This window comes from Petromyzon marinus, unplaced genomic scaffold (genome assembly GCF_048934315.1).
Source record: "Petromyzon marinus isolate PM22_M1 ecotype Great Lakes invasive population unplaced genomic scaffold, UKy_Petmar_22M1.pri1.0 PM_G_Scaffold_104, whole genome shotgun sequence".
NCBI lineage: Eukaryota > Metazoa > Chordata > Hyperoartia > Petromyzontiformes > Petromyzontidae > Petromyzon > Petromyzon marinus.
The window spans coordinates 471,477-543,565 of record NW_027422656.1 but is presented as its reverse complement, the minus strand read 5'-3'; the positions used below and the strand labels follow the sequence as shown (position 1 = coordinate 543,565).

Below are 72,089 nucleotides of genomic sequence, written 5' to 3'. Positions count from 1 at the left end.
CCTAACCACGCCCACTCGCATAAATTAATACGATTATCTCTCGAATCAGCATAATTTATGCACATAATTACACTAATTAACATAATTTCGGATAAATTATGCTAATTTCAAATTTCATTTAATTTTCATTATTTTCATCAATTTTCATAACACCTACATATACAACATATTGGGTGCGTCGTCCGGGATCTCTCGCAGACAGTTTATGCTTGAATTAAGGAACAAATCACTGTTGTATTAACCAAGGTTTTATGATCTAACGTTACCCTGTGACTGTAACGGGTGTAAAGCAAACAAAAAAACGCACTCTGAAGGGAAATTCCAGAGTAGCAGGGTATAACAAAGACAATTGAAGTAAGATTATTTGCTCGAGTCAAACTGACCATATCCTGTGATACAATTGTTTATACGTGCTCCAAAGGGAATTTCCAGAGTAACTCACACCACAAATGAAATGTCAGAATTAAGATACACTCTTAAGTCTATCAAGTACACCACATAAGATAGATGGAACTGGATCTGCAACATTCGGAGGCTGACACCCCAACGCATACCACTGACTCAGAGGGGACCTCCCCGGAGGAGATGGAATCTATGGAAAAACAATATCGTGAACTTGTGTTAAAACGTACTGGCCGGACTGCTAAAGAGCAGGCAGAACAGAGAGACATATGGAGGGGACACATATCGAGGACATTAAGGAACATCGGAAAAAACTTCTTAAGGACGTGATAAAATGTAACAAATCCGAACGTGATGTAAAAATTGCGGAAATAGCAAGGTTAGACTCACACCTCCTCATACAGACAGACAGGGAAAGGGCATGGAATGCGGAAAAATTTGAAAGGGAAAGAGAGGATAAACTGTCCCTGATGGGGGAGGTAGAACGTCTGCGCGCCCTCGTGGGAGAGAAAGGATCAGAGCTAGCTGCACCAGTGAAACCCCCAGACGTTGATACACATAACCCATACGGGAGTAGCAGTTTACCATACTCCGAGCCACGCATACGTAGCCCAGGGCCAAAATCCCCAAAAAGTATGACCACCAAAGAAAGCAATTTTGACAGAGAGACCCCCTTGCAATTCGAGAGGAAGGAAGGAGAAACAGTGATAAAAGTGGAAAAACATGCGGATGACAACCTCGAAATTAGAGAGACACAAAAACCCAAAATAAAATTGCCAGGATACGCAGTACGAATAGCACCAAAAGGGGCGGAACCAGGGCGGAATGAGTGGCACAGAGACAATTCGCCAGAAAGACGCACGCTACGCAAAAATGACCGATATGATGCAGAGGACAGAGACAGCTCACTAGGAAGACACATTCCACACAAGCCCGACCGACGTAGAACCCACAGCTCTCCAGAGAGGCGCACAGCACGCAAAAGTGACCAGTCAGACACAGACGGCTCACCAGAGGAACGCACCTCACGTAAACATGACCGACATGACACGGGTACCAGGGACAGCTCCCCAGAGAGACGCGCAACACATAAAACTCACCAACGCAAAACAACCCGCACCACAGAAGACAGACACAGGAATCCTGACAGTCACAAAATACGAGACCAACGTAAACGCAGCATATCACCCAGCAGACACCACGCACGTGATAGACGGTATGAAGGTCAAGGACAAAGACACTCACCACATAGACACAGCTCAAGGAGATCACACACACCAACCCACAAGCACGATTCACCAGACCCACATAGGAAAAACAAAGGACACAAGCCACGGGACAGATACAAATCCTCGGACAGAGGGAGACCACGGCACAGGCAAGGGAAACATGACAGCAGTGATAGCGAAGACAGGGACAGCTCGAGTGAGCACTCCTCAGGAACAGACACCACTGACGACGAACAACACACTTTTAACAGTAAAACCCTCAAACGAATGGATAAAGCGCTCGTGAGAATTCCCTACTTCGATCCACACAACAAGAACAGGGATATCCACACTCACATAGCCACAGTAGGACAGGAGGCTAAGATCCGGGGTCTGTGTAAATCAGCAGAAAAAGCATGTCTATTATCAAGAAGCTTGCATGAGTCAGCCAGACCATGGGTAACCTCCCTGCCCAACAGGGTCAGGAGCGATTTCAAGCAATTAAGCCGAGTAGTAGTTAAGAGATTCGGGGAATACTCCACACTGTCTGAAGGATTGAATGCGGCAAAATTGATGACTCAGCGTGCAGACGAGGACCCACGAGATTATCTCCTACGCCTCAAGAGAGCGTATTACGCAGGCGACGTGGATAACGCCCAAGAAGAAGGGAAAATATTAAAAGTTATGTTCTTCCAATCCCTAAGACCTGAAATAATGAAGATAGTAGGAATGATGTTGGATCCCGAGACTGCCTCCCTGCGCCAGATTGAAAGCAAGGCTCACACGGCCTGGGTGAACGGCCGAAGAACCACAAACATAGCCAAAACACACATCATCACCAAAGATAAAGAACGACTTGATCTGGAGGGAAGCGAATGTCCCAGAAATAATAACAACACCATACGGGATGGACATGAAACCCCCCTGGAGAGGGCGCCTAATCTACTACAATCAACACCCATCAACGGCATGCTGAATAACACTCCACGTGGGGAGAGGAGCGAGGCAAGAGGGACTTGGCATCCACGGACAACACAGCCATGGAATACCGAAGGAGGCGGATCCTGGAACTATGGAGGAGGAAGAGCGAGTGATGAATCATACCTACACCACGGGGGCCGACGCCCACCGAATCAAACACCATATCGTCTTCCACTGCCGCCTCCACTAGCAATCGAGCATAGACCACAGTCAGCCAACAGGAGTCGATACGCCCACCACATTCGGATGGAAAGAGGACACCAAGAGAGTATGAAGACTCCGATACCAACACCAAAGACAAGAAGACCAACAGAACACACCCAGGAAGAGGGCACACCCAACGCCAGAGTAGACCAAGTAAACATAGGAAACTCAAGAAACACCAAAGCAGTCGCCGAGGTGATACCAGAGGGCAAAGGGTACCATCTGGGAGAATTAATTCCCGCAGGACCGGTCGGGCGAGTCCACATGGAAGTAACACTGCAAGACACACTGACCAGCCAGGGCCTTTGTGATACTGGAGCAGAAATATCAATGATATCCAGGGACCTATTTAACGAACTCCAGACTGCCCTCCAGAGGAAGAATGAAGCACTGCAGATGATGCCAAGCAAGCTTACCTACTCTGGATGCGAAGGGACCCACATGCGACCATTGGGCAAGGTCACGATGAAGCTCAAGTTCAACGAAGTCAACATGAGCCATCCATTATATGTCGTACAGAACCCAGGAAAAGAGCTGATCATTGGGATCGAACTACTGAATCGCCTTAAACCCATTATGAACCTTGAATCCCGACAAATATGGGCACAGTCAATGCCGGAGCAGCATAGGGATCCAGAAGAGGAAGAAGTCGCAGAAGACTCTATGGGAATTCAAGTAACCACACCAGAACTCAACGACCTATCACAGACAACCAAGAACAGAACCAAGCGTCCAGCAGGAATACGAACCACTCAACTGCTGACAAATAAACCGGGAAAGGACCTTGAGGAAGCAGACCTACGACCAGCAGTTCCCAAGGACTGTCCCCTCGTGGGGTATATACCGCCTACTAGTGGTCAAACAGGTGAACAGGGGACTTTTGAAGGACAACACAAGATCAAGAGCATATTCCACTCCAGTGAAGCAAAGGCAATTCAACCGATAATAACGCAAGGGAAACAACCCACTGAGCTACCAGGAATCACAGAAGCCTTAGACCCAGACCAAGGAAAAAGAGTCCCTACAATAGAAGAACAAATTGAACAACAAATTGAAGCGGCAGACGCCCTTGAAAATGACACTCAACGAAACGAGCTCCGACAACTGCTCCAGAAATACCACTTCCTGTTCTCAGAAGACTCCTATGACTGCGGCAAAACCGACCTACATGTGGTATCTATTCCCACCCTGGAGGGAGCACCAGCGGTATACGTGAAACAATACAAGATTCCACTAGCCGCCTACGAATCAATCCAAGAAACCTTGGGAAACCTACTCAAGAAGAATATAATTCGGGAATGCAATTCAACCTACAACTCACCAATTTGGCCTGTGCTAAAACCCACTGGCAAGTGGCGACTCACCATCGACTATAGGCAACTCAACAAAACGGTTCCCCTATCTCGATGGCCCATGGCGGAAATCGACCAAAGTCTCAACCAAATAAAAGGCGCAAAAATACTCACCACAATGGACCTATCAAATGGTTTCTGGACCATGCCCGTGAAAGAAGCAGATCAATACAAGTTGGCCTTCACATTCAACGGGATACAGTATACTTGGAACCGATGCCCATTTGGATACTCAAATTCACCTGCAGACTTCAACATATTCCTACACAAGGCAATGGGTGACGCAAAAGAGCGAGGCACCATCGTCTATGTCGACGACATTCTGGTCAAGGACTCCTCATGGGAAGAACACCTCGAGAACCTCCAGCATACCCTCGAGCAGTTAAAAGAAGCAGGTGCAAAGATATCAATACAAAAGGGACAGTGGGCACGTAAAAGGGTGGACTACCTCGGGTTCCAGATCGGCACTGAAGGAATGTTACCCCAAACGAAAAGACTTGAAGCCCTCCACGCGCTCAAACCGCCCACCACAGTCACGACCCTTCGGAGCTTCTTAGGGATCTGCAACTACCTTCGACAGTTCGTGGACGACTACGCAGGGATCGCTCGACCCCTAGTCAAACTACTTCAAAAAGACGAACCATGGGAATGGGGACAAGAACAGGAATCTGCAGTGGAGGAATTAAAACGACAGATCACAGGGGCATCCTGCCTGGCATACCCAGAGAAAGGAAAAGAATACTACCTAGAGACCGCATACTCAGATCATAGTATCAGCTCGGTACTATACCAGATACAGGAAGCAGGGAAACGAATTATTGCCTATGCCAGCAAGGCCCTCCGTGGGGTAGAGACAAAGTTCTCTGAGTGCGAGAAGGCAATATTCGGAAACATCTGGGCTATACAACATTTTCGGAACTTGTTGAACGGAGAGAAAATCATCCTAGAAACGAATCATGAATCCTTGGCGTACCTCAATAGTAAGAAGATTCGAGAGGACCGTGTAACCAGCAGCCGGATAGCCAATTGGGCACTGACACTCCAAGGCCTACCAATCACAGTAAAATACGCAAAAAACAAGAAAAGTCCAATGGCCAAAGGTCTGGCTGACTTACATGATTGCACGCTAGACAGCATAGAAGCATGTGCCGCAAAGGTACCTCCGGAGGACAACAGGCACCTGCCCTTCAAAAAGGAAACATGCGCCGACCTACCAATGGTGTACATCGATGGATGCTCCAAAATGAAGGAAAACAAACTCCACGCCGGATCAGGAATCGTTTGGGAAACTGGCCCACTCACAGGGATTCAAGCGGGATTTCAACTGGGACCAAAGTCCAACCAGTATGCAGAATTGGCCGGGGTACACATCGCCGTCCAAATGGCATCCAATAACCAAATACAGACCATGGTGGTGTGTACTGATTCCAACTACGTACAGCACAGCTTCCTACACCACTTGCCCATATGGAAAAAGAATGGTATGAAGAACCATAGAAATAAACCAATTCACCATCAAGAACTGTTCAAGGCCATAGATACGATGGTTCAGAACAAAGATATGAAGATATTTTGGAAGAAGGTCAAAGGGCACTCCAAGATACCTGGCCAAGAGAAAACTGGAAATGACCAGGCAGACGCCCTCGCAAAAGCGGGAAGCCTGGAAGGCACACCGTGGAAGCTAGAAAGCCAAACCGAAAGAGACGGACAACAAGAGTCGACGAACCAAGACCCTGCCGTAATAAGACTGATCACCAGGAGTGGGAAGAACCCTGCAGAAGCTGGAGTCAGAGCCCAATTGAACAGTGCACAGCCTTCCGAAGATCTAGTCAGAATGCAACAAGAGGACGAAACCCTAAAAACACTGGCTGATCATATCCAGGATCCAACAGGAAAACCAATCACTACCGACAACCTGAACGACAACAAAGAGCTCGAGATCATGCATAACCAAATCAAAAGGTTCTCAATACGAAAAGGGCTACTGGTATATACGAACGAAAAAGACGGTAAAACTAGATGGGTAGTCCCCTCACAATACCGAGAGATAATGTTACAACATGCCCACGACGAACCATGCAGCGGCCACCGATGCGAGATGAACACAGGACAGATGCTGCGGCAGGTGGCCTACTGGCCTAAAATGAGTCAAGACATACACGAACATGTGTCCAACTGCCTCGTGTGTTGCAAGTACCAGCCAACGACCTCACAGCATAGGGCACCCCTACAGAAGAGGGGAACAGACTATCCATGGTCCAACCTACAAATCGACTGGATAGGACCTGTCAACCGATCAACCAAAGGAAATAAATACATGCTGACTGTGACCTGTGCATTCTCCAAATGGATAGAGTGTTTACCAGCACCCAACAACACCGCGGAAACGACAGCTATCCTACTGATCAACCAAATATTCAGTAGGTGGGGCCTACCGTCAACAATCGATTCAGACAAAGGAAGCCACTTCACAGCCGAAGTCATCACAGAAGTGTGGAAGATGTTGGGAGTAAGAAGACAACTACACATCGCCTACCATCCACAATCCTCAGGACAGGTGGAAAGAGCCAACAGGACCATCGTGAGCCTCCTAAAGAAATATGTGTCCACCACGGGACGCGACTGGGATACGAAACTACCCCTAGTATTGATGGCCATGCGAGCCACACCCAACCGAGCTACAGGCAGGACACCATTCGAGATCATGACAGGGAGATTAATGACCCTCCCAGTGCACCTGCTGTATGTCCCACTGGAGGACGAGACCCCGACGGCAATGACGCCCACTGAATACCTAGCGGGACTGAACAGTCACCTACAGAGCACATTCGCTATGGTCAGAGACCAGTTGCAAGCAGAGGCTCAGGGGAGCAAAGCATACTATGACCAAAAAGCCAGCCACGCAGAATACCAGCTCGGAGACCAGGTGTTGTACCTCAATTACGAAAAAAGAAAGCAGAAGTGCAGGAAATTCCTCCCTTCCTGGACAGGACCACACGAGATTGTTGACAAAATGTCCCCAGTTGTATATCAGCTAAAAATCACAAAGACAGGAAGAGAGCAGCAGTACAAGTGGGTACACATCAATCAAATCAAACCGTACCCTGTGCTGGGAGAACAAGAGGAAGAATAAAGAGACAAAAAGGGGGGGGGGCTAAACTAAATTGGGCATGTGACACTAAGATAATGTATAAATGTTTTCCAGGGAATGGCAGCCCTCCTGCTCGCGCTCCTGCTGACTTGCTTTGCCAAGCTAGAGGGCAGCCAAGATCTACTCAAGCCAGGACCAGAATCCGGGGTGATGCTGAGAGACTTTTCCGGCTTCCTAGTGACCGAAACGAAAATAATAACCCAACAAGTCTATGTTTCCTTGGAACCTGCCGTAGTAATAGAGAAACACTTCGGGAAGATACCACCCTCAGCTACCAGAGCAACCCTAATCTGGTACCACGACTTCCTAAGATACAGTGAACTGAATATCGGAACGATCCTGAAGCAATTACAAAGAACCATGATACTTCCCCCCACCACTCCCAACACCACACGCCCCAAGAGATCGATCGGCATGGGAGGGGCCTTCGGAATACTCTCCGGCCTTAGCTCCTTAATCACACTAGGAGTATCCATATCCAACGCCGTGAAGATTGGACACCTCACACAAGGCGTCGAGAATTTACAGCTCGATATGCGTCAAATCCGTCGGCAAATCCAACACCAACAAAATAATCTGATCGAAATGGGATCTACCCTCAGAGACACCGTAGTTCTTGTTAACCTGCATTCCGCCATGATTAACTTAACAATTCAAGAATTGGGTTTCGCAATCCAAGACCTATACGAAGAAGAGAGTACTCGACAGCCAATTCAATGGTTGATCCAAGACTGGTTGCGTAGCACCAGCGGCAGCATCAGTGATCTTATCCAAGGACAAATCCCTTCATATCTGGTAACTCCAACACTGATAAAGAATGTGCTGCAAGCAGCATCCCCAGAAACGATCAGTCCAACACAAGTACAAATTGCCTTTAACATGGGTACAGCCACACCCATACATGTAGACCCCCAAACCAGACAGCTGGCATTCCTGTTAAATTTACCACTGGTTAAACCCGGAAATGTATTTCGATTGCGGACAGTATTGAACGTGGGTACATGGAATAATGACATTTACTCCAAGATGGAAACCCCCTTAGTGGTGGCCTACCAGGAAGAGGGTCCCCTTAAGTACCTAGTGCCTGACATAAACATGTGCCAAATAATGAAAGAAGTTCACTGGCTCTGCCCAGGGGAGCCATTCCTAATCAATACAGCAGAAATAATGTGCGGTCTGTCAAACCTAAGCTCTAGGGAAACGTGCAAGTTCAAGTTAAGTAAACCCAAAGAAAAAACCGAAACAGTAGCCATGATAGCCGATGCTCAGTGGTTAGTAAGCACCCCTCTAGATACGGCAACCGTTTCCACGGACCAACACTCCGTAACCATGAAAGTGCCGATTCCAAGCCACGTCGCACTGGTCACAGTACCAAGAGGAACATTCGTACACATAGGGGACAAGGTATTATATAATTTAGACAAAAGCCTACATCAAGCAGAAGTAGAAGTAGTAAACACACTCCGAAGCCACAAGTTTGAAATAAGCAGCACTCTGTCTAACCTGTTGAACAGCAAGGAATTTCATACAGTGAAATTAGCCATCAGCGAGTCAGAGATCAACGTACCAGACCTAACTTGGGCAACCGAAGAAGCCGGATATCAGAGGAATAAACAGATGGGACTGGGAATCACAGGGGCAACAGGAATGATCGTATTAACCATGGCTATCCTAACCCTAGCATACCATATGGCCAAAATGAATGCCGAACTTAAGAGACTAATCGCGGGTACAAGCCACATACCATTCGAGCCCAGGAACAAAGGTAGAGTCAAGGCCTGACAACCCCCCCCCCAAAAAAAAAAATTCAATCAACAACTTCCCCTATAACATGTAGTCAGTAGAATACTTCCTTATCTTATGACAAAAAAAAATCCCTTATTAATTCAAATATAATCATGCTAAGTTGTGACACGTACGCGCGCGTTGTAAGGAAAAATCACAAACTTGATGGTTCATGGTGGAAAAAGGCATTTTTCTTTAATATTAAAAATAACCGGTGGCAGACCACCGATCATTTTTAAAAGGGCGGAATGTTGTATACGGCCCTTTTTCCACAATTAATATCCGTAAGAATATTTACGGATGCATACACCTAGATTTCTTTTTCCTTTCTTTCGTGACAAACAATATATATATTTTTAATAATGAATCAAACCCGTAAGCCAGAAACACGAAAAACCAGATGTCGGTCATAAACAGACCATTAAGAAATAAAGAAATAATAAAACTCTCGAGGCGAGGATGTAACAGCTAACGGCGAAAATCTCCAGATGAACAAGAGTTTGATGGGCCCCTTAGGAAAGGTCCCCCCGAGGTCAGAATACCAAGAGAGCAGACACCAGATGCCAACAGGGTAAATCGTATACATATTCTTTTCCTTATTTTCCAGTAAAACAACAACAAAAAAATTAAAAGGCAACAACAAGAATAAGATAAAAGTAGCGAGCCTAACGCTCACTCCAATTAAGAACAGGCCACCAGACACATCAGTGAATTATTATCCAATGATTAATTCGCTATCAAATGATTTTCACCTTTAATACTTTTACTGTTAAAACAAAGCTGGGAGCAAGAATACCGAGTCACATCAAAGGTTATCGAGAAGGAATGAGACAACGAGCAAACTTGCGAAAGAGTTTAAACAATATTCCAAGCAACCCCGACCACATTTGTCTCTCTCACAGCGCGGAGAAGCAGGAATTACACCTTATCACAAGGGGCCATCTGGAAAAGCCAGCCGGGTTTGATGAGGAGACACACCCACCCCACACACGGCAACCAGGCAAAGAAAGTTTTAAAGAAAATTGCAAAATAATATTAATAATAACAACGTGTTAACCTTACACGACATTCCATTATAGAACCTTACAGAACCAAGGGATATGGATTCCAACAATTAAGAAATGGACCTCTTAAACTCAGGATGATAATTATTTTTCTTTTTAATAATTCCATCATAACAATTCGAACCTCGGTAAAACCGAGAGGTGTCGGGAGGACGTAGTTACAAACACGAGTCTTGGCGAACATGGGACCAAATGGTATTTGAGAAATATAAGTCAAAAGTATAAAGAGGTGCTCCCGGCCACCTTTGTCTTTCCCTGCAGCACGTGATAAAATGCATACGCTCGGAAGAGCATCTTCACTTGGAAATAAATCAAATACTATGAATCACAAGCAGGATCATAACTGTGTATGATAAGATACCAACTGTGATGTGAAATGTTAAACTTAAAAAAAAATCTTAACCATTTCTTTGTGCGTCGGAACGCGTACGGAAAAGGGGGGGGGGAACCCGCCCCTCTCTCTGGGTGGAGGGATTAGACAACCAGATGCCACCAAGATGAATCGAGGTGTCTGTTGTCTTGATGTTTATGGCTTGAGGAAAGACCCGAACAGGGCCATGTCATAAATGACACACACACAAACATACACACTGACACACGAACCCCCCCCCACCACCGACACACGAACCCCCCCCACCGACATACGATCAGATCAAAGATAGCTCCACCTCGTGAGGGGGAGCCGAGAAGGGGAGAGATTTTTGGCATAAAAAGGAGCCGTTTCAGCATTGAAATCAACTCATCAGCCCTCGGGGGCAGCTCAACAGAAGAAGACTCATCTCAACTCAGCTCAACAGAAGAAGACTCATCTCAACTCAACTCAGCAGAAGAAAAACTTGACCTGTCGCTCGCGAGCGCAGCGTCAGATACTACAGCAGCGTCAGATACTACAGCAGCGGAAAGAGCGCGCGCCGGCGTAGCTCATCCAGCAGTGGAGGAAACTGCTGTCAGCGAACCAGCACGGGCGCTTTCGCGCATCTTCAAGGAGAAAGAGCGCGGCCAGCAACGCCAAGCAAGAGCGTGCAGCAGCTCAGCCAGCAGTGGAGAGAAACTGCTATCAGCGAACCAGCACGGGCGCGTTCGCGCATCTTCAAGGAGAGGGAGCGCGCGCCACCAGCGTGCCATCAGCACCAGCATCAGCACCAGAGCGTGCCAACAGCGCGCCACCAGCGTGCCACCAGAACCAGCACCAGCGCCACCACGAGCGAATCGTGAGCCTGCAATCTACAACCGCCGACGACGGAGCACCAGCGTGCCGCTGCGGGCGTGCTTCTAACGCCGTCTACCAGACGGTCATCTCAGCTACAACAACGCATCTACTCGTTCACCAACGTCCGTCGAGTCCGAACCAACTACTGAAAGAAGAATCAACTGATACGTATGATACACTGCCCCCCACTACACACAAACCAGACGTCTGCTTGACGCAAAGAATCGATTCCGAACATTGGCCTACTCTTTCACCACTCACACCATTCAACACACACACACACGGGTCATTAACAAAGCCTAAAAACCTCAAGCCATTGAACCATCCGTGATTGTGGAAACATCGCAACGACCGAGTGAATAATCTATCGTTTTTAAGAGTGTTCATAATTTTCTGTTCATTAAACTGAAGACGACGTCTCGCCAGCATGCGTCTATCCTCCACTCGTGGCTTCTGTCACGCGGCTTCCACGATTTCGCCTGAGAGTCTCCCGCCGCGTGCCCCCATAGGTCTTCTCCATCGGTCGCTCGACTCGCGTAGACCATTCATCCGCGTGGTCCACGTGGTCAAAGAAGAAGTTGGTACCGGCCAAGGCAGCACAACGCCAGTAACACAGACTTATGTTAATGGTCGATAAGAGTGAAGTACAGTACGTCATAACCCACTCATTTCAAATGCTTGCCACATAATTCGTTGCTATTGGTCACATAAAGAACTTGGAATTGCTAATGCTGTGCCACCTCAGGTTCTAAGGCAAAGTGAAATGTCTGCTCTGGGCCGGTCAAGGGCACCATTTCTGGGATGAAACTATCACATTCACGACACGTGATAAAGCATATAAGCAGTATGCACTGCTGTAACCTTAGCAGGTACCCACCACAGTCAGTATGCACTGCTGTAGTGAAATCAGGTACCACCACAGCATGCACTGATGTAATTATAGCAGGTACCACTAGTCAGTATGCCTGCTGTTATCATAGCAGGTACCACCACAGTATGCACTGCTGTAACCTTAGCAGGTACCCACCACAGTCAGTATGCACTGCTGTAGTGAAATCAGGTACCACCACAGTATGCACTGATGTAATTATAGCAGGTACCACTAGTCAGTATGCCTGCTGTTATCATAGCAGGTACCACCACAGTATGCACTGCTGTAACCTTAGCAGGTACCACCACAGTCAGTATGCCTGCTGTAATCATAGCAGGTACCACCACAGTCAGTATGCACTGATGTAATTATAGCAGGTACCACTAGTCAGTATGCCTGCTATCATAGCAGGTACCACCACAGTCACTATACCTGCTGTAATCATATCAGGTACCACCACAGTCAGTATACCTGCTGTAATCATAGCATGTACCACTACGGTTAGTATGTACTGCTGTAATCATAGCATAAAAAAATATAACGATACTATCATAGAATGTTAACTAAACGAGCATAAATTTTTAACTAATTTAGGATAAACATTAAACTTAATGAGTATTAATAAATATACTGTATTAGCATACATATTAAAATTAATTAGCATACCAAAATTAGCATAGGACAACCGTTGACCAATCGCTGCGCACCATCGCCGGAGACGCGCCCAGGTTTGCCTCTCGACCAATCGGATCGCTGGCCCTCCCCCCTCCCCACTTTGGCACGCGGCGACCAATAAGATCGCGGGAGGACGCTACCGTTTTTAATGCCCTACACGCTGAACGCCGCGCGCCCATGTGCGTGTGAATGTTTAGTTTTTGTTTTAATTATTTTAATCATTAAAGTTCGCGAGTGTCAAGGTAAGCTACGTTGACTTTTTTAAAGCATTTTCTCAAGAGAACCGTTGTTGCTGCGGCTGCGGTTGTTGTGAAAGGCCCGGTACACCCTGAGGCCTTGCCTAGACTAAGACTAGGACAGCCTTGATGTCACGTGGGTCCACACTCTTTGCGTCTTTCGGTAAAGTCACGGAGGTAGAAAATAAAATGTATTTATTATTTAATTTAATTACATTTTATTTTATACCTACGTTAAATTTAATTTAAAATTTTAATGAAGTAAATTAAAATTAATTTTATACCTATGTATTTTTTTATGAATGAATATTTTTTATAATTTAAATTAAATTTATTTTGTTATATCTACGTTTAATTTAATTTTGTAATAAATTAAAAATTTTAATTTATTTTATTTCATACCTACGTAAAATTTAATTGAAAATTTGTATTAATTACATTTATTTCAATGAATTTTATTTTATACCTACGTTAAATCAATTTTTTATAAATTAAATTTATTTTAATTACATTTATTTTATACCTACGTAATTTTTTTTTATAAATTATTCTTTTTACATTTATTTTATCTTATACCTACGTTAAATTAAATGTTTTAATAAATTAAATTTATTTTATTTAAATTACATTTATTTCATTTAATACCTACGTTTAATTTATTTTTTAAAATAAATTACATTATTTTATTTAAATTAATTTTATACCTACGTTAAATTACATTTTTTATAAATTATCTTATTTTATTTAAATACATTTTTTAAAATAAATTACATTTATTTTATTTAAATTACATTTATTTTATACCTACGTTAAGTTAAATGTTTTAATAACTAAAATTTATTTTCTTTTAATTAAATTTATTTTATTTCATACCTACACATGTACAGTCATTTTAACTGCTCTGACTGCTACAAGCTAAGTGCGGCCTGGAAGCGTATTAAGTAATACATTTTACAATTCCTTATAGAGGAACCCCATACTAATGAACTGACTACGTATCTATATAATTATAAGACCGCACGCAGATACCGCAAAAGCGGACCCCGTTGTCAATGATATAATTCGATGTACGTACAGCAGTTGCAGCAGTTGCTGTACGTACATCATTAAAATTACACCGATTGCAATACGTCACCAAAGACACAATTTTAATTTGACCCCCGGGTCTGATCGCGTTAACTGTGCAGGTGGCGGGTCGAGAGGTTACTTGCACGTGTGTGCAGCTTGTTGAATATTGACGTGCGATGACTTGTGGAGAGGAAGAATGATGCTGATGATGGCGATGCAAGTCTTGAAGTCTGACGTTGTTCTCCGAGTCGTGTAGCCTACCGCGTGCCACTTTGGGGATTGCGTAATGTCATTTTAGTTTCCTCTGTGGAACTTTTTATTTTGTTGATTCTAACGATTGAATTAACGTAGGGCGGGCTTGGGAGCGGCGTTGACGATGTGTTTTGGCGTTACACCAACCAGCACCTTTGCATTCAGAAGTTGGAGGTGCTTTGATTGTTACAGCGAGAGGTGGAATCATCACCGCCATCGTCATGGGTTTAAGTGGGCACGGAGCCCGTCAAGGGAATGGGTAGGTAGAGGAATGGGGTTGGAGAGTATACACAACTTGCATTTCTAGTCATTTCAACAATTTATGGGCATGCGCATTATTAACAGTATCCTGATTGATGAGCTAAACAAAATCGCAATTTAATCGTGAATCTATTGTCATAAATGAGTCCGAAATATCAATAGTCATGCTCAAAACCGCATTCCTATTGTTATAAAAAATCATTGTACCCCCATTCATGATGACAATTCCAATATGGTCATTATGATGCTCAGAATTAGTTATATTCTCAGAATCATGAACATTTATTAAAACAGCAGTGTGCTCAAAATGCTCATTTAACAATTTCAACATGTACACAATCAATTCCAAGATTCTAATCAAAGTAAGTCCTATGTATCGTGGTGTTTTCATGCGTATCCATTATTGCGTGCCCCCCCCAAAAAATATACAAAAGTCTATTTTTATAATGTTTGCACGGTGTACAGTCTGGAAATTACCCACATGGCAAATTTAAAGCTTGGTGCGTGTCGGGAAGTACGCTAAACATTTTGAACAGACGCACACATTCACAACTTTGCCTTTGATATATATGGAGATTGGTAATAAATTGTTAATTTAACTACTTTCAAGCTGACTGATTGGAAATAGGAATAGCACTGGCTCACCACGGGGCTTGTCGCATGGTATCTGGGCACTTTATTTGAAACGTAAACCCCACAGTGTGTGAGTTAAATTCCTCGCAAGTTGCGTCCACAGAGACAGACAGACAGACAATGACGTTTCTAGGTAAGAGTAAGAAATTAATCTACGTGTCGAGGCGAGACGAGAGAGCCAAGAGGTCACCTCGTTAGATGGGGCGGCGCGTCAACCTTAGTCACGTGACTGAAGGAGTGTGGGCGTGCCGTGCGTGTGTGTCGTGTACTGTGTGTGTGTGTGTACCGTGTGTGTTTGTACTGTGCGTGTGTGTGTACTGTGCGTGTGTACTGTGTGTGTGTACCGTGCATGTACCGTGCGTGTGTGTGTACTGTGCGTGTGTACTGTGCGTGTGTACTGTGCGTGTGTGTGTGTGTACTGTGCGTGTGCGTGTGTACCGTGTGTGTGTACTGTGCGTGTGTATACTGTGCGTGTGTACTGTGCATGTGTGTGTACCGTGCGTGTGTGTGTGTACTGTGCGTGTGCGTGTGTACTGTGCATGTGTGTGTACCATGCGTGTGTGTGTGTACCATGCGTGTGTGTGTGTACTGTGTGTGTGTGTGTACACTGTGTGTGTGTACCGTGTGTAACGTGTGTGGCGGTAGTCTAGCGGTTAGTGCGCTGCTCTACAAACATGACGACCCGAGTTTGATTCTCGCTCACAGCCAACACCCAGTGACGATTCTTTAGGATATGTTTTTCAAACGAACGGTTGTTTGGGTTGCGTTGTGTTCTTTAAAGTTACTTGCAATTCAAATACAGGTGTGTTGCTGGTGGTTGTGATGCCAGACGATAACATTGTGAGGAGCAATGCCTGAATCCTTACCCTTGGGGTTCCTCATGAGGGTGCAGAGTCCTCCACTCGGGGCAGGAGACTGCCAAACAACAAGGAGTGGCTCTTATTCTGAATAAAAGAATGAAGGCGGCGTGGGAAGGTGGCGGCGAGGTGTGGGAAGCTGTAAGCCCCAGGCTACTTTGGGCTCGCCTCCCCATCAACAGGAGGCAGAGAATGGTGGTGGTGGTGGCTGCTTACGCCCCCACCGAAGATGAACATCAGTGGAGGGATGCAGGCAAGCCCGTGGATTCAGATTCCTTCTATAACCTCCTGTGACAGGTGTTAGCTAAAAGTGGCCCCTCGGGATAGAGTCATCCTGTTGGGTGACTTCAATGCCCGAGTTGGTCATGATGCTGGCACCTGGTCTGGAGCGATTGGAAGGCATGGGCCAGATCAACTCAATAACAATGGTAGGAGGCTGTTAGACTTCTGTGCAGCCTGTGGGCTTGTCATTGCCAACACGCTGTTCTGGCATCTGTGCATCCAGACAACATCATGGATTCACGCCGGGTCCAAGCAAGAACATCCGCTGGACTATATAGCAGTGGACCAGCGAATGCAGGCCCATGTCCTTGACACCAGAACCTACAGTGCTGCTGACCTCACTGACCATTAGCTTTTCATATGTAAGATCTGTGGGCTGGGTAAATCTGTGAGCAGGAGCGAGAGACAATTAAGCTCCCAAGCATTCACTACGTTATACACAACATATTTGCACTCATAAGTCACTTGCCTAATTGCCTCAGCAACTTGGTGTTTCGTATCGAATCTCATCTCAAACAATCGAAGGGCGCCCCTAAGTGGCAGCTGCCCCTGTGTGGCACAAGGTGGCCCTCCACCGGCCTGCACGTGGCATGAGTCTGTCGGTAGGGGGCGATCATTGACACGTCATCTACGTTGTGGAGTTTCCGGATAATGTTTTGGAATTACCACAATTTTGACCGTGACACCAACATGCAATGATCTGTGCGTTGTGAGTGACACAATACTCTGTTTTACATCCGCCGTGAAGCAGAACAGCGCATAATGTGGTGAATGTTACTGGGGTTGCCAGGTGTGCCTGTCGGATTTGAACTTTGAATCTCTGCAACAAATAAAGAATGCGCTACCATATTCCTGGTTCTTTCGGCAAAGTCACGTAGATAGAAAACAAAAAATAAACAAAATAAAAGATAAAAAAATGAAAAAATACAAATAACAAATAAAAATAATACATTAAAAAAAATAATTGATTATAAGATGCCATGGGTCGACTGACTCAGATGACTGGCCGATGCATCGCCTTTGCCCCCCACTACACACACACAGTGTGTGTACATGTACACACACTGTGTACATGTACACACACTGTGTGTGCACGTGTACGCACACAGAGTGTGTACACACACACACTGTGTGTTTGTATACAGTGTGTGTGTACACACAGTGTGTGTGTACACACAGTGTACACACACACTGCATACGCAATAATGTCCACGTTGTTGCTGAGTTCACACACCCAAGGGAGGGGGCAATGGAAAATGAAGCTAAATCAACTTAGACTCCATCCCCGCTCTGTGACGTCACCACTCAGCATGACCTCATCGGCATAAAGTGCCAGCGGGAGGTGTATCTCGCTAGTGACGTCATGTCACCAAGGTATTCACACTCCCCCAACCCCGTCCACAGTGCTCTTGATCGTGACGTCACCTCCGCTTGGGTCACTGCCGATATCAATCCAGTGGCAATCCTTATTTGGGCAAAGGTACGCCCAGTGACTGGCGGTTCATTAACATAATGTATCCGTTGAAGCCGTCGAGTGTTTATTGCGACAGGTTCAGCAGCCACACCCCATTCCTCGACGTATGGCCCGGGCTCATTAACATAATTTATTCAGTTACAGAGCCGCTCTTTGTGGGAGGGGCGTGTCTCTTATCCCGGCAGTGACGTCATGTTACCTGCTTACCCGTGTGACGTCGCGAGGTAACAGGAGGCTGCCGATCCGCGCTTGCACTGAAATCCGAGGTGAGAAATTCTCATCGTTGTGGTGGTTGTTGTTGTTTACCAAGGTAGAGCCTAAATTTTGATTTAAAGCTTTCGTGACTGCAGTAATTCATATTCTTAGTTTTTTCGGTAAAGTCACGTTGAAGAGAAACAACAAAATAACAAAATATATATAAAACAATAAAAAATTCTCACGACGTTTCGACCATAACTCAAACGGTCATCATCAGGTGTGTCGGTTTGCATAAATTTATTTTGAAAACGGCATATTTATTTATATATATAAAAATAACGTTTGCGTCACGCGCAACGATGGCAGTTTGCCAGGACTAGTCCATCTATTTTTTTGAAAAGAGGAGGGGGGAGACGAAATTTGTTTTTATGTATGCTGTCTGAAAGGCACTGTAAGCGTGAACAATCAATCAAGAACTGAAATGATTTATCAAATCTTTCCAATGATTGCTAAGATAGAATCCATCTTCTCGGTTGAAATTGTCTCTGTGTTTGTATATGTGGATAGCCTCATGAACGAATCTCTCATGGAAGCCAGATGGCTTACAAAGAACCTCCGTCTTGGAAAAGTCAATGGCATGTGAGCCTACTGAATTAGAACAATGATCTGCTACGGCCGAGGTGTTGGTCCTACCGTGTTTAAGGTCTGCTTTATGTTCACGAATGCGGTCCGAGATATGGCGTTTGGTTTCTCCAATGTAACTACTACCACAGAGGCAACTTAGTTTGTAGACACCAGGGTATTGTATGTCCGGAATCACATCTTTTACAGACGGAACCAGATCACGGATTTTATGTAATGTGTTGAAACGGACCTGGATCTTGTGTTTATTCAAGATTTTGGAGATCTTTTTTGTGATCCCAGCAATGTAGGGTAAAGTGATGGTTTTGAAAGGCTCCTCAAGAGGGTTCTTCTTCATGGTTTGAGTGATAGCTTTGCGGATTGTATAGTCGGAGTAACCATTAGCCCTAAGAGCTTGGTGTACGTGCTTGAGTTCACTGCTTATGTGTTCCTGGTCGGATATGCATTGGGCTCTATGATACAGAGTCTTGATGAGAGAATTCTTCTGTGATGGATGGTGGTGGGAATCCGGTTTCAGATAAGCATCCGTATGGGTAGCTTTCCTGTAGACAGAGTGGCTCATTGAACCATCAGGTCTCTTTTTAATTAGGACATCCAAAAAAGGTATCTTGCCATCTATTTCGACTTCCATGGTAAATCTGATGGCTGGGTGTATGGAATTGATGTGGTCGAAGAATTTGTCTAGAGCAGGCCGGCCATGTGGCCAGATGACAAAAGTGTCATCCACGTACCTCTTCCATAAGGTTGGGCGCAGAGTGGCAGTCTGGATGGCGTCAGTCTCAAATTTCTCCATGAAAATGTTAGCTATAACTGGAGAAAGGGGGGAGCCCATTGGGGTGCCCTCAGTTTGTTTGTAGAAAGTTCCATTCCAAGTGAAGTATGTATTGGTTAAACAGTGTCTCACCAGGGGGGGTACCTCAGTGTTTAGTCCTTGATGAACCAAGTCTTCAATGATTGCAATGGTGTCAGGTACAGGAACCTTGGTGAATAAGGAAACTACATCAAAACTGACAAGCAGGTCGTCTGGGGACAGGGAAATACCCTTGATTGTTGATACCAGGTGAGTAGAATTTTGTACCGCAGAGGTGGTCTTTCCAGTGAAAGGACGCAGGATTTCAGACAAAAAACGAGCTAGTTTGTAGGTGGGGGAGCTGATAGTAGAGACTATGGGACGAAGAGGTGTATCAACTTTATGTATTTTTGGTAAGCCGTATAATCTTGGTGGCCTGGCAGCAGAAGGTTTCAACGAAAACTGTTTAGATTGATCAATTAATGCGGTTGAATCAGAAATTATTTTGTTGGTTTGTGTGACGAGGCTGTTGGTGGGATCTCTTTTTATTTTTGTATAACTACCATCGTCGAGTAATTCTTTAATTTTGTTGTTGTATTCTATTTTATCCATGATAACAGTAGCATTGCCTTTGTCAGCTGAGAGAACTACAATATCATTCCTCTTTTTTAATTTATATAATTCAAAACGCTCATCTTTGCTGAGGTTGCTAGCTGGCATCTTAGCGTTTTTGAGGGTTGCAGCAATTTCAGATCTTGCTACGTCTGCAGCGATGTGACCCAGGCCCCTGAGAGCAACGTCTACTTGGGCAATTATATCATTAACTGGTATGTGTTTAGGTGTGACTGCAAAGTTTAGACCTTTAGCTAAAACGGATTTCAGACCATCGGAAATAGAACTATTACTGCGATTAATTACGACTTTATTAACGTCTAACTTTTTGGTGTGTGGGTCCGGTCTTTTGTTTAAGAGGAGGTTAAATTTGGAAATCAGGTTTTCCTTACATTTGGTCGACATAGTAGCAGCTGAAGAGGCAGTCATATTGTCTACATGTTCCCAATCCGATGTGGATCAGTTAGACAAGACACTCTACAAATCACACTTATCATTGACGGCAATAATGTCCACATCGGATTGGGAACATGTAGACAATATGACTGCCTCTTCAGCTGCTACTATGTCGACCAAATGTAAGGAAAACCTGATTTCCAAATTTAACCTCCTCTTAAACAAAAGACCGGACCCACACACCAAAAAGTTAGACGTTAATAAAGTCGTAATTAATCGCAGTAATAGTTCTATTTCCGATGGTCTGAAATCCGTTTTAGCTAAAGGTCTAAACTTTGCAGTCACACCTAAACACATACCAGTTAATGATATAATTGCCCAAGTAGACGTTGCTCTCAGGGGCCTGGGTCACATCGCTGCAGACGTAGCAAGATCTGAAATTGCTGCAACCCTCAAAAACGCTAAGATGCCAGCTAGCAACCTCAGCAAAGATGAGCGTTTTGAATTATATAAATTAAAAAAGAGGAATGATATTGTAGTTCTCTCAGCTGACAAAGGCAATGCTACTGTTATCATGGATAAAATAGAATACAACAACAAAATTAAAGAATTACTCGACGATGGTAGTTATACAAAAATAAAAAGAGATCCCACCAACAGCCTCGTCACACAAACCAACAAAATAATTTCTGATTCAACCGCATTAATTGATCAATCTAAACAGTTTTCGTTGAAACCTTCTGCTGCCAGGCCACCAAGATTATACGGCTTACCAAAAATACATAAAGTTGATACACCTCTTCGTCCCATAGTCTCTACTATCAGCTCCCCCACCTACAAACTAGCTCGTTTTTTGTCTGAAATCCTGCGTCCTTTCACTGGAAAGACCACCTCTGCGGTACAAAATTCTACTCACCTGGTATCAACAATCAAGGGTATTTCCCTGTCCCCAGACGACCTGCTTGTCAGTTTTGATGTAGTTTCCTTATTCACCAAGGTTCCTGTACCTGACACCATTGCAATCATTGAAGACTTGGTTCATCAAGGACTAAACACTGAGGTACCCCCCCTGGTGAGACACTGTTTAACCAATACATACTTCACTTGGAATGGAACTTTCTACAAACAAACTGAGGGCACCCCAATGGGCTCCCCCCTTTCTCCAGTTATAGCTAACATTTTCATGGAGAAATTTGAGACTGACGCCATCCAGACTGCCACTCTGCGCCCAACCTTATGGAAGAGGTACGTGGATGACACTTTTGTCATCTGGCCACATGGCCGGCCTGCTCTAGACAAATTCTTCGACCACATCAATTCCATACACCCAGCCATCAGATTTACCATGGAAGTCGAAATAGATGGCAAGATACCTTTTTTGGATGTCCTAATTAAAAAGAGACCTGATGGTTCAATGAGCCACTCTGTCTACAGGAAAGCTACCCATACGGATGCTTATCTGAAACCGGATTCCCACCACCATCCATCACAGAAGAATTCTCTCATCAAGACTCTGTATCATAGAGCCCAATGCATATCCGACCAGGAACACATAAGCAGTGAACTCAAGCACGTACACCAAGCTCTTAGGGCTAATGGTTACTCCGACTATACAATCCGCAAAGCTATCACTCAAACCATGAAGAAGAACCCTCTTGAGGAGCCTTTCAAAACCATCACTTTACCCTACATTGCTGGGATCACAAAAAAGATCTCCAAAATCTTGAATAAACACAAGATCCAGGTCCGTTTCAACACATTACATAAAATCCGTGATCTGGTTCCGTCTGTAAAAGATGTGATTCCGGACATACAATACCCTGGTGTCTACAAACTAAGTTGCCTCTGTGGTAGTAGTTACATTGGAGAAACCAAACGCCATATCTCGGACCGCATTCGTGAACATAAAGCAGACCTTAAACACGGTAGGACCAACACCTCGGCCGTAGCAGATCATTGTTCTAATTCAGTAGGCTCACATGCCATTGACTTTTCCAAGACGGAGGTTCTTTGTAAGCCATCTGGCTTCCATGAGAGATTCGTTCATGAGGCTATCCACATATACAAACACAGAGACAATTTCAACCGAGAAGATGGATTCTATCTTAGCAATCATTGGAAAGATTTGATAAATCATTTCAGTTCTTGATTGATTGTTCACGCTTACAGTGCCTTTCAGACAGCATACATAAAAACAAATTTCGTCTCCCCCCTCCTCTTTTCAAAAAATAGATGGACTAGTCCTGGCAAACTGCCATCGTTGCGCGTGACGCAAACGTTATTTATATATATATAAATAAATATGCCGTTTTCAAAATAAATTTATGCAAACCGACACACCTGATGATGACCGTTTGAGTTATGGTCGAAACGTCGTGAGAATTTTTTATTGTTTTATATATATTTTGTTATTTTGTTGTTTCTCTTCAACGTGACTTTACCGAAAAAACTAAGAATAAGGTAGAGCCTCTCTCTCGTAGGGATGTCAGTTGAGTAGCAGCGAGCATGGGAATCGATGTCCAGGTTGGAACTTTACAACGCGGGGCCTAGCCACGCGGGGCCTTGCCTCCTGCCCTCACCTGATTGCGTTCGCTTTAATTATCTCGCTTAAGTTTAATTTGTCTTCACCCGGCTCGCCACTTTGTAACTTTGTTTTATTGTAAATATTCACGCAGTTTTTATTTTCGTTTTTTTGTTAGCAGGCCAAGCCCGCTTGAGCTGCTATACCGCTCTTGTTATCAGAAGCGACCTGCCCACAACAACACAAGGTGAGGCTTTGTCAACGTGTGTGAATGTTTTGACTTAAAACTTTGGTGACTGCAGGAATTATTATTCTTGGTTTTTTCGGTAAAGTCATGTAGATAGAAAATTAATAAAAATAACAATGAAAATAAATAAAAAATAAATTGTAACTAAAGCAAAACAACTCACGTCGTTTTGATCGCAACACAAGTGGCCTTTATTTAATGTAATTGTATTATCTGTTATTGTTATTTTTTATCTACGTAACTTTACCGAAAGAAACAAGAATACGTGTGTCAATGTCTATCGGTCAAAGACGCTATACGGAGAGACGCGCAAACTCCAAATATACAGCAGGCGTCACGGTTGGGATCGAACCCATGACTTCCTGTATACCAGGTGAGGTAGTTAACATCTCACCACGGAGAGAGACACGCAAACTCCAGTTAGCCACGGCTATGTTCGTTGATCCTCAATTAATTACTTGGTGGAGTGAGAAAGCATTCATGCCGAGCAGATGAAGGTGGCCAGGCATGATTCTAGACACGTCACCGCCTGTTTACTCAGTGACAGTGTACAGTTTGTGTTTGCAGTAACGTCTATTAACTCTGTTGAACACGGAGGTTATATCATGACAATTGTTTACTTTTGTTTTCCTCTGGAACTCTTTATATGAATGTAAACAGGAAGTTAACACAGCACACACATGCAGCTGAAGTCGGAACTGTTCATCCCAGCATTTAAGGACATCTGAGCCTGGATTCACACCTCTAAGTTGCGATTGAACGTTAATTTATGAATTTCTGCACTACAGAAATAGTATTGTTTTCAACACCCTCTGCTATGTCAGCTGAATTTAGCTCTCATAAATATTCATTTTGTAGCCAGACAGCTGAAATTGTGTGCTCGGAGTTTTGGGTGAACATTCATTTTGAAGATACGAGGGCTTCCAGGCATGTTTATAACCATTTGCCCTCTCATTGTGTGCCATAACAGCCCTGTGATGAATTTGGGAAACGTTTTTACTACATCCTGAATATATGAATAAGTATAGACGTGTAAGTCACATGTGACTATATGCATTCCTCTGTGCCTCGATACTGACGTGTAAATGGTGTGGATATTATTTTTTTCTGTCTGCAGCTGACGCTTCCTCTGACGCTTCCTCCGCAGAATTGGTCTGATGGAGCAAATGCACTCAGCGCAGCTCGGTAGGACAAGTCAACAATGCGACCAGCATGCATACAGCACGGATCGGACTGGAAATTTGACACGGCACCAGAGAACTCGCACAGGAGAGAAACCCTTCAAGTGCACTGTGTGTGACAAGGCATTTTCAGATTCATCGACTCTTAAAAAACACCAGAGAACACACACGGGAGAGAAACCCTTCAAGTGCAGTATGTGTGTGAAGACATTTTCAGATTCATTTGCTCTTAAAACACACCAGAGAACACACACGGGAGAGAAACCCTTCATGTGCAGTGTGTGTGGGAAGGCATTTCCAGATTTATCTATTCTTAAAACACACCAGAGAACACACATGGGAGAGAAACCCTTCAAGTGCAGTGTGTGTGGGAAGGCATTTTCACGGTCATCTGCTCTTAAAACACACCAGAGAACACACACGGGAGAGAAATCCTTCTTGTGCAGTGTGTGTGGGAAGACATTTTCTGATTCATCTGCTCTTAAAAAACACCAGAGAACACACACGGGAGAGAAACCCTTCAGGTGCAGTGTGTGTGGGAAGACATTTTCAGATTCATCTACTCTTAAAAAACACCACAGAACACACATGGGAGAGAAACCCTTCAAGTGCAGTGTATGTGGGAAGGCATTTTCAGATTCATTTGCTCTTAAAACACACCAGAGAACACACACGGGAGAGAAACCCTTCAAGTGCAGTGTGTGTGGGAAGGCATTTTCACAGTCATCTGGTCTTAAATCACACCAGAGAACACACACGGGAGAGAAACCCTTCATGTGCAGTGTGTGTGGGAAGGCATTTTCACAGTCATCTGCTCTTAAAACACACCAGAGTACACACGGGAGAGAAACCCTTCAAGTGCAGTGTGTGCGGGAAGGTATTTGCACATTCATCAAATCTTCAAGTACACCAGAGAACACAGAAGCATCAGAAGATCCACAAGGAGTGGAGTCTGAAATCAGCTTGTGAAAGTCAAAGTGCCGCAATGTGCCCACCCCTCATGAAACACGAACCGGAAGAAAATCCCAGCTTGGACACTTTTAAAGGTATCGAGGTGAAATGTGAAGAGGTGATGGTGAAATCTGAAGAAGTGATGGTGAAGAGCAAAGAAGTGAAGGTAAAATGTGAAGATGAAGATTCAACTCCAAAATGGGACCTTCACATCGATGGAGGCAACGTAAAGCAGGAGGAGAATTCTGACTGTGAGGCAGAGCGAGGCAACTCCCAGCAGTTTGTGGAAGTGGAGGTGTGGGTGGACTTCCTCCGAGACAATACAAAGTCAAGTGGAGACCCGGTAGATGTGTAAGCTTGACATGATGTCGCTCCAATACATGCACCTTTGTCACAGGCCTTTAATGACAAGAACGTGAAGTTGGACACTCAGCTCCTAGGTTCAACCTGCAGAGTAAGAGCGGCCAGTCTTTGTGGACCTGTCTGTTGGGTAGATCTTTAACCAGGAGCGAGAGACAATAAGCCCCCAAGCATTCACTATGTTATTATTGCATTTACACGGTGCTTGCTTTATCGCCTCGGCAACTCGGAGTTTTGTGTCGTACCTCGTCTGAAACACTCGAAGAGCATCCCCAAGTAGCAGCTGCCCCTGTGTGGCACAAGGTGGTGGCCCTGCACCGTCCTGCATGTGGACAAGAGCCTGTCAGTAGGGGGCGATGATTGATGCGTCATCTCAGTTGTGTAGTTTGTAGGTAATCTTGATTCGAAGCTTTCGTGACCGCAGGATTCCACACTCTTGAGTTCTTTCGGTAAAGTCACCTCGTGGGTAGAAACATAACAGGTCACGGCGTTGAGATCACAACACAAGCAATCGTCATCAGGTGGGACAACCACAGCAAGAGAAACTGCTGAAGTAGTAGGCGCCTACTCCAGCAGATTCCTCTTATTGCAGCTGTGCTTGTCCCACCTGATGACGATTGCTTGTGTTGCCATCGAAACTCCGTGATCTATTATTTGTAGCGTAATGTTTAGAATTTGCTCAATGATTTAGAATGAATAGTTCATAATAAAGGTTTTTGGGTTAGATCGCGTTATTTATAAATGTGTCGTAACCCTCCACCACCCGACACGGCCAATCAGCAAAAAAAGTCACGTTGACAAAAGACAAATAATTCACTACTTTAGCCCACCGGTGTGTTGAAGAGTGAATCCACAACATTTACAGTTTGAGTAGTACTGTGACGTTTCGCTGGTAAATACATCCAGCATCATCGGGCAATTCGCCAGAATGGTAAAGCCCTCGCTTGCTCCCGGTTTTATATAGAGCAGCAGGGTGACGTCATCACTTAACTCATATCAGGTGCAGTGATTAGAGGCGGAGGGGGGTATTGTAATTATATAATCGATTAGTAATCAGTCATTGGTAATGATTAGTAATAAGTGGTAGATTAGTAATTAGTTGTAATGTGTGTTAGTGATTATATGCTATGTTAGTAATCCGTTAATTAGTTTGTGTTTCCCCTATAAGGAATTGTAATGTGCATTCATGTTCTTAGCTTCCTCGGCAAAGTGACGCTGAAGGGAAACAAAAAAACAACAAACATAGATATTCTATTATTTTATTGCTTCCCCCCCAACGTGACTCCACCGAAAGAGCCAAGAACATGAATCACTGCAGTCACGAAAGCTTTAAATCAAAATGTAATGTGTATTATTTAATAATACGCTTCCAGGCCGCACTAAGCCTGTAGCTGTCAGAGTGATTAAAGTTATTCTTATTCCTCTCAATTTCAATGGATTCTCTAATTAGTCTTTGCCAGTAATAATTAGTTTTACACAACACTGCAACATTGTCAAAATCAATTAAGTGTCCTTGTTTACAAGCATGTTCTGCCACTGCCGACAGTTGTGTTTGAGATAATTTATATCTCTCTGATGTTTTTTTAGTCTTACACTGATGTTACGTCCCGTCTGTCCAATATAGCATCTGCCACATAAACAATTAATCCGATATACACCTTCTGTTGATAATTTAGGTAATGCGTCTTTAGTGCAAGATACTAGTTTTTGAATTTTGTGTACTGTACCAAATCTTACTGTAATGTTTTGCTTTTGCAAAACACGGGCTAATCTGTCAGTTACTCCTGAGATATATGGAATTTTTATTGTTTTAACAATCTGATCGCTTTCAGCAGTATTGCTTTGCGACCGTGATTTGGCATTCAGTGCTCTGTTAATTTGAGCATTATTGTAGCCATTCTGTCGTAGTGCGTCTTTAACGTGTTTGATCTCTCTCACTAGACTCTCACCATCTGACACTGTTTTAGCCCGATGTATGAGCATCTTGATAAGAGAGGATTTCTGAGCTGGATGATGATGCGAATCTGCATTCAGATAGGCATCAGTGTGCGTTTGCTTTCTGTAAACGCTGTGTGTTATTTTACCGTTTAGGCCATGTCCAAGCAAAATATCTAGGAATGGGAGTGTGTTATTCACCTCCATTTCCATGGTGAACTGGATGGCCGGGGTTTGTGCATTGAGATGATTTAGAAAATCATTAAGCGTATCTTTACCATGTGGCCAGACAACCAAAGTGTCATCCACATATCTAAACCAAAAAGATGGTTTTAACGTGAATTATTTGTCTTTTGTCAACGTGACACTTTTTTTTGCTGATTGGCCGTGTCGGGTGGTGAAGGGTTACGACACATTTATAAATAACGCGATCTAACCCAAAAACCTTTATTATGAGTTTATATAGGTAGCTCTGCTTAAACGCGTCTCTCTCTCTCCATCCATCTCTGTCTCCACTCTCTCCCTCTCCCTCTCTTCCTATCCCCTGTAGGTTCGGGCCCGAGCGAGTTCCTGCCGGGGATTTGGCTCTTCAGGAGTTGATTCCCCCTGTGGCTTTGTCGGCACGAGGCGACCGCGCGAAGCGTCAAGGGCTCCACCGGGCCCCAAGCTGCCGCCCCAGCACCACCGTAGCAGCCAAACCACCGGTGCTCGGCATGGCCTGTATGAAGGTCTTGCTGGACCGCATGTTGCGCACGGGGTACAGCGTCGTCCAGGAGAACGGACAGAGGAAGTTCGGACCGCCGCCCGACTGGCAGGGGCCCCCTCCCGCCCGTGGCTGCGAGGTGTTTCTGGGGAGGATCCCGCGCGACCTCTACGAGGACGAGCTGGTGCCCGTGCTGGAGACGGTGGGGAAGCTCTACCAGCTCCGCCTCGTGACGGGGCACGGCGGAGAGACCCGCGGCTACGCGTTCGCTACCTACGCGACGCTCGCCCAAGCCACGGATGCCGTCAAGAAACTCGACAAATTAGCGATCCGTCCCGGACGCCGCATTGCAGTCTGCATCAGCGTGGACAATCGCCGCCTCTTCATTGGGGGGCTGCCAAAGAACAAGAAGCGAGCGGAGGTGATGATGGCGATGAGCGGTGCCACGGAGGGCGTGGTGGACGTCAAGATGAGCGTCTGTCGCCGAATCAACTTCCAGCTATGGGGCCGGACCATCAAGGTGGACTGGGCCATCCCGGAGTGGGACACGGTGGCTGCGGCTGCGACAACGGAACACGAGGAGGAGAAGGAGGCGGCGGTGCCAGACCTGCCGGAGCCGGAGTGCACGGGCACCGGCAAAGCCGCACACAGCCTGTTTGAGGGCTGGGGGGCACGGACGCGGCTGTGGTGGGTACCTCTCCACCTGCGGCCCATGCCCATTGCTCTCGAGGCGCTGCCGGAGGCGGCCATGCTGTCGTGGGAGGTGCGGCTGTGGATGCTGTGCCGGACCGCCGGTATCAGCTACCCAATCTTCGAGCTGCACGCTTACTCGGAGCCCGGGATACCCGTAGGCCTCCTCTATAAGGTCTCGGTTCCCGGGATGGGAGAAGGCGCCGGCATCTTCCCTGCATTTCTGAGCTCCAGCGAGGAGGGAGCACGGGAGGTGGCGTGTCAGCTCGCCTACAACATCCTCAGCGATGCGAATCCTCTGAGAATGTGCCCAGCCTCTGCCGCGACACCGCCTCCCAGCCGCCTTTTCCAGGACCTCTCGGCGTAACCCGGCTCCTTCCCCATGACCCGGCAGGTGGTCGCCATGTACTGTACCTGCCCAAAAGCGACATGTACCCGTAGCGCATGTGTCCATTGCAGCGGCGTTCGTCAGACCACTGACGATGTTCTACCCACGAGCCCTCACTTAGCGTTCACTCTGAACCTCACGTCCATTGCGGCGTTCAAACAGCAAATTGTCCGGCCACTCACTCTCCACGTTCACGTTACCGCACGCTCTCCACTCAGCCATCCGCCCCTTTCCTTTTTCCCTCGTGGGGGGGGGGGGACCACCCCTGACTTCACGTCGCGCCTCTCTCATTTGACTCATCGCTCCGCACGTGTCCTCGTTCGCTCCTTCTCACCAGACCACGCGCCGCTACCTCGCTCGCTACGCACGTCTCACGAAATGACTTTCCACGTTAACGTCTCGTCACTGTGCCGGCTCTTCTTGGCCGCGATTCCGGCTGGCGGCGTGACGGCGACGGAGAGAGATGTCGGCGAACGGCGACACGCCAGGACCCGGGACCCCACGCACGAGCCCCGAGCTCCGGGTCTGCTCCCCCATATATACCCCTAGGCGTGACCTTCCAGCAGGTTACACGAGAGGGCGCGGCCGAAGGCGTGGCTAGGCCCCGCCTCCGGCCACGCCCTCTCGTGGAACCTTCCAGCAGGTTACACAAGAGGGCGTGGCCAGAGGCATGGCTAGGCCCCGCCTCCAGCCATGCCCTCTCGTGGAACCTTGGAGCAGGTGACCGGAGTAACTCGGCTAGCCCCACCTGTTGCCTTTGCCCCAGATGCGCCTCCTTCCCTGATTGGTTCTTACCTCTGTGGCTGTACCCGTGAAGCCCTTGCCAGGCCAGCGGGTGTCACCCTGTCATGTCAGCAGGTGTCACCCTGTGATGTCAGCAGGTGTCACCCTGTGATGTCAGCAGGTGTCACCCTGTCATGTCAGCAGGTGTCACCCTGTCATGTCAGCGGGTGTCACCCTGTGATGTCACCAGGTGTCACCCTGTCATGTCAGCAGGTGTCACCCTGTCATGTCAGCAGGTGTCACCCTGTCATGTCAGCAGGTGTCACCCTGTGATGTCACCAGGTGTCACCCTGTGATGTCAGCAGGTGTCACCCTGTCATGTCAGCAGGTGTCACCCTGTCATGTCAACAGGTGTCACCCTGTGATGTCAGCAGGTGTCACCCTGTGATGTCAGCAGGTGTCACCCTGTCAGCAGGTGGCACCCTGTGATGTCAGCAGGTGTCACCCTGTGATGTCAGCAGGTGTCACCCTGTCATTACACTTTAATGTAAATCGACAACAGAATCCTTGAAGAAAAAAAAAACTCATTCAGGTTTTTTGACATGTCGACGCCATTTCGTTTTTGAAAATGCACGGGAGAAAAATATATTTTGTTCACATCGCATTCTGATGTCAGAACATTTGATTGTTTATCAAATTGAAAAACCCTTGAACAACTTTGCTGCACACGGAGATGTTCGTGCACCGCCTCGTTTCCACGGCCTCTATCCCGGTGCCATTTGTATTTCAGTTCTGTTCCTTCGCCTGAAGAAGGCTACTTGTGTTGTGGCCGAAAACGTCGTGATTTTTGTTGTTTTATTTTTTACCTACGTGGTGACTTTACCGAATAGAACCAAAGAGTACACATACAGCTGTTAAGAGTTTGATGTTTTATTGATTTTCAGTTTAGGTGTTTTTTCCGGTAATGTTTCTGTTAATGTTTCAGTGGAAATAAAGTCCTGAAAAGTCTCTCTCCACTCTCTCTCTCTCCACTCTCACACTCTCCACTCTCTCTCCACTCTCTCTCCACTCTCTCTCCACTCTCTCTCTCCACTCTCTCTCTCTCCACTCTCTCTCCACTCTCTCTCTCCACTCTCTCTCTCCACTCTCTCTCTCTCTCCACTCTCTCTCTCTCCACTCTCTCTCTCCACTCTCTCTCTCCCCACTCTCTTTCTCCACTCTCTCTCCACTCTCTCTCTCCACTCTCTCTCTCCACTCTCTCTCTCTCCACTCTCTCTCTCTCTCTCACTCTCTCTCTCACTCTCTCTCTCTCACTCTCTCTCTCACTCTCTCTCTCTCACTCTCTCTCTCACTCTCTCTCTCTCACTCTCTCTCTCTCACTCTCTCACTCTCTCTCACTCTCTCTCTCTCTCACTCTCTCTCTCTCACTCTCTCTCTCTCACTCTCTCTCTCACTCTCTCTCTCTCACTCTCTCTCTCTCACTCTCTCTCTCACTCTCTCTCTCTCACTCTCTCACTCTCTCACACTCTCTCACTCTCTCTCTCACTCTCTCTCTCACTCTCTCTCTCTCACTCTCTCTCTCTCTCTCGAGCGTGCTCGGAGGAGGTCGCATCCAGGTGGAGCTCCGAGCTGCACACCTGGAACAATGGAGGCCTGATTTTTCCATCAATTTAGGCCAGGCCTGAGAGAGGTTACAATGGGGAGATTAAACAACACTCTTTCCCCACGTTTTGTAAATGTTTATTCCTTTTGATTTCATTTTATTTTGCTCACCGAGTCGTCCCGAAAAGTTTATTTCGAGCGGCTCGTGAGCTGGACGGAGAACGAAAAAAAAAACAACAAAAAAACAACAACAGCGAGCCCGTGCGCAGGTGTGCTGCTGCCGACCACCACCATGGCGCAGCGCACCGCGCTGGAGGCTCTCACGAGGAGGAACGGGCTCGCCGTCTATCCGCCGGCGGAGGTCGCCGTCGACGCCGTCGCCGCCGCGGTGGCCGCGCGCGTCGGCTACGCCGGCGTCGTCGCGGCCCAGCGGCAGAGCGGCGGCGTCACGGTGTACGTGGCGGAGGAGGCGATGGCGGCGCGCCTGGTGGAGACGGGGCTCACCGTGGGTGAGCTTCACCTGCGGTGCGCCCCGCTCGCCGCGCCCGCCGTCAGGGTGGCGCTCTCGGGAGCGCCGCCCTTTCTGAGCAGCGCCGACATCCTGCGGGACCTCCAACGCTACGGGACGGCGGTGTCGTCCATCGCGATGCTGCCCCTGCGGACGAGGGACCCCAGGCTGGCGCACGTGCTGACGCTACAGCGCCAGGTTTTCATGATATTGAAGGACGGCAACGCGGACCTGGACGTGAATTTTAAATACACGGTACAGGGCTGCGCGTACACGGTGTACGCGTCCACAGCTAGCATGAGATGCTACGGGTGTGGAGTTAACGGCCACGCCCGGAGGAACTGCCCGAACAGGGCGAGCGAGTCTGCCGTGCCGGCCGCTGTAGGGCGGGCGGAGCAGCGGCAGGCGCAACAGCAACAACAACCACAACAACAACCACAACCACAACGACAGCAGCGGCTAATGCCGCAACAGCAACAACAACAGCGGCAGCAGTGGGGACAGCAGGGAATGCTCCCCGCCCCAGCAGCTGACTGTGAGGAACCGATGCTTGAGGAGGAGGAGGACGAGCGAGGTCTCTCCGACCGTCCCCAGCGGAGGAAGCGGAGGGTCGGGAGCGACCCGGCAGCAGCGGAAGCGGCAGGGCGCGACGGCGCCCCCGCGAAGCGGACGGTGGTCGCCGGCAGCGACAGCGAGCCGGAGCGCCACTCGGACGCGGCGACGGGGAGCGACGGCGAGCCCGAGCCGCGGGACGGGATGGGCGACGACGGCGGCGGTGTCTATCCGCCGGGCGGCGCCGCGGAAGCGGAGCGACCCTCGGGGCCGGATGCGGCCCCGATCGCCCCGGGATCGCGAACCACCGCTCCCCCCCCCCTCACCGACGTCGCCGCGGCGCTCGAGAGCGCCGCGGCGACGACGGGGACCCGCCCCGAGCCGGAGGAGATCCCGGCCGCGGGTGGGTCGAGCGGAGGGGAGGCCACCAGGCCCCAGGTGGGCGGGCACGCGGGCCTCGATGACCGATTATTATTATCGGAGTCGAGGTTGGAGTCGACGTCAACGTCGACGTTCAATGACCACGGCTCCATCGCCGGCACAGATGGTGAAAGCGTCGACACGGACAACGGCGACGAGGTCGAGGAGTACGCCCCGAGCGTCGTCCTCGGCTTCATACGAACCACTCCCCGGGAGCCCAAGTCGGAAGTCGTAGTCACCTTCCCCGACATGGCGGGCTTTCTGGCGACCGCGTCAATCATCAATCAGGACCCGGACAAGTACGGCTGCACTCGGTGGGAGCGCATCGTACTGAGAACGTTAATAGACCGTGTGCAGGAGGAGCTAGACGCTCTTCAAAGAAGGGTGAGACTCTTTATGCCCCCCAGTCACGGGACATGCGGAACCCGGACGAGTAAGGCTACACTCAAGTGTGAGCGCAGGTTGATGAAACGGGTGATGGGGGAGCGAGCTGCTACTCGTCGCAAGGCGGGAATCGGCACCCCCCTCTCACGAGATATACCGCTTGGCTCGCTGGTACGCCGGGGCCGGGCGGGTACATCGCAGCTAGGGCAGACCTGCGAGATTTGAATGTTTGCTCGCGAGAGAGGTTTTGGTAAGCCGATGCATTGCCGATTCGTTGGTTGTTCATCGTTTTGTGCTGCCTCTTTGGATGCTCCTCCCTCGAATTGAGCGCTACCGGCTGCGCCGCTGGCGTGTGAACGGTGTACGGGTCAAGCTGCTGACTGTTTACTGCGCGCGCGCGGAGACGAGCGCAGACCCCGAAGCGGATATTTACTTTGTGTTGCTGGCGATCAGCTGCGTCGTTTGACTGTGCGTGCGATGACGCGCGGACCTGTTTTGGTTTGGTGGCAGGGACCACCCGTGTCTCGTGGGCGGTGCGTGGTTCGCACTTTGGACCCGGATTTTTTCCCGCTTCGGTGTTTTTTTTTGTGTGTGGAACGGTCTCTGGGTGATATGTACGCCTGTGTTGACGGGGGCTCGACTGTGGTCGGGGTCGCCGGCCTCGAGCGCGATGTCGCGCACGGAATTTGTGTGTTGGTTTTGTTTATTGGCGACTCACGATTGTTCACCGTAACCGCCCAGGGCATTTGCTTCTGGGGAATAAAGGATTTTCAAAGTCAAAGTCTCTCCACTCTCTCTCTCCACTGTCTCTCTCCACTCTCTCTCTCCACTCTCTCTCTCCACTCTCTCTCTCTCTCCACTCTCTCTCTCTCCACTCTCTCTCTCTCCACTCTCTCTCTCCCCACTCTCTTTCTCCACTCTCTCTCCACTCTCTCTCTCCACTCTCTCTCTCCACTGTCTCTCTCCACTCTCTCTCTCCACTCTCTCTCTCTCCACTCTCTCCACTCTCTCTCTCCACTCTCTCGGCCGAGCCTCTGCCACTTGTGGTTCTGAGTGTCGCACGCTTCGGATCCTTCTTGCCCTCCTCTGCGGTTGTGTGTGTGACCGACGACGTGTGTGGAGAGCTGAAGGGTAGCGGTTAGCGCTACGCTGCACCACGATCCTGGCGACCCAAGTTCGATTCCCACTCACATCCAACACCGGTGACGATTCTCTGAACCGGTCCAGGGCCTCCCCTAGGTCGACTCCGCCTCAAATGAATACCTGGTGCGGCATGTAAACATCGCCACTAGGGAGACAAAGGCCGCCGGGCGTGGTGCTGGCTACCCACCCCCTCGTGTACCATGCCGGCCTTATAGGAGCTCGTTAACAGCACTTGCCCCTACAGTCTGTTAAGGCTACACGGGGGATCTTTGTCTGTGTGCGGCACGGTGAGTGTGTGCAGCGAGGTTCTCTGCTGGGCGTATCAGAAGGCAACAAAAATAAGGACAACTTGGCAGTCACACAGACACAGACACACACGTGCGCAGAGACAGACACACACATGCAGAGACACAGACATACACACGCAGAGACAGACACACACACAGAGACACATAGACACACACTCGCAGAGACAGACACACACGCAGAGACACATAGACATACACACGCAGAGACAGACACACATACGCAGAGACAGACACACGCAGACACACACGCAGAGACGCAGACACCCGCAGACACATAAACACACACGCAGACACATAGACACACACACGCAGACACATAGACACACACAGAGACACATAGACACACACGTAGAGACATAGACACACACGCAACCACATAGACACACACGCAGAGACAGACACACAGACACACACAGAGACACATAGACACACACGTAGAGACAGACACACATAGACACGCACGCAGAGACACAAAAACACGCAGAGGCACATAGACACACACGCACACACCGATACAGACACACACACAGATACATGCAGAGACACAGACACACACCGATACAGACACACACACACAGTCACACACAACAACAACCGCCATTCGCCACTAAGTGGCGGTGACGTCACCATGACCCTTGTGCCAGGCCATGTGCACCTTGAGGCCAAGTGAAGTGTCGAACGCCCGCGGGCAGGAGGTCACGGGGCAGACCCAGGTACCACGGGTCGACTGACTGAGATGACTGGCTGGTGCACCACCTGTGCCCCCTACTGTGCTAACTTGCTGTGCTTTAGCCACCCGGCGCTCCGCTCGAGACAGACACACACAGACACACAATCACGCAGAGACACATAGACACACACGCACACACCAATAGACACACAGACCCACGCAGAGACACAGACACATACCGATACAGACACACACCGAAACAGACACAGACAGACACATAGACACACGCAGAGACACAGACACACACAGACACACGCAGAGACAGACACACACCGATACAGACAGACACACACACAGAGACAGGCGTGTGTGTGTTGGGATGAGTAAAACAAAACCCATAAAAAGCGTTGTTGTTGTGAGGGAGTTTTTGGTGTTTTCACTTTGGGAGCTCATTGATGAGAGATGTAAACATCTCCAATAAATACATGTCAGTGGGTTCATAATGGCCGTGTCAGAGACACTGACACCCTGGGTTCAAGCCCTGGGTCTGGGTGTCTCTCTCTCTCTCAGTGGGTTCATAATGGCCGTGTCAGAGACACTGACACCCTGGGTTCAAGCCCTGGGTCTGGGTGTCTCTCTCTCAGTGGGTTCAAAATGGCCGTGTCAGAGACACTGACAACCTGGGTTCAAGCCCTGGGTCTGGGTGTCTCTCTCTCAGTGAGTTCATAATGGCCGTGTCAGAGACACTGAGACCCTGGGTTCAAGCCTTGGGTCTGGGTGTCTCTCTCTCTCAGTGGGTTCATAATGGCCGTATCAGAGACACTGAGACCCTGGCACCCTGGGTTCAAGCCCTGGGTCTGGGTGTCTCTCTCTCTCAGTGGATTCATAATGGCCGTGTCAGAGACACTGGGACCCTGGGTTCAAGCCCTGGGTGTCTCTCTCTCTCAGTGGGTTCATAATGGCCGTGTCAGAGACACTGAGACCCTGGGTTCAAGCCCTGGGTCTGGGTGTCTCTCTCTCTCAGTGGGTTCATAATGGCCGTGTCAGAGACACTGAGACCCTGGGTTCAAGCCCTGGGTCTGGGTGTCTCTCTCAGTGGGTTCATAATGGCCGTGTCAGAGACACTGACACCCTGGGTTCAAGCCCTGGGTCTGGGTGTCTCACAGTGGGTTAATAATGGACGTGTCAGAGACACTGACACCCTGGGTTCAAGCCCTGGGTCTGGGTGTCTCTCTCTCTCAGTGGGTTCATAATGGCCGTGTCAGAGACACTGACACCCTGGGTTCAAGCCCTAGGTCTGGGTGTCTCTCTCTCAGGGGGTTCACAGTGGCCGTGTCAGAGACACTGAGACCCTGGATTCAAGCCCTGGGTCTGGGTGTCTCTCTCTCAGGGGGTTCACAGTGGCCGTGTCAGAGACACTGAGACCCTGGGTTCAAGCCCTGGGTCTGGGTGTCTCTCTCAGTGGGTTCATAATGCCCGTGTCAGAGACACTGACACCCTAGGTTCAAGTCCTGGGTCTGGGTGTCTCTCTCTCTCTCAGTGGGTTCATAATGGCCGTGTCAGAGACATGTGGGGGCTACCGTCCCCCGCCATCACTGAATTGTCGGGGCCGGTGCCCACCGACTCCCCCGTTCCACTCACACCGCTACCCCCCGGCTGCTCTGTCAGGTCCAGACTAACGACCCCTAACCTCTCGCCCCCCTGTACCTCTGCCTGGGATGTCGACCGCGTTTGCGTAGTTTAATTAGCGGCTCGTACGCTTCGTGCTTGCGATGCGCTACACTGTGCAACGGCGGGGTGGGGCTGTAAGTGCGCTCGCCAGTAAATCTCCGTACCGCCCGTAAACAAACAGGCGCGGCGCGTGTTTCCCTCCCACCCGCGCTCCACGTGTGCCGACAATAACAACCACGCCCCTACCCTCCGCCCGTAAACAAACCAATCGCACGCGAGGGGGTTGGAGCTGGGGGACGGGCGGGCGGGGTTTCTGCCGTGCGTGCGCCGCTGATTGGGGACGCTCGCTTGGCTCTGAGTTAAAGGTCCCGCTCAAACAGTCGCGCGAATACACGCGCGCTCGGCGCTTTAATTAGCTACCTCGCGATCAGACATTTGTGCGGGTGCGTGACCGCGGCCCAGCCACCCAGGTACGCGATCGCTAAGCACTATTGTGAGCAATCGTGCGGGCACGTAAGCACCCCATGCTTCGTCTCGAGGTGCACAGCCGCGCATACACGTAGACACCCAGCGCACACTGCCCTCCACTTCACACTGCCAAAAGACCACGCAACACAGTTTTATCCCCCCACTAGCGAATTTTATTTACCTGTGATGGTATGGTCAGTGGACGCTAATCTATCCCTCGGAGGTCTTCGAGTCGATTTCCCCTACCGATCGCCCCGCTCTCTATCCTGGATTTAAAACGCCTAAACTTACTCCTCTCTCGCTCGTACTTACTTCTCCCCGATGTACTGACCGCTGTAAGGGAATGAGGCGGCGAGCCTGCTGATGCTGGAGTACGTCTCACGGACGTCTCGGATGGCTGACTCTCCTGCTCCCGGGACCGCGATGATCTTGAACAAGAAGAACCCCCCTGCTACCCCAACCCCCCTCCTTTTATCCTACCTACAACAAAGGAATTTTTTGCTCTTTCCGACCCTTGGCCTCCCGTCCAATCAGGGGCTCGGATTCTCCCGCCCTTTCGATGCCCGGATCCCAGCTCAGGTGACGTCGCCGCAGTGATCTCACCGACGTCCGCTCTCTGTTCTCCCGCTACCAGTCCACTGACCCGTGCGTGTGTGTGTGAGGCTCCACTCGCGGTGGTTCGATGGCCCTTGCCGCGACCATGCAACTTTAATATCAGGTCGCGGCGCCGCAGTGCATGTCAGCTACAGGGGGAAGATCGCCCAATTTCCCGCCCGCAGGAAACCATGAAGTTCGATCCCACTAGGGACTTCTGGACAAAAACCTATCAGCCGGGTGACCTCCCTTCCTGGCTCTACGTGGGGCGTGTGTACGTTCGTGTGGGGGGGGGGGTGGTGAGGGTGCGCAGCGTCGGCGTCGACATCCCCCGGTGGCGGCTTTGCGGCGGTGGGCACGACCTCGGCAGAGCGGCCCTGCTGCAGCGGCCTCACGACTGTGCAGGGGCCAAAACGCGGACGTCTGAGAAGGCACCGGCTCCGGGAGAGTGGCGGGAAATCCGCGGCATAGGTGATGGCGCCGCGGCAGTGGGCGCGGTTCCGCTGGAGCGGCTCCGCTGCGGCGGCACCACAAAGTGTCGATCCACACACACCCACAGACACCCACACACACACATACACCTACCCACACACCCACACACACACACCCACACACACACCCACACAGACAGACACACCCACCCACACACCCACACACAGAGAAAAAGACAAAGATCCCCCATATAGCCTTAACAGACTGTAGGGGCAAGTGCTGCTAGCGAGTAGCACCTGTAAAGGCTGGAACAGTACACGAGGGGGTGGGTGTCCAGCACCACGCCCGACCACCTTTGTCTCCCCCGTGGCGATGTTTACACACCGCACCAGTTACTCATTTGAGGCTGAGTCGACCTAGGGGAGGCCCGGGACCGGTTCAGATAATCGTCACTGGTGTTGGCCGTGAGCGGGATTCGAACTCGGGTCGCCGGGTTCGTAGCGCAGCGTAGCGCTAACCACTACACCACCGCTCCCTACTTTGACACACACACACACAGATAGACACACATGGACACACACAGACACGGACACACACACAGACACACACACAGACACACACACGGACACACAGACACACACACAGACACACACACAGACACACACACGGACACACACACAGACACACACACAGACACACACACACAGATAGACACACACGGACACACACACACACACAGACACACACACAGACACACACACGGATACACACACATGGATACACACACACAGACACACACAGAGACACACACACAGACACAAACACAGACACACACACGGACACAATGTATAAACCTCCACCCACTCGTGCGAGTGATGAATATAATAGTTAAGTGCCAATATGGCCTTGTAAACACGCGTCCACGTCACGTGCTCTCGCAATTAACTCATTAACCCGATTGGCAATCATTGACATCCACGCGCGTGGCTTCCCAGCGTCACGTGGCCGTCAAGGCATCGGCCAATCAATTATGCAAATTAGTGTCGCAATCCCACTGATTGATGAATCAAGGCGGGCAGGCTGAAGGAGGAGTGAGCCTAGTGAATAGTGAATTGTTCACTCGGTGCGTGTGTGGAGCGGTGGCTACCACCGGCGCTGTGGAGGGCTTGTTAATGATCGTTCACTGGACTCGACATTGGTGGTGGTGGTGATCTTGTAAGGAGTTGGGGCACAAAGTGAAGCTTCACCTGGCCAGGAGCACGGTCTGTTGTCTCGAGTTTACGACGTTTGTTATTCGAGCTACAAATAGCCGAGTGGGGGGTGGGGTGTGGACGCGTGGCAGACCCCCAACTCTGTGCGTTCTCTACCGTAGTCTCCAGATTCATAGACGCACTTTCTGGAGAATGTGACCATTCTTAATTTCAACAACAACAGCAACAACAAACACCGCGTTAAGCAGTAGTGGTAGTAATAATACTGTAGCTCTTGGGTTACGTTATGCATTTCGTACAATGCCGAGCCGTTAGGATGTTTTGCGATGACCATAATATTAATGACTTAAAACTGTCATGACTGCAAGAATCACTTTTATGTTTCCTGCCTCAGCAGCTCTCCCGCTATATGATATTGTTATTATTTTTATATTTTTTTTCTATCTACGTGGCTTTACCGAAAGACCCAAAGAATATAATAATCATGTTTGTCAATCATCATCATCATCATCAGCTGCGATAGCATTAAGTGGCATCATCAGTTGAATCATCATCATCAGCAGCATCATCATCACTGCCCTTGTCGCTATCTGACAGCATCATCATCACTGCCCTTGTCGCTATCTGACAGCAGCATCATCACTGCCCTTGTCGCTATCTGACAGCATCATCATCACTGCCCTTGTCGCTATCTGACAGCAGCATCATCACTGCCCTTGTCGCTATCTGACAGCATCATCATCACTGCCCTTGTCGCTATCTGACAGCATCATCATCACTGCCCTTGTCGCTATCTGACAGCATCATCATCACTGCCCTTGTCGCTATCTGACAGCATCATCATCGGCAACAGAGGCAGCAGCAGCAGCAGCGTCATGACCGCCATGCAGTGCAGCGCTGCCAGCGAGACTCTTCCCAACTCGAACTCCTTAGCAGGAGGAGGAGGAGAGGCCGCAGCCGCAAGCACCACGTGGCCACTCGCAGGCGCTGCGTCACGTGGTGTCGGCACCGGGCTAGTCTCACTATCGCAGGGTTACCTGCACGTACCTCCAGGTGTGTATCAGACAGGTGTGTCTGTGTATCAGCCAGGTGTGTCTGTGTACCAGCCAGGTGTGACTGAGTGACAGCCAGGTGTGCCTGTGTACCAGCCAGGTGTGTCTGTGTATCAGCCAGGTGTGTCTGTGTACCAGCCAGGTGTGGGTGAGTGCCAGCCAGGTGTGTCTGTGTACCAGCCAGGTGTGTCTGTGTACCAGCCAGGTGTGTCTGTGTACCAGCCAGGTGTGGGTGAGTACCAGCCAGGTGTGTCTGTGTATCGGCCAGGCGTGGCTGAGTGCCAGCCAGGTGTGTCTGTGTACCAGCCAGGTGTGTCTGTGTACCAGCCAGGTGTGGGTGAATACCAGCCAGGTGTGTCTGTGTATCAGCCAGGTGTGTCTGTGTACCAGCCAGGTGTGTCTGTGTACCAGCCAGGTGTGTCTGTGTACCAGCCAGGTGTGGGTGAATACCAGCCAGGTGTGTCTGTGTATCAGCCAGGTGTGTCTGTGTACCAGCCAGGTGTGTCTGTGTACCAGCCAGGTGTGTCTGTGTACCAGCCAGGTGTGGGTGAATACCAGCCAGGTGTGTCTGTGTATCAGCCAGGTGTGTCTGTGTACCAGCCAGGTGTGTCTGTGTACCAGCCAGGTGTGTCTGTGTATCGGCCAGGTGTGGCTGAGTGCCAGCCAGGTGTGTCTGTGTATCAGCCAGGTGTGTCTGTGTACCAGCCAGGTGTGGGTGAGTGCCAGCCAGGTGTGTCTGTGTACCAGCCAGGTGTGTCTGTGTACCAGCCAGGTGTGTCTGTGTACCAGCCAGGTGTGGGTGAGTACCAGCCAGGTGTGTCTGTGTATCGGCCAGGCGTGGCTGAGTGCCAGCCAGGTGTGTCTGTGTACCAGCCAGGTGTGTCTGTGTACCAGCCAGGTGTGGGTGAATACCAGCCAGGTGTGTCTGTGTATCAGCCAGGTGTGTCTGTGTACCAGCCAGGTGTGTCTGTGTACCAGCCAGGTGTGTCTGTGTACCAGCCAGGTGTGGGTGAATACCAGCCAGGTGTGTCTGTGTATCAGCCAGGTGTGTCTGTGTACCAGCCAGGTGTGTCTGTGTACCAGCCAGGTGTGTCTGTGTACCAGCCAGGTGTGGGTGAATACCAGCCAGGTGTGTCTGTGTATCAGCCAGGTGTGTCTGTGTACCAGCCAGGTGTGTCTGTGTACCAGCCAGGTGTGTCTGTGTATCGGCCAGGTGTGGCTGAGTGCCAGCCAGGTGTGTCTGTGTATCAGCCAGGTGTGTCTGTGTACCAGCCAGGTGTGTCTGTGTACCAGCCAGGTGTGTCTGTGTACCAGCCAGGTGTGTCTGTGTATCAGCCAGGTGTGTCTGTGTACCAGTCAGGTGTGTCTGTGTACCAGCCAGGTGTGTCTGTGTACCAGCCAGGTGTGTCTGTGTACCAGCCAGGTGTGTCTGTGTATCAGCCAGGCGTGGCTGAGTGCCAGCCAGGCTCTCAGAAGGGCCACGCTCGTTGGGGGTTCGCGACGGGCGTGCGGCCGGTGTCGACGCCGGCGTGGGCGGCGGGCGAGCGCCCCGCCCGAAGCCGGAGTCGCGTTCGCCCGGTTGGCAAGCCGGGCGGGCGGGCGGCGAGCTCGCGGGTCGCGGTGCGGGCGACGGCGAAGACGCCGCCGGGACTCGTGCGGGCGCGAGGAGCGGAGGCGACGCGGAGGCGCGGTCTGGCGTGCCACGGTCGGACGCCAATCTGCGGGGCGCCTCTCACACAAGTGTCGGCAGCCCAGGTGCGAGTCGCCGCACGGGTAGACCCGAGTCCTCCAGGTGAGACTCGGTCCGGTGAGCCCCAGCCAGGCGCTGCGAGTCGTGCGGGCGTGCCGCAGGTAGGGCGGCTTATTCCACGTGCCGGCGGCGGTGATGGCAGTGGTGGTATTGATTACGGTGGCAGTGGTGGTTATGACATTGGTGGTGATGGTAGTGGTTGTATTGATGATGGTGGTGGTGGTAGTGGTGGTGTTGGTAGTGCTGGTTGTAATATTGATGGTGGCAATGGTAGTGGTATTGACGGTGGTGTTGGTAGTGATAGTGCTGGTTGTAATATTGATGGTGGCAATGGTGGTGATGATAGTGGTGGTATTGACGGTGTTGTTGGTAGTGGTAGTGCTGGTTGTAATATTGATGGTGGCAATGGTGGTGATGGTAGTAGTGGTAGTGACGGTGGTGCTGGTAGTGGTAGTGCTGGTTGTAATATTGACGGTGGCGATGGTGGTGATGGTAGTAGTGGTAGTGACGGTGGTGTTGGTAGTGGTAGTGCTGGTTGTAATATTGATGGTGGCAATGGTGACGATGGTAGTAGTGGTATTGACGGTGGTGTTGGTAGTGATAGTGCTGGTTGTAATATTGATGGTGGCGATGGTGGCGATGGTAGTAGCGGTAGTGACGGTGGTGGTGGTGGTAGCAGTGGGGTGTTGTGGCATGGCGTGAAAGCCCTTGGCGCTGCTGCTGCTGCCGCTGTGAGCCAGGCAGGCACCAGGCGCGCCCCGCCGGCACCCCCGGCCGGGGTGATCTGCTGCGTGGCGGCGCGCAACGCCTCGCACGGCCGTGCCATCCCACAACGCTCACAGGTAACGGAGCTCCCTCGCCACCCCCCCTCCCTCCCCCCCCCCCGCGATGTCGCGAACGTCAACACACATTGCACAGTAGGTCCTCATTAAGACCGCACATTTATTTCACCGATCTGTAGTGCAAACGAATGAATGCACGTGTGTGTGTGTATGCATCTTCATTCGCGTGCGCCTATCTCCGACATTTCAGGAGATTAATTCCCGCCGCCTTTCCAGTCCTGCCAGGGTCGATAAAATAACGACCACTTTGTTAGGGGGGGGGGGGGGGGAGTTGAAAGGGATCGCCCCCGCCAGAGGAATATGGAATTTCCACCATCGGCTCAGGGCTGTGAAACCGGACATGAGCACCGCCGCTCACCTGAGCGGCAAATCACTTTGACCTCGAGTTGACCTTCAGCAGAAACAAAATCACGTGACGTGCCTTGTGAACGCCTCTGATGCACCACAGTGCCTTGTGAACGCCTCTGATGCGCCACGTGCCCTGTGAACGCCTCTGATGCACCACAGTGCCTTGTGAACGCCTCTGATGCACGTGACGTGCCCTGTGAACGCCTCTGATGCACCACGGTGCCTTGTGAACGCCTCTGATGCACCACAGTGCCTTGTGAACGCCTCTGATGCACCACAGTGCCTTGTGAACGCCTCTGATGCACCACAGTGCTTTGTGAACGCCTCTGATGCACCACAGAGCCTTGTGAACGCCTCTGATGCACCACGTGCCCTGTGAACGCCTCTGATGCACGTGCCGTGCCTTGTGAACGCCTCTGATGCACCACAGTACCTTGTGAACGCCTCTGATGCACCACGGTGCCTTGTGAACGCCTCTGATGCACCACAGTGCCTTGTGAACGCCTCTGATGCACCACGTGCCTTGTGAACGCCTCTGATGCGCCACTGTGCCTTGTGAACGCGTCTGATGCACGTGACGTGCCTTGTGAACGTCTCTGATGCACCACGGTGCCTTGTGAACGCCTCTGATGCACGTGACGTGCATTGTGAACGCCTCTGATGCACCACGGTGCCTTGTGAACGCCTCTGATGCACCACAGTGCCTTGTGAACGCCTCTGATGCACGTGACGTGCCTTGTGAACGCCTCTGATGCGCCACGGTGCCTTGTGAACGCCTCTGATGTACTACAGTGCCTTGTGAACGCCTCTGATGCACCAAAGTGCCTTGTGAACGCCTCTGATGCACCACAGTGCTTTGTGAACGCCTCTGATGCACCACAGAGCCTTGTGAACGCCTCTGATGCACCACAGTGCCTTGTGAACGCCTCTGATGCACGTGACGTGCCTTGTGAACGCCTCTGATGCGCCACGGTGCCTTGTGAACGCCTCTGATGTACTACAGTGCCTTGTGAACGCCTCTGATGCACCAAAGTGCCTTGTGAACGCCTCTGATGCACCACAGTGCCTTGTGAACGCCTCTGATGCACCACAGTGCCTTGTGAACGTCTCTGATGCACCACAGAGCCCCGTCGCCCCCTGCGCCACGGAGCGGCTGCACGCCGGCTCCCGGGGGTCACGTGACCCATGGGGCCCCGTGACCACTCCGGGACCCGTGGCCTCCGCGGACCCGGCGAGACTCCGGCAGTGGCCTCCGGGACCCGCGGGGCCTTTGGAGCCGGGTCGACCCCCGGGGCACCCCTGGCCTGGCCAGCCGGTGAGGGGCGGTGTTGGCTGTGCTGTGTTCGCTGTGTTGTGTTGGCTGTGCTGTGTTCGCTGTGTTGTGTTGGCTGTGCTGTGTTCGCTGTGTTGTGTTGGCTGTGCTGTGTTCGCTGTGTTGTGTTCGCTGTGTTGTGTTCGCTGTGTTGTGTTGGCTGTGTTGTGTTGGCTGTGTTGTGTTGGCTGTGTTGTGTTGGCTGTGCTGTTTTGGCTGTGTTGTGTTGGCTGTGCTGTGTTCGCTGTGTTGTGTTGGCTGTGCTGTGTTCGCTGTGTTGTGTTCGCTGTGTTGTGTTCGCTGTGTTGTGTTGGCTGTGTTGTGTTGGCTGTGTTGTGTTGGCTGTGTTGTGTTGGCTGTGCTGTTTTGGCTGTGTTGTGTTGGCTGTGTTGTGTTCGCTGTGTTGTGTTGGCTGTGTTGTGTTGGCTGTGTTGTGTTCGCTGTGTTCGCTGTGTTGTGTTGGCTGTGTTGTGTTGGCTGTGTTGTGTTCGCTGTGTTCGCTGTGTTGTGTTGCCTGTGTTGTGTTGGCTGTGCTGTGTTCGCTGTGCTGTGTTCGCTGTGTTGTGTTGGCTGTGTTGTGTTCGCTGTGTTGTGTTGGCTGTGCTGTGTTCGCTGTGTTGTGTTCGCTGTGTTGTGTTGGCTGTGTTGTGTTCACTGTGTTTGCTGTGTTGTGTTCGCTGTGTTGTGTTCACTGTGTTGTGTTCGCTGTGCTGTGTTCGCTGTGTTGTGTTGGCTGTGATGTGTTCGCTGTGTTGTGTTGGCTGTGTTGTGTTGGCTGTGCTGTGTTGGCTGTGTTGTGTTCGCTGTGCTGTGTTGTGTTGGCTGTGTTGTGTTCGCTGTGTTATGTTGGCTGTGTTGTGTTCGCTGTGCTGTGTTGGCTGTGTTGTGTTCGCTGTGTTGTGTTGGCTGTGTTGTGTTCGCTGTGCTGTGTTGTGTTGGCTGTGTTGTATTCGCTGTGTTGTGTTGGCTGTGTTGTGTTCGCTGTGCTGTGTTGGCTGTGTTGTGTTCGCTGTGCTGTGTTCGCTGTGTTGTGTTGGCTGTGTTGTGTTCGCTGTGCTGTGTTCGCTGTGTTGTGTTGGCTGTGTTGTGTTCGCTGTGCTGTGTTGGCTGTGTTGTGTTGGCTGTGTTGTGTTGGCTGTGTTGTGTTCGCTGTGTTGTGTTGGCTGTGTTGTGTTCGCTGTGCTGTGTTGTGTGGGCTGTGTTGTATTTGCTGTGTTGTGTTGGCTGTGCTGTGTTCGCTGTGTTGTGTTGGTTGTGCTGTGTTCGCTGTGTTGTGTTGGCTGTGTTGTGTTCGCTGTGTTGTGTTGTGTTGGCTGTGTTGTGTTCGCTGTGTTGTGTTGGCTGTGTTGTGTTCGCTGTGTTGTGTTGGCTGTGTTGTGTTCGCTGTGCTGTGTTGGCTGTGCTGTGTTGGCTGTGTTGTGTTCGCTGTGCTGTGTTCGCTGTGTTGTGTTGGCTGTGCTGTGTTCGCTGTGTTGTGTTCGCTGTGTTGTGTTGGCTGTGTTGTGTTCGCTGTGCTGTGTTGGCTGTGTTGTGTTCGCTGTGTTGTGTTCACTGTGCTGTGTTCGCTGTGCTGTTCGCTGTGCTGTGTTGGCTGTGTTGTGTTCGCTGTGTTGTGTTGGCTGTGTTGTGTTCGCTGTGTTGTGTTGGCTGTGTTGTGTTCGCTGTGTTGTGTTGGCTGTGTTGTGTTCGCTGTGCTGTGTTGGCTGTGTTGTGTTCGCTGTGTTGTGTTCGCTGTGCTGTGTTGGCTGTGCTGTGTTCGCTGTGCTGTGTTCGCTGTGTTGGCTGTGCTGTGTTCGCTGTGTTGTGTTCGCTGTGTTGTGTTGGCTGTGTTGTGTTCGCTGTGCTGTGTTGGCTGTGTTGTGTTCGCTGTGTTGTGTTCACTGTGCTGTGTTCGCTGTGCTGTGTTCGCTGTGTTGTGTTCACTGTGCTGTGTTGGCTGTGTTGTGTTCGCTGTGTTGTGTTCACTGTGCTGTGTTCGCTGTGCTGTGTTCACTGTGCTGTGTTCGCTGTGCTGTGATCGCTGTGTTGTGTTCGCTGTGCTGTGTTCGCTGTGTTGGCTGTGTTGTGTTCGCTGTGTTGTGTTGGCTGTGTTGTGTTCGCTGTGCTGTGTTGTGTGGGCTGTGTTGTATTTGCTGTGTTGTGTTGGCTGTGCTGTGTTCGCTGTGTTGTGTTGGTTGTGCTGTGTTCGCTGTGTTGTGTTGGCTGTGTTGTGTTCGCTGTGTTGTGTTGTGTTGGCTGTGTTGTGTTCGCTGTGTTGTGTTGGCTGTGTTGTGTTCGCTGTGTTGTGTTGGCTGTGTTGTGTTCGCTGTGCTGTGTTGGCTGTGCTGTGTTGGCTGTGTTGTGTTCGCTGTGCTGTGTTCGCTGTGTTGTGTTGGCTGTGCTGTGTTCGCTGTGTTGTGTTCGCTGTGTTGTGTTGGCTGTGTTGTGTTCGCTGTGCTGTGTTGGCTGTGTTGTGTTCGCTGTGTTGTGTTCACTGTGCTGTGTTCGCTGTGCTGTTCGCTGTGCTGTGTTGGCTGTGTTGTGTTCGCTGTGTTGTGTTGGCTGTGTTGTGTTCGCTGTGTTGTGTTGGCTGTGTTGTGTTCGCTGTGTTGTGTTGGCTGTGTTGTGTTCGCTGTGCTGTGTTGGCTGTGTTGTGTTCGCTGTGTTGTGTTCGCTGTGTTGTGTTCGCTGTGCTGTGTTGGCTGTGCTGTGTTCGCTGTGCTGTGTTCGCTGTGTTGGCTGTGCTGTGTTCGCTGTGTTGTGTTCGCTGTATTGTGTTGGCTGTGTTGTGTTCGCTGTGCTGTGTTGGCTGTGTTGTGTTCGCTGTGTTGTGTTCACTGTGCTGTGTTCGCTGTGCTGTGTTCGCTGTGTTGTGTTCGCTGTGCTGTGTTGGCTGTGTTGTGTTCGCTGTGTTGTGTTCACTGTGCTGTGTTCGCTGTGCTGTGTTCGCTGTGTTGTGTTCGCTGTGCTGTGTTGGCTGTGTTGTGTTCGCTGTGTTGTGTTCACTGTGCTGTGTTCGCTGTGCTGTGTTCACTGTGCTGTGTTCGCTGTGCTGTGATCGCTGTGTTGTGTTCGCTGTGCTGTGTTCGCTGTGTTGGCTGTGTTGTGTTGGCTGTGCTGTGTTCGCTGTGTTGTGTTGGCTGTGCTGTGTTCGCTGTGTTGTGTTCGCTGTGTTGTGTTGGCTGTGTTCGCTGTGTTGTGCTGTTTTGGCTGTGTTGTGTTCGCTGTGTTCGCTGTGCTATGTTGGCTGTGTTGTGTTCGCTGTGTTGGCTGTGTTGTGCTGTGTTGGCTGTGTTGTGTTCGCTGTGTTCGCTGTGTTTGCTGTGTTGGCTGTGCTGTGTTCGCTGTGCTGTGTTGGCTGTGCTGTGTTCGCTGTGTTGTGTTCACTGTGTTCGCTGTGTTTGCTGTGTTGGCTGTGTTGTGTTCGCTGTGCTGTGTTCACTGTGTTGGCTGTGTTCGCTGTGTTGTGTTCGCTGTGTTCGCTGTGCTGTGTTCATTGTGTTGGCTGTGTTGTATTTGCTGTTTGCCACGAGACTCGCGGTCTCTGTGGCGGTCTCTGTGGTGCGGCAGTCGAAGCCCAACGGGGCAGGTCGCGTGCGGCGGGCCGAGGCGTGGGGGTGGCCGCCGCCTCTCCCCGAGTCGTCTTGGCCAGCGTGGAAGAGCAGGCCAACGAATTTACCCCCCCCCCCCCCCCCATCGAGAGGGGGTCGCTCGCTCTCGCCCTGCGCTTCTCCTTCCGCAGCGCCGAGCACCGGGCCACCGGGGGGGCACCCCGGCGCCGCCACCCCGGTTGTTCCGCACCCCGGCACCGGAGCTCTTCTCTGCCGTGCAGCGTGGCGAGCTGCGAGACAACTCCCAGCCAAGTCTCGTCGATATCGTCCTCCTGCAGCACCACTACCACCAGCAGCAGCAGGTCCACTACCACCAGCAGCAGCAGGTCCTCCTCCACCAGCAGCAGCAGCAGCAGGTCGACTACCACCACCAGCAGCAGCAGCAGGTCCACCACCACCACCACCAGCAGCAGCAGGTCCACTACCCCCAACAGCAGCAGCAGCAGCAGGTCCACCACCACCAGCAGCAGCAGCAGCAGCAGCAGCAGGTCCACCACCACCAGCAGCAGCAGGTCCACCACCACCACCAGCAGCAGGTCCACCGCCACCAGCAGCAGCAGGTACACCAGCAGCAGCAGGTCCACCACCAGCAGCAGGTCCACCACCACCAGCAGCCACAGCAGCAGCGGATGCTGCAAGGGGGGTCGTCCAGCGTGGTTCTCAAGGGGTCTCAGATTCCAGCTGGGCTCTGCAGGACTCTCACGGGTCCCTCCAGCACCTCCAGCACCTCCACCACCTCCACCGCCGTCTGCTCCACCACCTCCACCGCCGTCTGCTCCACCACCTCCACCGCCGTCTGCTCCACCACCTCCACCGTCGTCTGCTCCACCACCTCCACCGCCGTCTGCTCCACCACCGCCGTCTGCTCCACCACCTCCACCGCCGTCTGTTCCACCACCTCCACCGCCGTCTGCTCCACCACCTCCACCGCCGTCTGCTCCACCTCCTCCACCGCCGTCTGCTCCACCTCCTCGCGCTCCTCCCGCTGGAGCTCCTCCGCCTCCCCGAGGACAGCGGCTGCTGCCGCGTTAGCTCGGAAGAGCAAAGCGAACGTGCGCGAAAGGATCCGGGTGAGAAGCCACGATCCCCTTAGGTTGACTCAGACTAAAACAAAACTTGGGGGGGGAGGGGAGGGGGGGTGATATGGCCCAGTGGTGGCACGTTCCAGATTCAGTTCGGATCTCGAAGGCCACACCAGCGATTACGTGAATAGAGTAGCCCATCGTGGTCCATGTGAGTGACGTTTTAAACATTGACACTGCACCTACATCAGTTGGGACCACACGTAGCAGCAACAGTCTCCTCCCGACTGGCCCCCACTTGCAGGCCGGGCGTCACGTGGTGCAGCACGAGGATAGCTGCCACTGGGAGAGCTGGCGGGTGCCCTTTCAAACGTCTGAGGTGTAAAACGTAAAGTCGCTCATCGTCGCGCGAAGAGATGGCCCGCGACGAGGACGCCGCGTAAAACAAATAATTTTTTAACTTAAAACTCGGATCCGTCCGTCCGTGTGCCCATCCTCCTATGCGTCCGTTTCTCTCCCCGTGCTTTTGAGTGACTTCGCGTTTACATTATGAGACCTCCTATGCCAGTAACAAGATATAGTAATAGGTTTTACCCTTGTACGCCTTTTGGCGTCATCTGGTCCAACACCAGTGGAGACTAGGCTCTAAGAAAAGCCGTCTCGCGTGTGGACCAATCAAATTCAAGGACAGTGCATAATATTATTATCAGAGTTGTCTCTTTTGTTTGCATTTTGACTGCTTGTGTTGTGGTTATTGCAAACATGATGCCTTGAATAAAGGTGTCAGTTTTTGTGCCAGTTAAAAGGGTAAAACCTATTACTATGACTTTGCGTTATCGTGGCCTGCCATGCGGTTGTTGGAACGCGGCACGGGGTGACGCGAGACGGTTGAAGTCTGGTCGAACCGAGTCCTCGCCCACGGGTGGCGGAGCGAGTTAAATTCGACGCCGCTTGGCCCTCGAGCGCCGCCGCTCAAGGGCCAAGCGGCGTCCATCCCCGGCACTGACGGCGTGTCCGCGCGCGTCCGTCCGTCTGCGTGTCCGTGCCCTCAGGTGCGAAACCTGAACCGCGCGTTCCTGCTCCTGCATCGCCTGCTGCCGCCGGACCGCCTCCGGCCGTCGCGGGCGGCGACACTGCACGCGACGGTTCGCTACATCGGCCTGCTGCAGGCCGTGCTGGCGGAGACCGCCGCGGCACGCGGCTCCTCCCCGCGTGGCGTGTGACAGCGCGGGGAGGGAGGGAGGAGCGGCGGTCAACCCACCTCGGAATGCAGCAGTGTGTGTTTGGTGAAGGGTGTCCCACCGACTCGGCCAGGTGCGTACACGTAGGTGCGCGTGAGCACGATGCCAACCGTGCGCTAGTCGGAGATGCGGGAGCGGGGGGGGGGGGGGGGAAGGACAAAAACAGTTCTAAGTAATATTATATTCTTAGCTCTTTCAGTCAAGTCACGTTGAAGGGAAACAATAAAATAATGAAATATATAACAATAATATATTTATTATTTTATTGTTTCCTTTCAACGTGACTTTACCGAAAGAGCTAAGAATATGAATTACTGCAGTCACGAAAGCTTTAAATCAGTTGTAAGTGAATTAGTTTTCATCATCAGACGATCATTTCAGAAATGCATTGCAAACATGATGCCTTGAATAAAGGTGTCAGTTTTTGTACCAGTTAAAAGGGTAAAACCTATTCCTATATCTTGTTTCTGGCAAAGGAGGTCTCATAATGTTAATGCTCACCCCGAGCCCTCAATACTCTGATAGTGCGCTGTTTTTGAGTTGTACGCCTTTTGGCGTCTTCTGGTCCAACACCAATGGAGACTAGGCTCTAAGAAAAGCTGTCTCGGGTGTGGACCAATCAAATTCAAGGACAGTGCATATTATTATCAGAGTTGTCTTTTTTGTTTGCATTTTGACTGCTTGTGTTGTGGTCATTGCAAACATGATGCCTTGAATAAAGGTGTCAGTTTTTGTGCCAGTTAAAAGGGTAAAACCTATTCCTATATCTTGTTTTTGGCAAAGGAGGTCTCATAATGTTAATGATTATCGACTTATTTCCATGTCAGCTAAAGTTTCCACAGCCGCGTAATTTGCAACGTTCCGCACGTACGAGCTTGTCGCCCCGGTCGCACGTTTGCCGCCGAAACGCTAAAATAAACAACCGCCGGATGAACCGATAGCGCTTACATCACTCACTCGTCCTCACTCACACTCCCCTCTCTCTCTCTCTCACTCACTCGTCCTCACTCGCTCACTCATCCACCAACATCCAACATCGGGGCCAGATTCGGGCGTGGGGGCAGGGGGCTTCAGGGGCTGCAGCCCAGGGGCCTCGTCCAGCTGAAGCGCCTCCAGAGACGAAGTGAAAAGTGATTTCAGTTGCGCATGCCGAATTTTATTCGTTGTTAGCCTTGTAAAAAAAAAACATTTTATTTTTCTTTAACTTTGTTTTCCTTTTCAACAGTTTTTACCAGGGGGCCTCACGGTACCTGTAGCCCAGGGGGCTTACACAATCTTAATCCGGCTCTGTCTCCAGTGGATTCCTATTAGTATTTGCCCTAACATGCTGTTAAGGCTGGGGGGGGGGGCTACTGGGGGATGTGGGTTCTGTTCTTGTAAGCGCACGGGAAGGGTGCGGGGTGCTCGCGTAGCCTTAGGAATGCGGATTCAGTCGTGCGGGTCAAGAGGTCACGTGGTGAGGCGCAGCCACGTGTCTACCCCAACTGGCGATCTTCCCATCAGCATCGGGGCCCCTGACTTGTCGCGGTGAACTTTCGGGGGCCCACCACAACTCTACGCACACTGCCTCCTCTCTCTCTCTCTCTCTCGCTCTGGTAGAGTTGGCTTCAGGACGACCGTAACTCCTCTCAGGACAATATAATATTACCGTGGAGGCCTTCTGTTGAGTTTGTTCAGGGCGGCACGGCGATAAGGGGGCGATAACCGATGAACGCAGACGGGGCGGTAAGATCACAGCTCACGGGCAGAAAAAGCTCAGTGGCTTTTTTGCCACCGCAGCCACGATTGAAGGGAGGCATTCAGCCGGCAAACGACAGATCGTAGCTGACGACGTATTTGCGGATTTCGGATCCGCTCCGAATTGGCGAGGAATTTTGAACGCGCGGACATTTCGTGCAACTTTTATTCATAGGTTTCAACAGTCGACACGTAACCATCCGTGACAATTACAAAAACACATTGAACATTCCAAAAAAGTCATGCGTGCACACGTCATGTGACGCGCGTGCACACGCAACTATAAAAATACTGTGCTGTCAACAAACATGTGGAGGAACTGCGTTAACCAGTCCCCCAGTACTTAGAGGTACATTACGCTCTGCTCCAGAAATGTTTCTCTAGAAATCTCACCAACGAAATCTTTTTTTGTTATTTTTGTTCACATCAACACTCTTCTGGGAACTTTGACAAACCATATCCTCGTGTATCCTTATTGTTCTTGTATAAAGCTCTCATTGGATTGATTGTAAGGATACTTGGAGCAATAAACATAGCGATGGAATAATACAAAAAGGAGGATTTACCCTTACTGGCAATAAGGCGGCAGGTGTTAAGATGTTCAAACACGAAACGGACCCCTGTTACAAGGCATCCAGTCTGCATTAACCACACATACTTGCGGTAAACTGTTCAAACAAATATCCTTCGGTAATGCATTGCCCTTTAAACTAATTGGCCTACACAACAACATGGACTCTTACGATGGGTGTATCTCACACTCTCTGGGTGCAGTGCCTTCTGCTAATAATTCCTAACTCCAAGCCAGCACGCATTCTAGGGAAACGTTGAGAGCCCTGCTTGTAGGAGAGATTGTGAATACTGCTGAAATATATTTCCATTCTCTCTTCACGTGAAAAACACATGCTTGTACTGGCAGGAACCTCCTGGTTATTACACCACCAGCCCACAGGGGATTATTGTTGTGTCCGTCCGTCGTGCATCCAAAAATGGGAGGGGAGGGGCTGGGTGGGGAGGGTGAGGAGGGGAGGGTGGGGAGGGGCTGGGTGGGGGGTGGGAGGGGTGGGGCTGGGTGGGGAGGGACTGGTCACCCCGTGGTGCCCTTATAAAACTCAACGTTTAACCTACTCACGCCGGCTTGTGCCCGCCCTCACAGTCGGACCTATTTGTGGAATACACCACACTGCCGTTGACCCTGGCCATTGACCGAGCAACCCAACGTTCCTACCAGCTCCCTCCGCAGGAGAATGTGTTTATCGATGAACCTTCTTCAAATCGGAGATTTTTGTAACATTTTAGCTGTCACGGTGGTCGCTGTTCGTAACTACGCCGTACTCTTCTGCACCTTATAACAGGGCAAATTGTCTGAAATGTTCAGCGATTAAAGGTTTCAGTCGTGAGGAAGCGTTTGTTAATAATGTGGGCTTATTAAAGTTAGTCACTGTTATGTTGCCCCCAAAGCAGTTTGTGGCATGCGATAACCTTAATGTGTGTCCTCTGTTACAAGCAATGGAATGTAATTTAATTAATCATACCTCATCATCACCACTCATCGTGTAATTATTCAACCCTCTACAGTCGATTTCATTAATGCGATGAGTGTTCTATATTGGATAATTTAGAGGGCTTCAATCGACGGGCTTGAAAGACTCCGGCTACAGCTTATATAAAACTGTCATCTCTTTCCCAAAAATGTTTCTGCAGTTTGCCCAACGGCCCACAGCAGCATGTCACGCGGAACTACCACCAGGAGCCACGGCTTCCCTACGCGCATGGCGATCAAACCAACATTTTAAATTCTGAAACCCAGAATTATTCGAACAAATCACCTTTTAAGATGGCAATTTTGCGCGGTCAACTCGCCGAACTTAACCCAATATAATCACGGCTGGGCAGCTGAAACATTGATTTAAATGGTTGCTATATCAATGTTTCTGAGCCCTCACGCTCGGTTCGTGACTACTACAACACGACCATTTAAAAGGCCCTTCCCCCCCCCACCCCCGTCTTGTTCGACCACGTCTTTCTCCGCAACGGCGAACCGTGCATCCTCACCGACCCTCCTCCCGGCGGGGCGGTCTCCTCGCGCAAACCCGGAGCAGCAGCAGCAGCTTCACGTGCTTCTCCAGCCTCCTCCCCCCCTGCTTCCCGCGCCCGCGCCCGCGCCGCCGCCCCGCGTCGCCCATGGCGCCGAGCAGCAGCTCCCGGACGTGGGCGGCCTTCCCTGCGCCGCGGTGGGCCAGGCACGACAGAGGCAGGCGGCGGACGCCGCCCGCGAACCGCAGGGTCGCGGCGTCGCACGGGCCCTCTGGCCGGGGCGGCGGACGAGGCGGCGGCGGCGACGGAGGCTCTGCAGCGGAAGGAAGGGAAGGAGATGTAAAGCGCGTTGTTCCGGGATCACCTTTCGCAAGGTGGACTTTTCACCGTACTTATTTCGCACTGCACGTAGCCAGCTCGTTCGCTAATTGGGAGGCGCGGGCGTCGTGCCAGCTTGCAGTCAGGCAACCGAGATCCGTTCCGGGTTGGCGACTCAGAACATTCTAGATTTAAAGCTTTCGTGACTGCAAGGATCCATACTCAGCTTAAAGGTCCGCGGTCTGAGCGTGGCTGTGTTTCACTCCAGCGCTGTCCTCGAGACAGCCCGGTCCCTTCACCTGATGAAGGCCGCTTGTGTTGTGGCCGAAACGTCGTGATTTTTGTTGTTTTATTTTTACCTACGTGACTTTACCGAATAGAACCAAAGAGTATGGACTCAGAAAATGCTTCTGTAGCCAGCGAGACCGCGTCAGCGTACCTCTCGCTGTGCTACCGGTCGGTCACGCGCCATCGCGTGGAATTTAGCGTCTCGTTCAAGTGGCGAACATTCCTATCGTTTTCTATTCCTGCAACGTGGAGAATGCACCGGCGACCTCTTCACAATTACGTTACAATTTCTCAAAGACGTACACGCACACACACATCCAAAATGTACTGCGGTTGTAGTAGTCTTTTTAAACGGATAAATACGTGACCGTGGACCAGATTGCGAACGCGTGTCCAGCCCGGAGCACTCTCCCCAGTGGGCACGTGCGGCATCCGCACCGGCTGCCCTCCGAGGCCAGTAGCGCGGTCCTCCGACGATGCCGTTGATATTGTTGGTTCTTTCGGTAAAGTCACCACGTTGAAGGGAAACAATAAAGTAATAAAATATATATAAAACAATACAATTCTCACGACCGTTGGTTTTTTCACACCTGATGATGACCGCTTGCGTTACGGTCGAAACGTCGTGAGAATTTTATTGTTTAATATATATTTTATTATTTTATTGTTTCCCTTCTACGTGGTGACTTTACCGAAAGAATCAAGAATATGAATCCACTGCCGTCACGAAAGCTTTAAATCAACATTTGACGCCGTCGATCTACGGTTGCCGCTAAAACGACGCGTCCGTGTGGAAAAAAAAGCGAGCGAGAGAGCGGTCACCTGCCGGCCCCGCGTCCCCACGCTCGCGACTCCACGCGGGCGCCCGACCAGCAGAGCGCGTCGTGCGTGGAGGCCCCGGGCAGCAGCTCCATGGAGCCCGGGCCGGAGCAGTTTGTGTGTGGGCGGCACGGGGCGTCCGCCGACGCCTCGGGGGAGAAGAATCCCCGAGGGCATGGGGCGCAGCGCGTGTCTTCGCGCGGGGATCCTGCGGAACAACGGAGACGCGAGACGGGGGGGGGGGGGGCGCACGGGCGGGCAGAGACGCGGGACAAAATGTAGAGATGCGTAGAGAGAGAGAGAAAGATGAGAAGAGAATAGGCATAGATTTCGATTTAAAGCTTTCGTGACTGCAAGGATTCATCTTCTTTGGTTCTTTCGGTAAAGTCACCACGTAGAATGAGAATAAAATAATAAAATAACACAATAAAATTCTCACGACGCTTCGGCCACAACACAAGTGGCCTTCTTCATTGTAGCTCTGTCGTCCCGACAGGTTTGTTCCTTTCACCTGAAGGCCACTTGCGTTGTGGCCGAAACGTTGTGAGAATTTTATTGTGTTATTTTATCATTTTATTCTCTTTCTACGTGACTTTACCGAAAGAACGAAAGAAGAAGAATAGGCATAAATTGGTGCTGGGAGATAACTGGGAGATAGGAGAGTGGAGATAAGATTCCCCCCGACTTGACGAGCACTGGCCGGCGGGGCACAGTAAATACGTTTACAAATGAATGATCATCAAAGGAGTGAAAGTAGGAACCAATTGATTTCTGAGTGGGGTAGAAATCTCGCGCTGCGCGCGAAGGAGCTCTGTCCCGATGGGCGCTGGAGATTGGAACAATCTCCAGCGCCCAACAGGAATAATGCGCGAACGATTTAACCTCTAGCCAATGAATGAAGAATGCATGAACGGGGAGTTTGGGCGTTCATGCGTTTTTCGCCGCAGGGATCTGTTGACGGGGGAGGCCACGCGGAACGAACCCTTATCGATTCAACTAATTAAATCGGACGCAACGATTGAGCGGCGTCTTTGGTCACGGGCGAATCGATCGCCGGACGAATGGCAACGACACACGTGGTGTAGCCCAGCCCCTCCCCGCCCACCCCGCCCCGCCCCCCACCCCACGCGTGCCTTTGGTGACGACGCCGTGCCCGGCGGCACAGCCGCTGTGCCGCTCGCAGAACTCCTGCGGCAGCATCAGGAAGGTGCCCGGCTCGCACTCGCACACGCGGTCGTGCGTGGGGCTGCACTCCTTTGCGAGCCGCTGGCCCTCCTTGCACGGCGGGCCGCAGTAGAGACACCGGTCCAGGGAGTTCCAGAACTGCGTGTAGTGGCGCGGCGGGCACGGCGTGCAACGCGCCTCCACGTCGGACGCGTCCTCCAGGAGGAGCTGTTGCTGCTGCTGCTCGCTGGCCTTGGTGGAACACGGCAGCGAGACGTGGTGGCCCGGGGGACACAGCCCGCACGGCGGCTGGGACGGTGAAGGCATCGGCGAGACGTCTGCCGACGCCGCCGCCCCCGTCATCACCACCAGCAGCAGCAGCAACATCGTCGTCGTCATCGTCGTCATCATTGTCATCGCTAGCGTAGCCCCGATGCGATCTGCGAGGGGGGGGGGGGGTGCGGGAGGAGCGCGCACGTTTTGTGTTTAAGCACAGGCGGGCGGGAGATGCCGTGCGTCGCGTTACATCGCTGGTGCGTCGTCACCAGCGACCGGTGAGAGACGGCCGTGGGTTGGCGGGAGGGTCTTCATCTCCGCCAAGGATCGAGCGTGGCTGACGACAACGATGACCGCGTGGCTGACGACAACGATGACCGCCGCATCGAGATCAGCAAGGCGGGGGGGGCGGTATCATCGCCGACCATTCGATGGGCACCGATGCGATCACCACAATTGTTGTTCGGCAAAGAGACGGACCGCGCGGGGGCGCAACGAGACGAAGGGAAAACCGCAGAGTTCAAACGCGAGTTCACAGACAACGGGGATAAAACAATGAGACAAATTATACATTACTCATTGTGTTTTTTCGGTAAAGTCACATGTGTAGGAATACCATAACATTATATTAAAACAAATCAATCACGTTTCGACCGCAACACAAGCGATCCTCATCAGGCGTAAGAAACGAATCATGGAGGCAAATACAACAAGGAGAGACGAGAATTCAACAAACCTAAGGAAAATTACGTGATACACAACCAGTCAGGTCAACAACACAGACACTTACCTGGCGGACCACGAATTTCAGAAGAGTGTTAAATTTCGTGTTCAACCTCTGGATTGAACATACCAGCATAGACAGAGTGAACAAATACGAGGTACAAGTCAGAAATAGAGAGACACCAAGAGGCAAGGACGGACAGAGAAGTGAGGTCGGATGAAACGGAAGCCTTAAATAAGAAGTGAAGGTGGGGGGAGGGGCCAGAGAGAAAGGACGGGGCAGGAGGAAACGTCGTGATTTATTTGTTTTAATATAACGTTATGGTATTCCTACATACGTGACTTTACCGAAAAAACCAATGAGTAATTTATGCAGTCACAGAAGCTTTAATTCTTTATTAACACACTTCTACGGGGAAGTTACCTTTACGTCGTGATTGATTTATTTTAATATAACGTTATGGTATTCCTACATACGTGACTTTACCGAAAAAAACAGCAACTAATTTATGCAGTCACGAAAGCTTTAATTCTTTATTAAATAATCCATTCTTCTGGAATCTTCTCGACGCAATCGGATCGTGGTGGTGGTGGTGGGGGGGGGTGGATGAGAGGACAGGGATCTTGGGACATCGAGGTGGGGGGAGGGATACGGGGAATGTTTGGTGGGGAGTGCGAGGTTGTATGCCGAGTGGATCGCCACATCCTGCCGCACAGAGAGACATCAGCAGGGGACTCAAGCCCCAAGCCTGGGGCAGTGTCGCGAGCGACTTTGGCATTTCGCCTTGGCGAAACGCTACAATCACGTATTCCAATCACGGCTCCAACTCTTCATCAATCGCACGATTTGTAATAATAATAGGGTTTTTCCCCTTTTTTTCTGGCAACAAAACTGAAACCTTTTAACAAGGAATCATGTCTACTGCATTAACCACAATACCTGCAGCCAAAATGCAAACAAAAAACATACTATGATAATATATGTGGCATTGTCCCTTAGAAAGAAAGCCGTCCCTTGGTGTGGACCAACCAGTTTCAAGGTCAATGCATTATATATTATCATAGTATGTTTTTTGTTTACATTTTGACTGGAGGTATTGTGTAAAGTCACCACGTAGAATGAGAATAAAATAATAAATTGATAAAATAAAATAACACAATAAAATTCTCACGACGTTTTGGCCACAACACAAGTGGCCTTCATCAGGTGAAGGGACGAGACTGTCTGGAGGACAGCGCTGGAGCGAACAAAGCCAAGCTCAGACCGCGACCTTTAAGCTGTGTGAGAAGAAACAGAGCGCCTTGACAAAGGAATTAGCATAGGATTTAGCATTGAAACGGCTTGTGTTGTGGCCGAAACGTCGTGAGAATTTTATTGTGTTATTTTATTTAATCAATTTATTATTTTTATTCTCATTCTACGTGTTGGTGACTTTACCGAAAGAACCAAAGAAGATGAATCCTTGCAGTCACGAAAGCTTTAAATCGAAATTCCGACTGGTGCTTTTTAAATTTTGATTTAAAGCTTTCGTGACTGCAGTAATTCATATTCTTAGTTTTTTCGGTAAAGTCACGTTGAAGAGAAAATATATATATTTTGTTATTTTATTTTGTTGTTTCTCTTCAACGTGACTTTACCGAAAAAACTAAGAATATGGTGCTTTTTAATCGATTTGTGTACACGCCACGAGGCTCTCTCCGCTCGTCGCGTTCACCGCGGCAGGGAGTCAAACTTCGGCCCCCACTGTCTCAGGTCACGCTCGATGTACCCAAAGACAAAGATCCCACGGGTAGCCTCCGGCAATTTTCTACCTACTACATATGGATTCCTGCAGTCACGAAATCTTTAAATAAAGATTGAAGTCAGTCCTTGATTGACCCACTGCTGGATGATGGTCACGGTCACTTCACCCCTTCCGCACGCCGTTGTTGTCGGTCGTGATGGTGGTGATGGTGGTGGTGGGGGGGTGATTCACCATATTTGACCACTCTGGCCAGTGGGGGCTGGTGAAGTGTGGGGAGGGAGGGGTGGGTGGGCAGGTCCAGGACCGGTTCGAATATTACCACTGATGCGCGCCGCCGTGAGCGGGGAATCGAACCCGGGCGGTGTGCTAACCACTGCGCCACCGCTCCACTCGGCTCATGCGGCAATAAACATTTAAAATGTCAAACTCGCAACCTGATGACGGTTATAATTACCCACAACAGCAAAACGTTTAACAACACCGTGGCCTTAAGAATGTTTAAACGTTTATATTCTTAGCTCTTTCGGTAAAGTCACGTTGAAGGGAAACAAAATAATAAAATATATGGCAATTTTATTGTATTATTAAATTTTATAAATTTATTATTTTATTCTCGTACTACGTGACTTTACCGAAAGAACCAAAGAAGATATATTATTTTATATATATTTTATTATTTTATTGTTTCCCTTCTACGTGACTTTACCGAAAGAGCTAAGAATATGAATCACTGCAGTCACGAAAGCTTTAAATCAAAATGTTTAAACGTGTATGCAGTCGGCGGCGTTTCGGGCAATGACTCTTTAATTGTGCGTAAAAATAAAATACGCGAGCGATGGGAGTTGGGGTACGAAGGGAAACGCCAGCGGTGTTGACAATCCCTCTGCTGCTCGTGTTGAGGGAAGTTCGTCTGGCTGCTTTGACATTTACTGATGACGTCCGGCTGCATCAGAGTCTCAAATGGCATACATTGTCCGTGGCAACAACAAATCCATTTCAACTTACACGTAATTATATAAATATACGCCCTTGCAGGTTTGCACTCATTTTATTAAGAGACGTGTATACACACACACGTACGTGTGGGGTGAAACGTTCCCCGGGGGAATACAGGAATGCCTTCAGATGCGTCAGCTGTGATTTCACTCCATTCCGGTGTTCCACATTAAAGAGAGAGACGTCCCTGTAGGAACTTGGTGTGTGGACCAATCTTAGCATGCAAACTCGACAACAAAATAACACAATAAAATTCTCACGACGTTTCGGCCACAACGCAAGCGGCCGTCTTGAGGTGAAAGGTACAGAACTGTCGGGACGACAGACATTGAAGCTCTGTTGTCCCGACAGGTCTGTACCTTTCACCTGAAGACGGCCGCTTGCGTTGTGGCCGAAACGTCGTGAGAATTTTTTGTGTTATTTTATTATTTTATTCTCATTCTACGTGACTTTACCGAAAGAACCAAAGAAGATGAATCCTTGCAGTCACGAAAGCTTTAAATCGAAATTTAAACTCGACGTTTTAATTTAGGCAGGGATTCTGGAAAGGCTGCAACAACCGGGGGGGGGGGGGGGGGGGGAGAGTAAACCACCTGTTGTATACGGCCCTTTTTCCACAATTAATATCCATAAGAATATTTACGGATGCATACACCTAGATTTCTTTTTCCTTTCTTTCGTGACAAACAATATATATTTTTTAATGAATCAAACCCGTAAGCCAGAAACACGAAAAACCAGATGTCGGTCATAAACAGGCCATATATATAAAGAAATAATAAAACTCTCAAGGCGAGGATGTAACAGCTATCGGCAAAAATCTCCAGATGAACAAGAGTTTGATGGGCCCCTTAGGAAAGGTCCCTCCGAGGTCAGAACACCAAGAGACTAGACACGGAGACGCCAACAGGGTAAATCGTATACATATTCTTTTCCTTATTTGCCAGTAAAACAACAAAAAAATTAAGAGGCAACAACAAGAATAAGATAAAATTAGCGATCCTAACGCTCACTCCAATTAAGAACAGGCCACCAGACACATCAGTGAATTATTATCCAATGATTAATTCGCTATCAAATGATTTTCACCTTTAATACTTTTACTGAAAGCTTGGAGCAGGAATACCGAGTCACATCAAAGGTTATCGAGAAGGAATGAGACAACGGGCAAACTTGCGAAAGAGTTTAAACAATATCCCAAGCAACCCCGACCACCTTTGTCTCTCTCACAGCGCGGAGAAGCAGGAATTACACCTTATCACAAGGGGCCATCTGGAAAAGCCAGCCGGGTTTGATGAGGAGACACACCCCACCCCACACACGGCAACCAGGCAAAGAAAGTTTTAAAGAAAATTGCAATATAATATTAATAATAACGTGTTAACCTTACACGACATTCCATTATAGAACCTTACAGAACCAAGGGATATGGATTCCAACAATCAAGAAACGGACCTCTTAAACTTAGGATGATAATTATTTTTCTTTTTAATAATTCCATCATAACAATTCGAACCTCGGTAAAACCGAGAGGTGTCGGGAGGACGTAGTTACAAACACGAGTCTTGGCAAACATGGGACCAAATGGTATTTGAGAAATATAAGTCGAAAGTATAAAGAGGTGCTCCCGACCACCTTTGTCTCTCTCGAAGAGCGCGAGAGAGGAATTTCACGCTAGGGCAAACAGATCGTTATCGCGGGGACCATCTGCCACACACGGAACTTAGTAGTAGCCCCCACCCCACCCTGCACACGGGCAGCAAAAGAGCGAGCGAGCTTTAAGTTAAACTGTCACACATTTATAAACACACAAAGTGACGAAAATTAATAAACTAAGTAAGAGCCAAGGTAACGGGGTGGATTAGGCTGGTAGAATGTGGAGTCGAAATGATATTTGCAAAGTATAGAGAGATGGGAAGATCCCGGCCACCTTTGTCTTTCCCTGCAGCACGTGATAAAATGCATACGCTCAGAAGAGCATCTTCACTTGAAAAGAAATCAAATACTATGAATCACAAGCAGGATCATAACTGTGTATGATAAGATATTAACTGTGATGTGAAATGTTAAACTTAAAAAAAATCTTAACCATTTCTTTGTGCGTCGAAAACGTGTACGAAAAAGGGGGGGGGAACCCGCCCCTCTCTCTGGGTGGATGGAGTAGACAACCAGACGCCACCAAGATGAATCGAGGCGTCTGTTGTCTTGATGTTTATGGCTTGAGGAAAGACCCGAACAGAACCGTGTCATAAATGACACACACACAAACATACACACTGACACACGAACCCCCCCCACCACCGACACACGAACCCCCCTACCGACATACGATCAGATCAAAGATAGCTCCGCCTCGTGAGGGGGAGCCGAGAAGGAGAGAGATTTTTGGCATAAAAAGGAGCCGTTTCAGCATTGAAATCAACTCATCAGCCCTCGGGGGCAGCTCAACAGAAGAAGACTCATCTCAACTCAGCTCAACAGAAGAAGACTCATCTCAACTCAGCTCAACAGAAGAAGACTCATCTCTACTCATCTCAGCAGAAGACCCGCTCAACTCATCTCAGCAGAAGACCAGCCATCACCGACGCCGGAGACGCCTCTACAACTCGCCGAATCGGCGAGTGTCGCCGATTGGCGACCCGCTGCCGCTGTTAGCGGCCAGCGCCACCACGAGCGAATCGTGAGCCTGCAATCTACAACCGCCGACGACGGAGCACCAGCGTGCCTGCTGCTCGCAGACGCACTGCGCGCATTACCTACCGTCCGCGTACAACCGCGCCGCTGCAGGCGTGCTTCTAACGCCGTCTACCAGACGGTCATCTCAGCTACAACAACGTATCTACTCGTTCACCAACGTCCGTCGAGTCCGAACCAACTACTGAAAGAAGAATCAACTGATACGTATGATACACTGCCCCCCACTACACGACAAACCAGACGTCTGCTTGACGCAAAGAATCGATTCCGAAAATTGGCCTACTCTTTCACCACTCATACCATTCAACACACACACGGGTCATTAACAAAGCCTAAAACCTCAAGCCATTGAATTATCCGTGATTGTGGAAACATCGCAACGACCGAGTGAATAATTTATCGTTTTTAAGAGTGTTCATAATTTTCCTCTGTAATATTGTGCTGGGGCTGTACTTCTAACCGCAAAAATTACCAACTGACCCATTAACAAGGATTAATTCTTGGCACCTCACCACGGAGCGCCGCTCGCGGGGGTGAAGAGCGGGTTCAACCGGTTCCCTGTCAAGGGTCTGGCCACAATTAATTAAAAGATTTGCCCGAGATAAGGATCTCAAAAGGAAACATCGCCACCCATTGAGTTGCGTTGAGAAGTCGATTAGAAATACTTGAGTCGTTCGTTAATATTTTTCTTTCTACATAATCTTGCTGGTATCCACGAATGAAATAACGAATTCAAATGCATATTTGTAACTCCAAGAATAATACTGGTTGGAGTGCCCTTTCAACGAGTAGCGTTGCATAATAATCAGTCATCCTATTGTTAACAACGTGACAATAATTGCATTAAGGGCCGCGCATGATCAATGACCGAATGCTGTGTTGTGTGACAATTCAAGTAACGAAGCATTGCGGCCATCGAGTGGTGTTGATAAGGCAATTAGAAGTATTTCAGTCGAACGTTTTAAATTCATAATCGTTATGAATCAATGAACGAACATCAACGTGGTACTTTGCTGACGATTTCAAGCATAATAACTTCGCATATCAGAATGTATTAAGGATTGGATACGAATCAAAGACCAAGTGCCGTGTTGTGTAACAATTCAAGCATACAAGTTTGCATATTATAAAGTTAAGGTTTGATAGAATAGTTCGCATGTTTTTAATCTCTCTCTCAACAACCGATCGATTGCGTTACGCGTCGGGAATTAACCACAGGTGCCGCTATCGAGGTGAAACAACGCAATCGTGATGGTATCATGTTCACGCTGTGTTGAAATTCCAAAATCCCGAGATTGAGTTTTTATATTATCCAAAAATTAAAGTTAGCTAGAAATAAAATTGATAAAAGCAGAAGGTTTGTGTGTGATTCTTCCTGAAATTCTGCATAATATTGTTCTGCGTATGAGATCTGAATCCTGGGGACCTATCATAAGCACACTATCACCACACATAATCCCTAACACACATAATTCATAATGTTCAATCGAGAGTAATCATATCCTTATCGATAATACGGAATTAAAGAGCAGAGTCGAATCGACTCTCTCTCATTCACGTTCACAACGCCTGCGTCACTGCATACGATTAATTGCGTTATTCCAATTCATAACACAATCCTCGTCACCGAGGCTCGACCTGATAATCCATAACGACTTGCATTATCATAACCACGCCCACTCGCATAAATTAATACGATTATCTCTCGAATCAGCATAATTTATGCGCATAATTACACCGATTAACATAATTTCGGATAAATTATGCAAATATCAAATTTCATTTAATTTTCATTATTTTCATCAATTTTCATAACACCTATATATACAACACACCCCAGGTGGCTGTGGTTGCAGGCTGGTTTGATCGCCTACGCTCAACATTACGAGAGACAGAGATATAAAACAAAGCGTTGAACATTAATTCACCCGAATCCAATCGCACGCACGAGAACCCAAATTCAAACGGCCGCGGTGAACGTCGCGCGCTAGCGGCACCTGGGCCCTGCGGCACGATGAGACAGATTATTTGTGGGGAGACAGCCGTCGTGTGAAACCGATCTTAGAAAACCTCGCAAAGAGGGCGCCGCCACAACGCGCCCCGCCGAGGCATTCACGAGCGTTGTTGTTGATTGTGCGGTTGTTGTTGTGCGGTTGTTGTTGATTGTGCGGCTGTGGTTGGGGGGGGGCAGTGACGTCGCCGTGCTCCTGGCGAAGGGGAGCGGTGGTGTAGCCGTCAGCGCGCTGCGCTACGAACCTGCCAACCCGAGTTCGATTCCCGCTCGCGGCCAATGCCAGTGAATATTATTATTTTTTTATTCTAGATTTGAAGCTTTCGTGACTGCAAGGATCCATACTCTTTGGTTATATTCGGTAAAGTCACGTAGGTAAAAAATAAAATAACATAAAATAAAACATTATTATTATCCGAACCGGGAACCTGTGCATTCCCCAGGTCCCGGTTCGGATAAAAAAAAAGAGCTTAAGGCCATCCTCTTAAAACGCCTAACTTGGCGATCGTGGTATTGTGGACATCTGGAGGTGAGTTGCCCTGAACCGCCCATGTGCACGGCGAAGGCTTGTTATTATTATGTAACACATTTTCTGCATTTAGCAAGGCAGGATACTGCTGTTGTACGACGGGTAAATTCTTCAACAGGACACCTGTCAGGTGAATTTTTTCTTTTTTTAGGCCGGCATACATACGGGCACAAGCACAACGCTATTTAAAACGGGCAGTTCAGGGCGAATCACCTCCCGATATCCACAATACCAAGATCGCCAAGTTAGGCGTTTTAAGAGGATGGCCTTAAGCCCTTTTTACAAACAGAAAATGTTTCCATAAATTACAGGCACCACACTGTGAATATGCAAAGCGCGGCTTATACCACACGTACAATTGACATACTTTCCAGTTGCTTAGTGATTTAAAATATAATCAGTTGAGCGTAGCGGCGTATACGCAGCTTCCCCAGAGTGATGCCAGAGTTTCATGATAAATTCTCTGCGGTCTTCGCCGAAGGTGGAGGCAGTTCACGACTTACACCGGCCGCAGCTGAAAGGCTACAACGGGGGTGACCCCGTTACGCGTAAGATTGGCCTGCGATTAAATTTAAACATCATAAATAAATCAACGATCAAATTCACTGCTGGATGAAGGCCTCAAGCCACCGCCACCGCCGCCACTTCTCACGATTGTGCCGATGCAACGATCAACCCACAGCACGTGAGCTGATTTCATCACCTTCTTTGGTTCTTTCGGTAAAGTCACGTAGAATGAGAATAAAATAATAAAATTCTCACGACGTTTCGGCCACAACACAAGTGGCCTTCTTCAGGTGAAAGGAACAAACCTGTCTGGACGACAGAGCTACAATGAACACTGCTGAGATTCGCAGCGTCTTTGAAGCCGGTTGAGAGAAGTGAGGCACCTTGACAAAGGGGTTTACTTATCAAACAGGAGAATTTAGCATTGAAACAGTTGAGGGATTAGCTTGTGACTGGTCACAGAAGTAGCTATGTTAAAGTGATTTCATCACCTTTATTACGAATGATTTCATCACTTCGGCTCCACTCGGAGGCATCTCGTTTCTTGGCTTCCACTCCATCGAGTGTCCTTGAATGTTGGTCATGAAACCCTTCCAGTGATGTGTCCTGCCCAAGCCCGCTCACTTTTGAATGTTTTCATCAACCTGCTTGTTTTCTGATCCACGTGTTCTTCTTCCTGTCTCTCGGCGCAATTTCCAAATGTGCGTCTCGACAAGCCTATTTACGTTATTTCCAGTTTTCGTTCAGTTTTATTGTCGGTTGATGGCTGTGTCTCTAAACCGTATATCACAGCAGGCAGTACGCACCAATTCAACATTTTAGTCTTCAGGCCACGTTGCTATGTTACCTTTATTTATCAGCCATGAGGTTTTTTTTTTGGGTTAGCTCACGTAAATGTGTCGTTACATCCACCACCACCTCGCAACACAGCCAATCAGCAAGGTTTGTCATGTAAACAAAGCATGCCAATTCATACTCTTTGGTTCTATTCGGTAAAGTCACGTAGGTAAAACATTAAACAAAAATCACGACGTTTTATTTTTTTACCTACGTGACTTTACCAAATAGAACCAAAGAGTATGGATCCTTGCAGTCACGAAAGCTTCAAATCTAGAATTCATGCCAATTCAGCACACCGGTTGGTTGTGTGTTGGATAATAAACCCCCACACAACATTTACAATTCGAGTACTGTGATGTTTTGCCAGTAATTACAGCCAGCCTCATCAGGCAGCAGCAGCCAGAGCTATGGAGAAATCCTCCTGTTTCCGTATATATAAAAAAAACTTATGGATATTGGTCACGAAAGCCTAAGTGTTGAATTTTCAAGTTCAGCGTTCTAAACTCCAACTTGCTCACATCTACCTTTTTACGTAAATATTTTGATTCTGGTCCATCTAAAAAAGCTGTCCCAGGTGAGCATTAATCTGCTGTTTCCAGTTGTGTTTTAATGTAAAATGAGCACAGTACTTCCCCATGTGTTTGCACAATTACCCTGTGCATGAACGTACGGCCGACACTAAACACGTAACACCAGAGTGAAACTCAGTCATCTGAAATGTAAGTAATAGTGTCCCCCTGCTCGACATTGACATTGGGTTGCTGATATTCTTGGTTCTTTCGGTAAAGCCACGTTGAAGGGAAACAATAAAATAATAAAATATATAAAACAATTCTCACGACGTTTCAACTGTAACACAGTCCATACTCTTTGGTTCTATTGGGTAAAGTCACGTAGGTGAAAATAAAATAACAAAAAATCACGACGTTTCGGCCACAACACAAGCGGCCTTCATCAGGTGAAGGGACGAGCCTGTCTGGAGGACAGCGCTGGAGTGGAAGAAGCCACGCTTAGATCACGACCTTTAAGCTGTGTGAGAAGATAAAGAAGACCAAGCACCTTGACAAAGGAATTAGCATCGAATTTAGCATTGAAATAGCTGAGTGATTAGCTAGTAACTGGTCACAGAAATAGCTATGTTAAAGTTAGAGTATATACATTCACCGAGGCACCTAGTACTCATCAAACAGGAGAATTTAGCGAAACACAACCACGCTCAGACATCGGACCTGTGTGCGAGCAAACAAGGTGTTCTGACAAAGAAATTAGCATAAAAATTAGCATTTGATTGGTTGATTTTAGGAAAGAGGTGGTGTACGTGCCAGTGGACTTGCAGTTTGGCGTGGGGGGGGGAAAGGGGGGAGGGGGAGTTTACCTATTGATGGTGTGAAAATGGGAATTTATAAGAGCTGCGAAAGTTTGGGGTACCACTACTCGAAAAATATACTGTACCATTGAAATTAGTTTAATGTTTAGTTCGATTTGGAACATCTTTCCAATGGTTGCTTAATTTGAAACCATCCTCTCGGTTGAAATTGTGTCTGTGTTTGTAAATCATCATCTTGCCGTTGATTTTTTCACACCTGATGATGACTGTTTGTGTTACAGTCGAAACGTCATGATAATTTTATTGTTTTATATATATTTTATTATTTTATTGTTTCCCTTCAACGTGACTTTACCGAAAGAACCAAGAATATGAATCACTGCAGTCACGAAAGCTTTAAATCAAAATTGGGTTGGTGCTCAACTTTGTTGGTGGATCTGAGTTACAGGTGGACATTCCACATTCATATGGCCAGGATTGGATTATATGGAGCATAACCGCGAGTGACCTGGCTAAGAAAGTGACGCGTTATCAATCACCAGAGAGACCATGAGCTGACTTCATTCCTGACCAAGGATTTTAACTTTTAACCCACCCAAATGCGAGTTGTGCTGTCTAACAACAGCACTGCGTAAGCTAGAAACCGTCGGCATATTATCCGCAAATCTTCCAATGTCCGCAAATCTTCCAATGTCCGCTGCTGGCAGCGGATTTACAATTGCTGTTGTCGCTATCTTCAGACCACTGATATATTTTAATTTCAGTTGATTTGTCGATTACCCACAAAAAAATTACATCTACCCTGATAAAGACCTTGCTGGAGTGGCCATCGTGCAGCGTGTCCACGTGTCACGTGCTTGTTCTTGCCGCACGGCTGCTGATGTAGACGCAGGGCAACGGCCACAATGTCACACTCGGGTGGTCAAGTCGGACAACGGCGTCAGGAGCGGCGAAGCGCGTCTCCGCTGTGACGATGTCACCTTCGTATATATTTGTAAACTTTTTAGGCATAAGCGATTAGGCAGTAACACCGACGATCCAGGAAACAAAAAAGATTGTGTTACGTAGCGCAATCAACGGCTGGCGAACGTTCCAACGCAACCGTACGTGACTCGCGAGAATGAAGGAACGGAAACGCTGAGAAATTAAAAACGTAAATGACACAACGGTGTCTGAAAAGACGTGGACTACTTCACCTGGTTATAGAGGAGGTCGTGAGTTTGTTCCAAAACGCCTGCTGCACATTCGGAGTTCGCCTGTCTCTCTCCCCGTCATTGCGTGGATTTTTATCTGGGTTCTCTGTTTTTCCTCCCTCCGAATTCTAGATCAACGTCACGCTTTCAGACTATCTGGCTGCCATAAAGTTTCACGTTACGATGGGTCACTTCGTTAAGCTGTCATTTGTGGCCAGGTTGCTTCTGATCAAAAGCTTTACTTCAGAAAATGTTAATAATACGGTAACAAAGACAAAGACCCCCCCCCCCCCCACCACGGAACCTACACAGACTGTCGGGGCAAGCGCTGTCAGCGAGCACCTATGAAGGCCGGCACTGTGGCACACGAGGGGGTGGGTGGCCAACACCACGCCCGTCCGCCTTTGTCTCCCCAGTGATGATGTTTAAACATTGCACCAGGTACTCATTTGAGGCTGAATCGACATAGGGGAGACCCAGGACAGGTTCAGATAATCATTTCTCTTCCATCCTGCTCCCCACGCCCCCACGCTACTCTCCCACTACTTACTGTCTCCCTTCCCCCCTCTCTCTTCACCCACTTGGGGTAAACTCTCCCTCAAGGGTCGTAGATCGAAGCCCCCCTCCACACCTCGCTCTCTCCCTCCCTGCCCCCCCATCTCTCTCCCTCCCTGCCCCCCATCTCTCTCCCTCCCTGCCCCCCCCGTCTCTCTCCCTCCCTGTCCCCCCGTCTCTCTCCCTCCTTCCCAACTGAACCCCCCTAACCTCTCGCTTACAAGTCGCTGAAGGTGAGGCGCCCTCTGATGTCTCTCTCTCTCTTCCTGCTGTGCCCTCGCCTCCCCATCTCTTTGCCTCTCTCTCGCCACGTCTTTGCCCCTCGACTCTTCCAGCCCCGTCGTCTCTCTCGCTCCTTCCGAACTGTGCGCCCCTAACCTCTCCCTTAAAAATCGTTGCATGAAATTCCTCTGATGGCGATCTCTCTCTCTCTCTCTCTCGCTGCGTCCCCCACGCCGTCAGGTCTCGCTGCCTCCCGCTCGCCACGTCTCCGCCCCTCGACTCCTGCCGCCCCGTCTCTCTCTCCCCTCTTCCCCTCCCGCTCCCCGGTTCCGCCAAGTTCCTGTGCCCCTCGAAGCGAGCCCCGGTCCCTCGCTGCCGTTCGTCCGCCCCCCTTCGATGCTCTCCCTCAGGCCTCCCTCGCCCCGTTCCTTGGCCCCCTCTCTCTCTCGCCCCGCTCCCGCCTCTCTCCATGGAAGCTCTCCGCGGGTCGCGTCTCCTCGCTCCTCCGGACGCCGTTCGGCCTCCTGCGCGCACCTCCTGCGCCGTCGCCGCCAAAGACAAAGATCCCCCGTGTAGCCTCGAACAGGCTGTCGGGGGCAAGCGCTGTTAGTGGCGAGCAGCAGCACCTGCGAAGGTTACCGGCACTGTGGCACACGAGGGGGGTGGGTGGCCAGAAACCACG

At 49.6% G+C, this 72,089-nt stretch overlaps 2 protein-coding genes and 1 long non-coding RNA gene across 3 annotated transcripts; 2 read left to right on the top strand and 1 right to left on the bottom strand.

The window, feature by feature from the left end:
* The first annotated feature begins 25,527 nt into the window (after positions 1-25,527).
* On the top strand, positions 25,528-30,435 carry LOC142908846 (uncharacterized). Its single transcript, XM_076059488.1, has 2 exons — positions 25,528-25,958; positions 28,350-30,435. Exon 2 carries the CDS (start codon positions 28,513-28,515, stop codon positions 29,557-29,559), a length of 1,047 nt encoding a protein of 348 aa, XP_075915603.1. The 5' UTR covers positions 25,528-25,958; positions 28,350-28,512; the 3' UTR covers positions 29,560-30,435.
* Positions 30,436-49,293: 18,858 nt separating this feature from the next.
* On the top strand, positions 49,294-51,480 carry LOC142908851 (uncharacterized). Its single transcript, XM_076059491.1, has 2 exons — positions 49,294-50,230; positions 51,235-51,480. The coding sequence occupies exons 1-2, from the start codon at positions 49,790-49,792 to the stop codon at positions 51,403-51,405; spliced, it is 612 nt and encodes a 203-aa protein (XP_075915606.1). The 5' UTR covers positions 49,294-49,789; the 3' UTR covers positions 51,406-51,480.
* Positions 51,481-53,308: 1,828 nt separating this feature from the next.
* On the bottom strand, positions 53,309-56,826 carry LOC142908845 (uncharacterized). The gene is made up of 2 exons (XR_012932009.1): positions 56,626-56,826; positions 53,309-55,510 (listed from the first exon to the last, which is right to left on the bottom strand). It is a non-coding gene; the product is annotated as an uncharacterized LOC142908845 (long non-coding RNA).
* Between the last annotated feature and the right edge of the window lie 15,263 nt (positions 56,827-72,089).

Coding starts and splice junctions, on each gene's coding strand:
- LOC142908846 (XM_076059488.1), top strand. CDS start 28,513: ATGGCCTGTATGAAGGTCTTGCTGGACCGCATGTTGCGCACGGGGTAC.
- LOC142908851 (XM_076059491.1), top strand. CDS start 49,790: ATGCTGCAAGGGGGGTCGTCCAGCGTGGTTCTCAAGGGGTCTCAGATT. Junction 50,231..51,234: donor ACGTGCGCGAAAGGATCCGG/GTGAGAAGCCAC, acceptor CCGTGCCCTCAG/GTGCGAAACCTGAACCGCGC.